The sequence below is a fragment of the Puma concolor genome, chromosome B1 (genome assembly GCF_028749965.1).
Source record: "Puma concolor isolate L17-30 chromosome B1, mPumCon1.1.hap2, whole genome shotgun sequence".
Lineage (NCBI taxonomy): Eukaryota > Metazoa > Chordata > Mammalia > Carnivora > Felidae > Puma > Puma concolor.
Genome location: NC_141670.1, coordinates 22,695,340 through 22,767,428, shown reverse-complemented (window position 1 = coordinate 22,767,428; position 72,089 = coordinate 22,695,340). Strand labels below are relative to the sequence as shown.

The window sequence follows — 72,089 nt, the reverse complement described above, 5'->3', positions numbered from 1 at the left end:
GAAATGATTAGGGCCCAGATGATTTCTTTTTGCCATGAAAATACATTTTTTAAAAAAAAATTATTATTATTTATTTTTGAGACAGAGAGAGACAGAGCATGAGCAGGGGAGGGGCAGAGAGAGAGGAAGACACAGAATCTGAAGCTGGCTCCAGGCTCTGAGCCATCAGCACAGAGCCCGACGCGGGGCTCAATCCCACAGACCGTGAGATCATGACGTGAGCCGAAGTCGGACGCCCAACCGACCACCCAGGCACCCCATGAAAATATATTTTTTAAATCCTAGCACAGTTTATTTATTGTATGGACTGTTTTACAAAGTGAGACTACTAAGCTAAGGGGGTTACATTTTATTTTTTTTTTTTTAATTTTTTTTTTTTTTCAAACGTTTATTTATTTTTGGGACAGAGAGAGACAGAGCATGAACGGGGGAGGGGCAGAGAGAGAGGGAGACACAGAATCGGAAACAGGCTCCAGGCTCTGAGCCATCAGCCCAGAGCCTGACGCGGGGCTCGAACTCACGGACCGCGAGATCGTGACCTGGCTGAAGTTGGACGCTTAACCGACTGCGCCACCCAGGCGCCCCAGGGGGGGGTTACATTTTAAATATTAGTGACTTCTTTTGGGCTCTTTGCTGAAAGAAAAACCTACCTACCAATAAAAATTCCTTTGGAGATCATGGATCTTTCCGAAGTACAAATCTTAGCTGAAACCTCAGATGCTAGAGGGATGCAATGTCTTAATTTTTCTCTAATTCATCTTCATTTCTATTGGGTACCTCCACCCGTTGTGTAAGGTGACAGTTTGGGGTCCCCTTCCCTAGAGTTGTAAGGTCTGAGAGACTACGTCATCCAAGACTTTGGCACTGGAAGGACTTGATCCTAGGTGTCCTCTGTACGTGTGGGCAGCCACTGACTGACATGACAGGCATCACATGTGGCTCCTGTCAGTGCACACTGATTATCACTGTGTTATCTTGCATTCCTGTCAGAGAGGTCCTTGTTGTCCTCAACTCAGCAAGGGTTTTATCTGTTACCTTAGCACCATGCTGAGGTACATAATTGTGCAGCAGTACAAAGGCTTCTTCCAATCCCTCATCACCCTCCACGCGGGGGACAATTATGCTGCTTCCAAGCCATGCTGGGTCGTGTGAACTTCTGTGACTGTCTCAGGTTCATCTGACTAAGTACACTCCACAAACCTTGACCTTGGCAATCTTCCTCTACAGGAACGTGCCAGGGAAGCTGGGCACAACTTACTCCTCTGAGGAAACTACGAAAATAGCTTTCCGCTCTAATAGAGCTTGGCCTGGTATGAGTTTCTCCTCTTTTTTCTTTTCCTTCTTCTCTTGCTCTTCCTTCATCTTTGTTTATTTGTGAAAATCAAATTTATTCATTGCATATAATATATGCACAATAAAATGCACTGTAAGTAGTAGGTGGAATGAGTTTTGACAGATGTTCACACCCATATCATCACCACCATCAAGATATAGAACCTTCTCATCCCTCCTCATGCTTTTTGTTATCAGCATCTCCAATCCCAGAACCAAGCAACCACACAGATCTACTTTTTGTTTCCATAGATTAATTTATAGTTTGTTTATCCCCCTGGTGATGGACATTTGTGTTGTTTTCAGGTCAGGGTTATTACTGTGGAAGCATTCATGTACCAATACTGTTCGAAACACAAGTTTTGGTGTATCTTGGCTAAATACCTACGTGTGCATTTGCTGGGTTGGATGGTAAGAGTGTGATTAACTTTACAGGAAAATGCCAAATTATTTTCTGAACTGGTTGTATCATTTTACATTTCCACCAGCAGGGTCTGAGAATTCCAATTTCTTCACATTCTTGCCAATACTTGTATTATTAGGGTTTTTTTTTTTCCATTTTAGCTATTCCAATGGATCTGTAATAGTTTATCATTTTACCAATTTTCCTGATGAAAAATGATCATGAACATCCCTGTATATACTTACTAACCATTTGTATATTTTTCTTTGTAAAGTGTTCAAATCTTTTGCCAATTTTAAAAATGGATTCTTGTCTTCTTATTGAGTGATATGAGATCTTTACATACTATCGATACAAGTATGAAATACACTGTAGATATATGTATTTCAAGTACGCAGATACATGTGTTTCAAACAGTTCTTCCCATTTATACATTTTCTTTCTGTTTTACTAATGGTGTCTTTCAAAGAGCAAAAGTTTTTAACTTTGATAAGGTTAAATTTATTATTTTTTCTCTTAATGTTTGTGTTCTTTTTAAAGAAATGATTGCCTGATGCAAAGTTGTAAAGATTTCCTTCCAACATTTTTATAATGTTGTTTTTGCAATATATAATACCTATGTCTGTTTTGACTTAATTTTGAGGTATGTTGTGAAAGCTAAGGTCAAGGTTCATACTTTCTCCATAGGGACATCAATTGTGTCAGCATCATGTATTGAAAAGATTATAATTTTACCATTGAATTATCTTGGATCTTTCCATGATACTATAGTTTATTATTGCCCATGAGCACATCTCTTTTTTTTTTTTTTTTTTTTTTTTAATTTATATTAAGCCCTGGGGCACCTGGGTGGTTCAGCCGGTTGAGGATCTGACTTTGGCTCAGGTCATGATCTCGCCGTTTGTGAGTTTGAGCCCTGTGTCGGGTTCTGTGCTGACAGCTCAGACCCTGGAGCTTGCCTCGGATTCTGTGTCTCCCCCTCTCTCTGCCCATTCCCTACTCACACTCTCTCTCTCTCTCTCTCTCTCTCTCAGAAATAAATAAACATTAAAAAAATTATACTAAGCCCTGAAATATTTTTTCTAAGTCATTGCATTTTCAAGTAACTTTTAAAATCCATTTATTAATTTACACATTACAGGTTACTGGGATTTTAACTAATCTATAGATATATTTGGGGAAAGCTGACATCTTAACAATACTGAGTCTTCCCATTAAATTGGTGTATTTCTATGTACCTTCTTCAGCACGGTTCAACAGTTTTCTGGGCAGACATCTTGCCCCTATTTTGTTAAATTTATCCCCAAATATTTTATGTTTCATATTGACACAGATTTCCTGCCAATACAGTCTATGGTGTTTCCATGAAAAACAGTGAAACGTTCCTTGAAAATATGTAAGCTGTAATAGCAACTCCATAACCCAATTTCTTTTTTGGAGATCCACCTTCCACGTTAGTAGGTTAAATGCTCTGAGCAGTCTTACAGCAAAGACTTCTCTTTAATTCTGGTTAACTAGGTGTTTCCCAGAGGAATTTGACTACGGTAACTTTCTGCTTGATTCCCATTGATGTTGTACTGAATTAAGGTTCTGAGGCAGACGTTATTTAGGAAATAATAAAATGCCAAGATGATGGTTAGGTCCACCGTAGCCTGTGTCTGTGGGTTGGAGGGTAGAGATCACATGGCAGGTCCCAGGCTTGGGCGAGGATGCATGAGAACCCTGGCCTCTCAGTCACTGGTGGAAAGTGACACTGCAGCCAGTGGAACTTGTTCTGCCAGTTATTTATTCAACGTTTAGTTTTGTCTTGGACCTTGTGTTGCTCTTGCAGTCACTCCATCCATGAGCGGTGTGGGTCAATTACCTGACTGTCAGTAAAAATAAACTCTAATGATTTCTATAACTGGAACTGTTAATGCCTGAGAACATAGAGTGGAGGGGAGTCTCCTAAGGGCATTAGAAACATCCTGAAGCCTTTCCTCCTGATCTTTTAATGCATAAAGGAAACGGAGCCCAGAAACATGCTTTGAGCTAAACGAAGAATAGATGGAAAGGCTTATCTTGTCAAAGTGAGGTCTTAATATTGAGACATATATTAAATGAAATAAAAACAGTTTTTAAGGATTTGAAAAATATGCTAGAAGTGTCAGCATTTATAAACTCAAGGTGACAGCCAATGATTTAAGTAGAAATCATTTCGACTTCTGCTTCTAAGAAGCTTCTCTGTAGTATGACAAGGCTATTTTTGGCAAAAATCAATATAGGAAGATAAACAGATGAATTATTTCTCCAAAGCACTATATATTTTTTTTTTAAATGAGGGTTAACCTTTAGTATATCCATTGGCAGAATATCATTACTAGTGCCAGGAAGGCACTAGTATCATCTGAAATATCATCTGAAATATGATATCATCTGAAAAGGGATCTGGATTCAAGAGACAGAAGAGGAAGACTGAGAGAAGTTAAATATTATACACTGACACGATGTTATTTTGTGCATCAGAAGTTATTAGTACCACATATGGTACATATCAGTTTTGACACACTTAGACCCTTTCATTTGGCCCCTCGTTCATGTGTCGTGACTTCCAAGACTGTGCTCTTTGCCTATTCCACAAACAGAATTAAGTTTGGGGAATAAACTACGTCCTTTTTTTTTTTTTTTTTTTGTTTCAGAGAGAGACAGAGCATGAACGGGGGAGGGGCAGAGAGAGAGGAAGACACAGAATCGGAAACAGGCTCCAGGCTCCGAGCCATCAGCCCGGAGCCCGACGCGGGACCGCGAGATCGTGACCTGGCTGAAGTCGGACGCCTAACCGACTGCGCCACCCAGGCGCCCCCTACGTCCTTTTTTAAATAATATTCTGTCAGCCACTCTCAGGTTATTTCTGTAAGGCTTTATCCCCTTTGTAATTCCCTTAAAACCACACACTGAATAGCGTTGGAAGGAATGGTCAATATCTTCAACTCCAGGCACATCCCCAGAGGGAGACCACACATGATCGCGTTTAAGTCCCATCAACCCGGAAATGGAGGTGTTATGATATCACTTGTATAACTGAGCACATGAAGATTGAGAAAGATTAAAGATTTTGCCAGAGATACATAGCTTGTTGGTGACGGAAATAGGATTTGAATCTACCTCTGACGGTAAACCTGTGTTCTTGCTATTTTGTTCCCCAACATGAAGGCGATTTTTTTTTTTAATGGAGGGAGGCAGCTTTTATGAAAATAGTGGCTGTAACACATATATTTCCTGACCTCATTTTCTTTCTATTTCTGTGTAGCGACCAAAATAAGCATACTGATGGAGGCTTAAGGATGGGCCTAAAGACTGCATTTTGTCCAGGAAAAAAGAGTTGTTAGGTAGTTTCTGGTGAGAAGCAGAGGCAAACAGCCAAAGAGAAGTTAAGACTTTTTTTTTTTTTTTTTTTTTAAATTTTTTTTTTTCAACGTTTATTTATTTTTGGGACAGAGAGAGACAGAGCATGAACGGGGGAGGGGCAGAGAGAGAGGGAGACACAGAATCGGAAACAGGCTCCAGGCTCTGAGCCATCAGCCCAGAGCCTGACGCCGGGCTCGAACTCCCGGACCGCGAGATCGTGACCTGGCTGAAGTCGGACGCTTAACCGACTGCGCCACCCAGGCGCCCCGAAGTTAAGACTTTTTAAAAGCCTTGGGCAAAGAACAGATCTTAAACTCCCTAAGGGGGCTAACAGAGCTGTTCATGTATATCTAATTTAAAATTGTTAAAAGCCATTCTAAGAAACTGTTGTCCTCAGAGAAGGTGTGGTCTGGATTTACTTCAAGTTTCTTTGTTTATAACTTAAAGGACACTTAATGAGAGAAAAATCATCCTAGATTTTGTCAATATGTATATTTTAAAAGAGAAATTTATCTTGATTTTTTTCTCAGTTTTGGAGAAACATATTTGGTTCTGTAAACAGCAAATGTAAATAAAGGCTCATATCAAATGCATCCAGACCTATGGCTGATGTACATCAAAACCATTCTGACAAAAATTTCTCCTCCATTCAGTTTCTGCGCGAGGTGGCTCTTGCAAATTTCATGTATTGAAAATCTCGCCATATTTCATACACATACCTGCAGTCCCAGCTCCCAAGGAAGCAATGTTAGAATTTTTTTTGAAAATACTCTCCAAGGAAGCTTTTGAAAATGAAAATGAAGAAGTTGTTTTGGTACTATAGCCGGGAGTCAGCAATATATCAATGTATGACTTCAAGTCATTCAAAAGCCCCCTCATTGGCACGGTGACAAACTGGTAGATGCCATTGCGCACCCTGGGAGTGTGTGTGTGACCTGGGGTAGCACCACCTCAGAAAACTCCACGTGTCAGGGACCATGGTGTAGGCACGTGGTAAGTGGTCAGAGATACAGGCACATAGCTGGCATGGAAGTTCAACATAGTCTAAGGGCGGAATTCTTAACTTTCAGACGTGGAACAGAAGCTCAGCCGGATTAAGTTTATTTGACCTTGGATCACTCGGTGAGTTAGGGGTCAGATGTTACTTTTACCCCCTTTCACAAGTTAATGACTATCCAGCATCTTAGAGAATTAAAGAGAAAAACTGGTTTCTCTTCACTAGTTGAAAAGCAGCAAAAAGTCTTTACAGATGAATAATCCCAGCACTGAATGAACATGAATTATTTTCATATCCACACGCACATTTTCTTTTAGACAGATATAACTATGAACCAAGGAGAGAAGAAAAGTCTAATTAAGAAAGTATTCCAATGACTAATGCTATTATAAAATGACAGACAATATGTAGGAACGTTTGAGACAAAAGTACAACAAAAGCCAACAATACGCTGTGCTTTTCTGTCATTGCCCTAATCAGTCTTTCAGTATTAGAAACACAGTACCTCAGTTCTTCAAGATTTGTTATTATAGGGGCGCCTGGGTGGCGCAGTCAGTTAAGCGTCCGACTTCAGCCAGGTCACGATCTCGCGGTCCGTGAGTTCGAGCCCCGCGTCGGGCTCTGGGCTGATGGCTCAGAGCCTGGAGCCTGTTTCCGATTCTGTGTCTCCCTCTCTCTCTGCCCCTCCCCTGTTCATGCTCTGTCTCTCTCTGTCCCAAAAATAAATAAACGTTAAAAAAAAAAAAAAAGATTTGTTATTATAAATTACATAAAAGAGTAAGTAAGTTATTTAAAGAGTACAGAATTACCTTTGGGTAAAATGAGACTTGGAGAAAAAGTGAGAAGGGAAAACAAAGATGGGTTGCAGGTAGAGATACACGTTTACTTTTATGCATCCATCTATAATTCTTGTTTCACTAATTCCATATAATTAGATATAATTCAATATAATTCGATATAATTAGAAATAAACCCACTGTTTGATGATAATAGCAAGAGTATTACATTAGCTTTTTCTATTCCATCAAACCACAAAGTTTTTACAAAGCCTCAACAGAAATTTCAAATACAACTAGTATAAGGTTGAGACAACCATTGGCTTGTCACCCATATTTGCTTTTAACTGTTAATCGTAAATGCAAACGTTAGATACAAGCATTTGCTCATTTACCCATTCCAAATTTATTCAGGATATACAACATATTAATTACTTTGTTGGATACTAGGGGAAAAAAAAAGACACATTGATCATGGAAACTTGGGCTCTAAGAGTAAAAGCGGAGAAGCCACCTTGCATTTACAATAAGATGTGAGTGTTATTGTATACTGTGTTATATAACACAACAGAGAGAGAGCTATGAGAGAGAGTACATTGACTTGATTTCATGGGGGGTTTCCCAGGAGTTGGCATTTGAGCCTTTAATGATTTTTATGATGGAGAATGCTGTCCCATACCAATCTGGGTATTATAATGTCGTGGTGTATGGGAGAAGGCCAAATTAACCAGCTTCTCATTAATACTCTAAGAAACACTTTTCCCTATCTTTTCCAACTTGTAGGAGTCTGGCTGTGGTCTTCATAAACCAGAGCATTCTGTAAGTTTTTCACTTGCCACGGGCGTTGCTTTTAATTACATAGAATATTTCTAGGATTTGCTGGGAACACTGCTTAGATACAAGGATTAAATTAGTCAAATCTATCGAAGTGCACACAGTGAAGAGAATTGGCAGTAATCATTTGAGGCATAGAGTGAAATTAGACTTAATGCCTTACAATGGCATTAGATTATATTAACATCTCAGTCTAAAGTACGTTCAAACCAACAAACAATGCAAGCTCTATTTAAAATCTACAATTGTCAGGGCACCTGGGTGGCTGAGTCAGTTAAGCTTCCAACTCTTGATTTCAGCTCAGGTCATGCTCTCACAGTTCTTGGGATCGAGCCCTGTTTTGGGATCTTTGCTGACAGCATGAAACCTGCTTGCGATTTTCTCTCTCCTTCTCTCTGCCCTTCCCTATTTGTGCTCTCTCTCTCTCAAAATAAATAAATAAACTTAAAACAAATCTACAGATGTATAGATCTTCTTTGCTGCAATTCTTTCTAAAAATCTTTTAATTATACACAGACTTTAAATAGTCTATGCTGTCTGAATTATTATACTCATTAGCATTTTCTGATAAACTTCACACCCTTTTTTGCTAGAATGCTGTAACCATGGTTGGTCATTTTCAAGTGCTAAATTTCTTAGATCCGATCATCATTAGCCTTCCATTATTTGGGTTTTTATTTTCAATGTACTTTTGTAGCTATTCAGATGATTGCAGTTCTAGGAAAAAGTGGTGAAGGTTAAACTTTTATCAGAAGAGTAAATAAACTTAGGGTGCCTGGGTGGCTCAGTCAGTTAAGCGGCCAACTTCGGCTACTGTCACGATCTTGCAGTTCATGAGTTCGAGCCCCACGTCGGGCTCTGTGTTGACAGCTCAGAGCCTGGAGCCTGCTTCGGATTCTGTGTCTCCCTCTCTCTATGTCCCTCCCCAGCTCATGCTCTGTCTGTCTCTATTGCTCTCTCACTCTCAAAAAATAAACATGAGAGAAAGAAAGAAAGAAAGAAAGAAAGAAAGAAAGAAAGAAAGAAAGAAAAGTAAATAAACTTATGAGAGATAGATAAATCAGTTTCTGCTGTGTTTAAATATGCTAACCGGGGGCGCCTGGGTGGCGCAGTTGGTTAAGCGTCCGACTTCAGCCAGGTCACGATCTCGCGGTCCGTGGGTTCGAGCCCCGCGTCGGGCTCTGGGCTGATGGCTCAGAGCCTGGAGCCTGTTTCCGATTCTGTGTCTCCCTCTCTCTCTCTGCCCCTCTCCCGTTCATGCTCTGTCTCTCTCTGTCCCAAAAATAAATAAACGTTGAAAAAAAAAAAATTAAAAAAAAAAAAAATATGCTAACCGGCAGGGAAGGAAACAGGCATATGAATCTGTGTGTCTCCACATTTCCAAACCATTTTTCACTGCAATATTTTCTTAGTATACAAGTAAATGAATTAGAGTCTGAAATGCAAATGTAAGAACAAGCTGCATGAATTTGAGACCAAACTGACATAATTAATTTGTCTCTTTTGGATTCTCGCCCACTAAAAATGCTACTATATTATCAGTTTTCATTATTACTTTTAATTTATTAAGCACCCATTGTGTTAAGAACCTCATTTGACACATAGGAAGAACTCTACCATTAGTACCCAGTTCTCAAAAAGAACAATCTTCCAGCTGCAGCTACCTCTTTTTTTTTAAGTTTATTTATTTATTGGGGGTGGGGGGTGGGGAGAGAAAGAGACAATACCAAGCAGCCCCTATGTGGCACTCCAACTTACGAAACTGTGAGATCATGAACTGAGCTGAAATCAAGAGTCTGATAATTCTATTTTAAGTTATTAATGTTCATTTATTTTTGAGAGAGAGAGAGAGAGAGAGAGCGAGCACGAGCAGGAGAGGGGCAGAGAGAGAGGGAGACACAGAATCTGAGGCTCCAGGCTCTGAGCTGTCAGCACAGAGCCTGACATGGGGCTTGAATTCACAAACTGTGAGATCGTGACCTGAGCCAAAGTCAGATGCTTAACTGAGCCACCCAGGTGCCCCAAGAGTCTGATGATTCTTAACCATGTGAGCAACCCAGGTGCCCCCAGCTGCAGCGACCTACTAAGTGGATCTTTTGTTCATATCCTTGAAGGCACCTCACAAGGTAACTTCAGAAGAGAATACTCTAGAAAGTGATTGGTTGGGGGTTGCTGTGTTTTGTTAGGATGCTTTCTCAAACATTAGCACACAGCAGAATCACCAGAAGGGCTTGTGAAGGTGTGGACTTTTGAACCACACCTCCAGAGTTTTAGATTCCACTGATCTGGGGTAGGGCCCGGGAATATGCATTTCTATTGAGGTCATCAGAACTGCTGAAGCTGCTGGTCTAGTCCAGACGGTGGCAAGGCTGGTGCTGGATGGGGGTACCCAGGCTTCCTCACTCTCGGACACATTCACTCCTACAGAATTTCCGTCACTTCCACCCCCATCTATCCTCACAGTTATCTGCACACGATCCACTTCTCAGGGCGACTAAGAAGCTTTCTGCAGAACCATGTCAGCTTTACCACTCAAAGAGAATTTGCCACTCGGTTTCCAACTTCGTAGGTTTCTATTACTCCTGTACTTCTCCTCCTAAGGAGAAAAAATGATTTCCCGAAGAGATGAATTTTATTGCTCAACTGTAAGTGAGCTGGTTAAAACTAAAGTGACTAATTTCTAGAATGTCAAATTAAAAGACAAAGTAGCACTCGGGTCTGAAAGAGCGGCCAAGGCACTGGCAGAAGTCAGCGCTCCATCAGTGGAAGTCTAAAGCAGCTGAAGCAGCTTTTTTCACACACTTAACTGCTTGCTTCTTTCATATAACTCATTCATTCCCCTGCATTAGGAGACTCAGAAATGCAGCATTGTCATTCTGTACATATCCGCAAACTGGTTCTTCTGGAGAGATGAAATTACATTTCAACTTCTAATAACATGCAACCAGCAACCCCTGATAGCTTGCTGTAAAATATATGCCTCCTTCTCTTCTTCAAGACCTGGACAGTGTGGTGACAGGTACTGAAGAGATGGGGGTCCAGTCTTTCTCTGCCCTCTCTGCATACAATCTGATTCTTTTTTTTAATGTTTTTTTTTTATTTAAAAAAAAATTTTTTTTTTAATGTTTATTTATTTTTGAGACAGAGAGAGACAGAGCATGAATGGCGGAGGGCCAGAGAGAGAGGGAGACATAGAATCGGAAGCAGGCTCCAGGCTCTGAGCCATCAGCCCAGAGCCCGATGCGGGGCTCGAACTCACGGACCGCAAGATCGTGACCTGAGCTGAAGTCGGATGCTTAACCAACTGAGCCACCCAGGTGCCCCAATGTTTATTTATTTTTGAGAGAGAAAGTGAGTGAGTGAGTAGGGGAGGGGCAGCGAGAGAGGGATACACAGAATGTGAAGCAGGCTCCAAGCTGTCAGCACAGAGCCAGACTCAGGGCTCGAACTCACAGACCACAAGATCGTGACCTGAGCCAAAGTCAGATGCTCAGCTGACTGAGCCACCCAGGTGGCCCCATAGTCTGATTCTTGAACTGAAGTGGGTTTATACTTTGGGCTCCTCCTGGGCAGGCTCCTTAGTCATTGCTCAGACCTAGCTTCCTAACTAGGGTGACAATGTAATTAAAATGTGTATTAGTTTTCTACTGCTGCCTGTTTGTCGTCTCTCCTCACCCCCTCACCATTTATATGTTGAAGCCCTAAGCCCTAATATGATAGTATTTGGAGATGGGGACTTTGGGAGGTAATGAGGTTTGGATGAGATCGTGAGGGTGGGGTCCCCATGATGGGATTACTGTTCCTATAAGAAGAGAAAGAAACATCAGAACTTGCTTTCTCTTCCATGTGAGGATGCGGTGAAAGGGTGGCCTTCTACGAGCCAGCAGAGAACTCTCACAAGGAACTGAATCCGTTGGTACCTTGATCTTGGACTGCCCGGCCTCTAAAACTTTGAGAAACACATGTCTGTTGTTTAAGACACCTAATGTATGGTATTTTTTATGCCAGCCCGAGCAATACAGTACCCTGAAAAATTAGTACACTTAAAAAAATCTATTACCTGACAGTTCTATAGATCGGAAATACAGTATAAGTCTCATCAGGCTGAAATCAGATGTGTCATTGGGCTGTGTATTTGGAGCTTTGAGGGGAGGATCCATTTCCTTCTTCATCTGGCTTATTGGCAGGATTCAGCTACTTATGGTTGTTAAGTTTGAAGCTCCCCTTTCTTTGTTGGCTGTGAACAGAAGACTGTTTCTAGTTTCTCAAGGCCACGCATATTCCTTGTCTCTTGTTTCTGTCCTCCAGCTTCAAAGCCTGCAAAGGTAGGTCAAATCCCTCTTGTCCTTAGAATCTTTTCTCTTTTCTTTTCTGCCATAGATCTGACTCACTCAGGAACGATTGTTTTAAAGGATTTGTTAGTTTGGCCCACCCAGCTAATCCAGGATAATATCTGCATCCCAAGGTCCATGCTCTTAATCACATTTGCAAAATCCCTTTGCTATGTAAGAAAACATATTCACAAATAGCAGGAATTAGAGCATGGGCATCGTTGGGGGACATTATTTGCTGATCACAATGTTCATACAAGGTCATCCTTGCGAAGAGAGCACTATTAAGAAGTACGCCACAATAACAGGAATAAACCAGGACACATTTTCACCCGATTTATGACGCTGAGAGTTAAGAACAGGGTTTAAAATAAGATGTAAGTGTGTGTGTGGGGGGGGGGGGGTGGCGGTTATTTGTATGCTGGAGTAAAATGAGTTGAGCTGTATTATCAAGCTATTGTCTAATCAATGAAGTCAAAATAAATATTTTAATAGTGCCTTCCGTAGGCCAGAGGATGGACAATGAGGTGTTAAAGAGATGAGTAAGAACTCAGCTGTGCCTTCAAGAAGCTTCCAGCTGGTTTTCCATAGATGTGTTTATAAATGCCCACCTTGATTCCCAGATGTGCTCTAGGTCCACGTGTGTCAGCAGGGATGGATGAGTATTTGCTTGTAGATGAAGGGTAATGAATGCAGATGAAGAATACATTCTCCTTGACCGTGAAGGCACATGGAGTGTAGGCATGAGACTCTACCCTCCAACTCTTAGGCCGGCAAACCAGGGCCATTGGGTATAACTAAAAAGAAGATAAAATGAATGTCCTATTTAGAACAATCCTTTAATTAAGAAGTAGGCTACTAGGGACCCTGCTTTAATTAACCACAGAGTACCACATTAACCTTTTCCTATGTTGTTATAAAGTTGAAGCTCTACTCCCTGAGGTGGAATTTCTTCATATGCATTCTGCTATCCTTGGGCATATGCAGATTGAAAAAGAAATTAAATATGAAGATACTATTCCCATTAAAAGATAATTATAAAACTCAAATTATGCACGGATTCATACATGATTGCATAATGATTGAAAACGAAGTGAGTGCTTTGAGACATTCATTGGTCCTAGTTAGAAATGCTTGCATATTTTATAAAAGTTAATGTTTTATATTTATTTACATTTGAATCATTATGCTGTAAGATGAGACTTTTTGGCTTGATAATCTTAATGTTATTAATTCATCATAATCTTTTTATATGGGAGTGGCTATAATTCTGAGTCACATATGTACTATTTCAGCATTCTTGTAATCATCTGGTATTTTATGCATTATTTGAAATAGTACTTTCTTCAGAAGCTGTTATAAAGTTTACATTAAACTTTGGTGTTGTTCCTAGACAAGTATATTTAGAAATTTTTGTAGTTAAGAGGTGTATATAAAAACGCTAGCAAACATGAATGTACTTCTGCACTCATCACTAAACAGAAAATTGAATTGTGAAGCGCTTTCAGATATCCATAATTTACGAAGTTAAAATAGTACTGACTCTATTTTGAATTATTAGTCGACAGGAAATTTAATTTCCTTAATTGTGGCATATAAATCACAAGGAAGTGGCTAAAGCTACACTTTAAAGGAGAGCAATGAAACAAAACAATTTCATTGCAGAAAACTTGGATGGTGGGGCGCCTGGGGGGTTCAGTCTGTTAGGCTTCCAACTTTGGCTCACATCATGATCTCACTGTTCATGGGTTCCAGCCCCATGTCAGGCTCTGTGCTGACAGCTCAGAGCCTGGAGCCTGTTTCAGATTCGGTGTCTCCCTCTCTCTCTCTCTGCCCCTCCCCTGCTCACGCTCTGTCCTTTCTCTCTCAAAAATAAATAAACATCTAAAAAAAAAAAAAAGAAATCTTTGATGGTTATAAAACAAAGAAAAGTTGCTCTTTTGAGAAGGTAAAAACAACACTGAACATAAACATCTAGCTCTACCCAGAAAATGATGTGATTTGTATCCACAAACATAAGTTTTTAGAATAGGCCTATCATGAAGAGAGGAACAATGTGTCAAACAAGTTTTACTTCATAAAGTTTAGAAAATACAAATGTTGAATTCTATTATCATTTTCTATTGCATGCACATAAGTTAATATGTTTTTCAGGTGGTAAATTTTCAATAAATACATTTTACCATGGGCATATTTACCAAAGAATGAGTGTGATGAATGTAATTATAATGAAATTAAAATTTTTTTCATCTGGAATTAAGCGCCACAAAGAGTAGATTGTATTTGGATGAATTTGGAAGTGGTATGTAATGGGGGATGGGAACTGAATATGTTATAGAAAACAGCTGAGGGAGCATGGAAAGGAGATAAATAACATTAGCTGATAATACTACATTGGAAAAGTCTGGGTCACGTAGAAGATTTTAGAGCAAGGGTCTGCTAGAGTATTCAAAATAGATTTTCAATTAAAAAAATGTTAACGTTGATTTAGTTTTGAAGGAGAGAGAAAGAGCATAAATGGGGAAGGGGCAGAGAGAGAGGGAGACACAGAATCTGAAGCAGGCTCCAGGCTCTGAGCTGTCAGCACAGAACCCGACACAGAGCTCAAATTCATTAGTCATGAGATCATAACCTGAGCCAAAGTAGGACACCCAACCGACGGAGCCAGGTGCCCTGAAATAGATTTTCAATTTTAAAAATTGGGAAAAAATAGTCTTTTGGGGTGACTGAACAGGTAAGACATGATCTTCGTCCTTCTAATAAGTCGCTGAGAAAGTCATAAACATGGTTAAGGTAACTTAGGGTCTAAACTGTAATTAAGGAGCTCATCAAGTGTAGAATAAGGACAGAAATCAGAGGGAAAACTCCTAGTCAGGTACTGAAGCCATGGACTCACGTAGAGGCCTGACAAAGATGGTGATGGACAATCAGATGCGCAGCGGGACCCAGGCTTAAAGGGCCTTGACAGACACAGCTTACGCTTTGGACTTCACTCTGTAGTGATGTCAAAGCATCAAGGATGTTTTTGAGGGACATGTGTATTAGCAGGCTCAGGACAGAGTAGACAGGGAAGAGACTTGCCGACAGGGTAACACGTTCCAAGTGTCCTGCAATGGTCCGAAGGAGAGCTGCGGAGGGATCGACAGAAGAGAGATACAGCGGAATAGGAAGAAGAGAAAGGCTGGAGAAAAATGGCAGGGATCTAACTTGGGGGTTTAATGGTGCTATGGAAATAGGTCACGTGTGAGCCAGTTTAGAGACAAGTTGTACGAAAAATCAGAAGTCCTGAGTTTGATTTTAGACATGCTGCATTTGAATTGCCCTTGGGACGTTCCATTCGATGTATCTTCAGCAGGCAGTTAAATATCTGAATGTTGTGCTAAGAAGAGAGGTCAGATAAAAGACAGAGATTAGGGCACGTGGAACTTGAAACTATGAGAATAAGATGTGATTACCCAGCGAGAACATACACATCAAGAGGTGTCCTCAAATACTTAAAGGGTGAGCCGGTGAAGAGCTCTGAAAGAAGCTCAAAGTCAGTTCCCAGAAAAGTAAGAGGAAGGGCAGGAGAGGGTCATGCATCTTGCGTGTGACAAGTCTTGCGATCTGTGCCCCACGTGTAGTCCATTTCACCACCGTAGAGCCGACACAGGGAACCCCAGCATGATGCAGTCTCTCCTTCTTAATTACACACAATTTCTTTAGTTATTGGCTGGGGGTTCACAGCCACAGGACTGGTAGTCCTTTTCCTTTCAAGGAGGGAGTTGTTGATAAGAATCAAAAGAAGCATTTAGATGTGAGTCTCTCATCTATTGTGACATCTCGACTTCAGTATTTCAGGTTGCACTTCCCCAATTTTATAAAGTCATCCCAAATACTATTTCTCAAAATTGCAGTCACAGTCCTACATGTCTATTGGGTTATTTTGATGTAGCACAGGTAATGAGATGGGTCAGATACTTCACAATTCCTTTGTTTCCAAGCACACATTGTGTCTGGTCCTTGTCAGCCCTGGCAGAAATGGTTTAAAAGAGACATTTTGAAAAGCTGCAGTGTTAGTTCTCTGCTGTTTATCTTTACTGAGCTTACATTATTTACACAAACACTATGTGTGCTATACTTAAATACCCTCTTTTATGTTCCTGTTTTATTGACACCCGAGGCATCCCACATTTATGCTGTTTGTTGGCTTGGAACACCGTCACCTAGAAACAATAACTTTCAAGAAGTGAAATTTTTATCTAGTGATTTCTTTTGGCTAACCTTTTAATTGTGCCTTCATCTTTCTCTGTCATTTTTCTTAGGTCATTGCCAAATAGGTATATTTTTTGCCTTTAGTACTGCTTTAAAAAAAATCTGCAAATTGCTATTAGTTTAGTAGGTAATTTATGTTTACTAAACAAGAACAAAGGGAACAGAAATAAAAAAGAACAAAAAGGCAGTCACGCCATCAAACGCTCTGCCAGCATAGGCTTTAAAAAACTTGGTAGAGTTTGCAACTATTCGCAGAACTCGGCATAAGCAGACATAGACGAATCTACAGATTTGATCTCGTTCACTCACAAACGCAATGTTTTTCATGCTTTACGTAGAAATCTCTACTGAAAAATAAAAGAATATCCGAGATATAGGGAAAAGACATTATAAGATCATACAGTTGCGTGGGTGTGTTTTGTCCTCAAGTTTTGTCAAAGAACATCCTTGGGGAAGTCAGGGAACTATTTGACTCCCCTAGCCAATATGTCTGAAAGCATTGAGGGTGTTTCTGTAGCTCTCTTTGGACCCCTGATACTGAGGCTGATCAAAGCTTAGCTCATGTAACAAAGGTAGAAACAAATTCGAATACTTGGCACAGAAGCCCGAGCAGACTTGCCAGGGTTTGGGGAGGAGGGCGGGAATTACGATAATGTGAATGAATGAGAAGGAGACGGGTGTTTAGAATTTTTGTCAACCCGAACTTCTGGGTTTCTGTGCAAATGTTCATGATTAGCTTTTCCAGAGGACTCAAGGAGAAAGTGTTTACAGAACCGGCGGAGTCGGATATGAACGCTAAAGGGCAGAGTCACACATTCTGATTCTGAGAAGCCGACTCCAAGAGAGAGATTAGGGTGCAGGAACTTTATTAGGAGCCACCCTTGGAAGTTTTGATCAACATTTACCCACTAAGCCAATGTTTTCAAACTTTAAGTAGGAAATCTCCACTGAAGAATATTGGGGATCATATGAAAAAGGCGTGGTGAGTACATACACTTGCTCAGGTGGTTTGGAAAGGGAGAGAAGCTGGGGTAGCCCCTGAATCACCCAGTTATTGAATAGAGACTGCCGCAAAAGGGGATGACAACCTGTAGCTGAGGCATTTCCTGAAGAGGGCTGAGAAGTGAGGGCTTTCCTGCTGGTAACACTCTCAGTGGCCAAGGAAATAAATCTTTCGGTCCTCAAGAGGAATCTGTGTCACGTCAGGGTGCCCACACCGCCCATTCCTTTTACCACTCAGACCTACTTCTTTAGGTAAATCGTGGGAGCAACTCCTCCAAGAATTGGAAGTCTCTTTCTGTGGGAAAGTTAGAAGAGAAGGGAGAATAGGACGAAGTGCTGCCCCAAAGGCTACCAATAGTCTTGAAGAAGCAACAGATATTCACCATCTCTTTACCACCAACCACTCTAGATTCCTACCTTCACCTACCTCCTTCACCTGTTCCAGTGGCTTGCCTGCGGGCAAGACCTACCCCTTTACCTGTGAGGCGCACAAGCCCCTGGTTTCAAGCCTTTCTCAGGCAATAGCTTCTGCATTTGTCTATTTATTATCAAAATTACTCAAGGGTATACTGATAGACATCCAAGGTAATCAGCTGGATGCTAAATATAATTCTCCCTGCCCCCCTTTATAAGAGCATCCCTATTTCCTTCTGAGATCTGTTTAATTACCTCACCAAAGTGGCAACTATTTTGCCAGCAAATCTCTTAGAATGAAGAATGTAAAGTGCCATGAACTATGAGCAACCAGAGAGAACAGTTCAGTGGGCCTCTTGCTATGTCCCCCCAAATCAGGGCCTCCAATACCAAAAAACTCAGGTTTGGGGGAAGGAGAAGCCCAAATTTCTCAAACGGTTCACCGAGAGTGGTGGTAAGCAAGGCCAAGCCGCTGCTTCCCCTTAGTTTCTAGACGCATGAATTCTACCTAATGTGGACACATCATCACATGATGGTTATTGATTAAAATGCACACTGCCTTCTGGAGAATGATGATAGCAGATGGCTGCTGTAAGCTGGTCATGTAACTTCTGGACTCATCTCGTTGTCTTGTGCCTCTTCCACGACGATGCTTTTTGGTGGATGTCAACATGTGATACGGAAATTTTTGCACTCCCATGTGTCTGTCCTCATGCTGTATCACACAATCCTTGTACCCGGTCTTTTAATCCTTCCTTCCCCAGACCCTTGAACAATTGTTTTGCTCTCACAGGATGGGGTCATTAGGAAGCAAATTACAGCGTAGAGATCAGTTTCTCCGAAGTTTATGTGGGAGTGCTCTCAGTCAGTACCCACGGAAAGGAAGGAGAGGAAGCTGGTTTGGGAAGAGGGGGATGTAGGTCTACAATGCAGTCTTGATGAAGACCTTAGCACACCCCAAGGGAAGCTCTGAGCCTGGGATGAACCCCATGTCACCCACACTGGATGGAGGCTGTCACGAGGAGGGGTTGTGCTCTGGGTGGTGTAGTATTGTGAGAGGGCTGCTATGCAAGATACAACAGATTAAGAGGACGAAAGAAAAGAAATTTATTCTGTCACAGTTCTGGAGGCTACAAGTCCAAGATCAAGATGTTGGCCATTTGGTTCCTCCTGATGTTCCCTCTCGCCTTGGCTTGCAGATAGCCACCTTCTTGCTGTGTCTTCGCATGGCCTTTCCCTGGAGCATGTGCATTCCTGTATCTCTATGGGTGTTCCAATTTCCTCTTATAAGGACTCCAGGCACGTTGGATTAGGGCCCACCCATACGAACTCACTGAATCTTCATTATTTCTTTAAAGGCTCTATCTTCAAAAAGTCACATTTTGAGGTATTCGGGGTTAGGGCATCAATGTATGAATTTGTGGAAAATGATTATTTTTGTTGCTGTTGCATTTAAAAAAAAAATAAACATCATCTTTCTGTGTAATAAAACTCCCACATTTTATTCTCCTATAACAAATTCACTTTAGTTATCCCATAAAGTATTTTTCTTTGGTTTCTTCCTTTTTAAGTTTCCTTACAAAGTTAAAACCGTACATAAGAGGATTTAAACCATGAACATGGCATGTGCCAATATCATTTGTGACATAACATGCATCTTTAGCTGAAGGCTAACTGTTATAGTACTCTATATACTAACAGTATAGTACCTGGGCAGTAAATTCTTGATTCCTGGAGGGGAATCTGGGCAACACATTACAGCATCCTCTAAAGGCAAGTACTGTTACCGACTGAAAGTTTATGTCTCCCGCAAATTCACACACTGAAATTCTAACCCCCATTTGGATGGTGTTAGGAGGTGAGGCCTTGGGGAGGTAATTAGGTCATAGGGGTAGAGGCCTCATGAATGGAATTAGTGCTCTTACAAGGAGAGACTAGGAAGCTTGCTTCCTTTCTGCTCTCTTTGGCAAGTGAAGATACAATGAGAAGACGGCCATCTACAAACCAGGAAGAAAACTTACCAGAACCTGACCATGCTGTCACCTTCATCTTGGACTCCAGCCTCCCACAGTGTGAGAAATAAATGTATGCTCTTAATGTAATGTTTGTTCCAGCGGCCCCAGTTGACTAAGACACCGACTCCTTCAAATTGCTCATATTTATTTTTTTCTTGTAGCACTTCGTCATAATCCAAATAACTAAAACATTACTCATCTAGTGTTCTCTAATTATAATTCAAATACCAGTTCTCTCCAAGTAACATCAATGTTCCTTTCTCTCCTTGATACACCTTAGTATGATGCACTGAGCTTGCTTATTTTTACCCCTCACTCCTCTCTAGACTGTGAATTCCATTAGCACAGGAGCCTTTTAGCATTTGGTGTTTGCTTTCTTTATATCCTTATTTTAAAAATTCTAGCACTATCTCTGGCACAGAACTGTCCTTAATAAAAGATGTTTGAATTAATATGGTCCAGGCCCATCTTTCTGTATGTGTATGTGATGATGTAGCATTCCCAAAGTCCAGCAATCCTCTAACCAACTGAAGGTCCAGCTGATAAGAAATCGATTGCAAACAATAACGTAGGCCTTGCTCAGGCATGTTTAGGGTCATGTAACTTGAGACAACAGCAACAAAAAATTTTCTGACCCAGATGGAGTAGCCCTTAGCTCTGGATGAAATCACATCATTGATGATTAATTTCTTTGGATTCAGACTTACATTTTCCAAGAGAAATTAGATGCAAAATGCAAATACCACTGGAAGACAAAAGTGTTGCTAGTCCTTAATATTTTTAGATGATTTTGAAAGATGATTTTTTTTCTGATTGCTCTCCAGAAGACAGCTGGCTAAGGAATAATGGCATTTGGAAAAGAGATGTTTTGGTGTTAGTGAAAAAAGGGAGAATAGGGCACTTTGGAGGTATGTTTATTTGACATGAGTCTCACTTAGCTACAGAAAGAGAATATGGGGTGATCGAATCTGGGGCAGAAGAAACCAAAAAATATGAAGGAGGTATTAAAAAGAGGAGGGGGTGGCTGCTAAAAATGAACCTCAGCGGCTTCAGAATATTGCCCCGGGCACTCATCATTATTTCTGAATTTTCAATCCTCATCCAATAACTTCATAAAATATCACCTTTTCCCCATAGAAGACTATGATACAGCATGTCAATTCAGGTCAGAAATGAAATATCAATGCAAGCAAACCGGCATAAAATCAGAGAACACAAGATAGTAAAGTTGGTGTTAGTAATTCTTTTCAATGGCCTCTGAAAAATGTATTGGAGAACATCATCCAATGCCGAGCACTCAAATTCATGGCAGTAAAGTTGGTGACAGTCTCAGAAACAAGCAAGCACACAAAACAAAACAAAGCCAACTGTCCCCAGTTCACAGCAAGTGATTTATGTTCTGATTCTTGCAAAAAAAAATCTTCCAGAATGATGAATATTTTAGTCCGTGATTGAATATATTTTACTGTCTACATGCTCTATGAGTAAAAAGCAGTAATTTCTGAAGTCAGTAATCTGGCCATTTCATGAAAACGTAATGTAACAATAGGAATACCTAACTTGCTACTGATTTTCAGAGTTAGTAAAATTGATATCTAAAAATAATAGCTGTGTGTTGTGATAGCATTACAGAGCAACATCCTTTCTTACCCCACAACTAAGTTTTCTATTAGGTCAGTAGAAGCAGCTATTGAAAGAGAATTAAATGTCTTTTTGACTATGCCCCCTCTAAATGATATGCACATCTTCACTCTTTCACTGTTTTCTATCAACAGCAAAATCAGTGATCATAGATTGAAATTTGGATGCAAAATATATAATCAACGCAAAGTGTGAATGTTAGGTGGAACCGCGAATCATTATTCAGTGATTTCATTTTTTCAATGTTACGAAAAGTAAAATTCTTTTCATAACAAGACAGTCATAGTTACTTCTTTCTCCAAAAACTAAGGGTAGAGAAAGCCTTTGAAAAACAAGGGTGATTCAACAGCATACATTCGGCAAGGGGAAAAAAAGTCTATTTTATTCTGCCAGCCTTCCCTAGAGAAAGTAATAGAAAGAGCTAGTAAGGAACAAGCCTAAGGCGCCTCTACATACATTTCTTTTCCTTGTGTCACAAAATCACAGTGCAGGCTGAATTACCTGGGAGCCAATAGTTTTAGATAAGAAATTTCTACAATGGTTTCAAATAAATAAAATGTAAAAATAGTACTTTCATTACAATCTGTGTGAACACATACTATTTTGAAATATTCTTAATCTGAATGATAGTTATTATTACTTAGATTCATAATGTCTTTTGTTTAGACATGAAGAATCGAGAGCCAGAGAACACATTTGAAATGTGCAACCTAATTTTATGATGCATAAAGCAACACTTCCCACAGCTGGGAGTTTTGGAAAAATCTTTTAAGTTTATCAAGACAGTGAGGATATTAAATGAATCAGAAAATCAAGGAATTTTTAGGAAGGAGAAGATTTAGAAATGTTTAAATACAACATTTCAATTTTTTTCATGTAAGTAAATATAAATGTTTTAGGTAAGGAATTTAAAATCCAAATATTAACCTACCAAATAATTAGATCCTTGCCTTTATATTTTCTTAAAGCATGCAAGCAAAGAAGACCGATGTCTCCCACATTTTCCTCATTTACTGAATTGAATATCTTGATATACCACATGCTATTGTCTGTCATTAGTATTGATTCCATCTTCTCAAAGAATGAACTCAAAGTTGGTATATTGTTAAAGTTTACTTCTCACTGAGTCTGCTTTTCCTACACTCACACTAGTTCCCAGGAAAACTAAAATCACACTCATTGGTTTGGCTTAATGTGAACATGGTCAATGTGATGCCATAAGTCAGATGTTACTGCCTGTGCCCGGCTGTTCTGGAAAACAAGAGAGGGAGGACTATAGGATATTAGATGGCGACTAGAAAGTTGTGTGTGTGTGTGTGTGTGTGCGTGTGCGTGTGTGTGTGTGTGTGTGTGTGTGTGTGTTTATATGTTTGTTTCACAAAAAGTAAGGTGATAGTATCGGCAATGCTGTTCCAGGGTCTACTTTTGCTGCATTTTGCTTAGTCATGTTTTCACAAAAGCTTCGCCTTTTGTCAAATAGCCATGCAAACCTTAGATCCTTAAGAGGGAGCTGATTGTTTAAAAATTAATAAACTTGTTACTTGTGGATACTAGTTCACAAGTGAAGTGAGTCTCTTCGTAGTCTTTGAGAATAAAAATACATCATAGACGGGAAAGAAGGGCCTTCCACAAAGACCAGTGAACATCGGTAATGCCTGATGAATGCCTTGTGCTGTCAGTGTGACCTTCCACACTGTTTTGCGGAAAGTTTTCCATTTCTCATTTTTGGACAGAGATTTCCATCCTTTTCAACACCATTTTCTTATATTTCTCTCAATGTCTTTTCTTACACTAGCTCTTTTCAAACCATTAGGATACATTCATGTACGGTTGAATCGTGTCAATTTCTAAACCCACAAAGTCAAGGAAAACAAAACATGCCTGACTGTTCCTCCTTTGAAAATAGCATCAGTATAAATGTAAAGGTTCATAAAGCTCAGGGAGCTGATCCTGTCTCATCTTTTTGTTAGTTTGAGCAGTTTTTATGTGGATGAATTTCCTGACAACGTGTTTCATGAACTTACTTTTTGACAGTTTCAGTAGACTGCACAGGCAGTGTTCGCCTGAAATGTACTCATTTCAAAACTCCTTGTGCCCATTACCACCTAAAATAACCCTTTTCCATTCTCCGCAGGATTGCTTTTGCATCTGCTTCACAGTACCCTTATTGTAGTGTATTGGTACCTTTGGATTTAATAAAAATTCCCAACATGGAGACTTAACTTTGGAAACAAAGTGTTGTTTTAGTTTTCAAGACTATTTTTCATGACTTTTTAATATAAATTCAAAATTACAGAAGAATTGCAGGAAAAGTTAAGAAACTCTCTTATATGCTTTACTGAGATTCACCAATTGTTTACATTTTCCCAAACTTACTTTATCATTCTTTTACTGTATCCATCTATTATCTATCATCAATTTTCCTATCATCCATCTCTCTCTCTCTCTCTCTATCCTTCTATCTATCTAATTTATCACCTATCAATCATTTATCTGTAATTTTTTTCTGAATGAATGGAGACTAAATTGGAGATGTTGTACATATTCACCCTGAAATAACTGTTTGTTTCTTAAAAACAAAGACTTTCTTTCACATAACTGTACTATCATTCTCAAAATAAGAAATTTCAACATTGGTACAACAGTATTATTGAATTCACGGTCATCCGTTGTCTCATAAATGTCTTTTGTAGATATTTATTGCCTAGGAAGAATGCAATCTTACATCACGTATTGTGTATATTTGCCATATTGCTTTAATTTCCCTTAATCTGAATCAGTTTCCTCTTAATCTGGGTCAACCTTCCTTGACCTTGACATTTTTAAAGAGAACAAGCCAGCTACTTTGTAAATGTCTTTTCATTTGGGTTTGTCTGGTGTTTCCTCATGATGAGATTCAGGTGTTACATTTTGGGCAAGAATACCACATAATGTGTCCCTCTCAGCATATCTTATTATTAAAAAATGATACTGGTTTTTTCCAATGAGAGCTTTTTGAAATGATGCTTTTCTACCTTTGCCCCTTGAGCAGTAACTGAATGGCCCAGATAGCCAAAAAATGAAATACAACCAAATGCAATCTAGTTTCTCAGCTTCCCAAGAAAGAGAAAAAACAAAATATAGATCATACAAAACTAAAGGGAATATATGTTTTTTTCCAACTTCAGAAAGGTCTTTTCTTTTTTATTTTATATATATATATATATATATATATATATATATATATATATATAGCCTATGTATTCTTTTATTTTCTTCAACAAATACTCATTGCCTACATGCTATGTGCTGTATTTTTTTTTTTCTGCTGGGCACTAAATTCCTTGCAGTCAAATATTTGCTACCCAATGACTTCATTTTGTATCCCAAATAATGCTAATTCCATTCACCATGACAATATCAAAATGCTTTCAAGGAGGTCACAATTTCTTTTTAATCATCAATTCAAAGAAATAGGTTTAGAACCCTAAGCCTATTTACCAGACTATAACATTTTATCTTATTTGCCACTCCTGTTATAGAACGTCCCCAGAGTCTCCAGCCTCATTCTCTCTTGAGTCTCCTTGTCCATTTCCGATGACCCCTACTCATTCTCTTTGGTTGCTAAAACACTCCTTGACTTTATTTTTCCTTAAGCTCTCCCTGAAAATTCCCTTCACCTTCTCTCAAATTAGGATCTTCAGTTCTGACTTTTTCCTAGAACTCCCAACCTATCTTTACAGGTGCTTTCTGGAAATTTCCCCTTTGACATCTTACAATTATCTCAAAGTCAGCCCTACCCCTTACCTCTAACCCAGTTTTACTTCCTGTTTTCCCCAGGGTAGTGGCATCCCTTTGCTTCAGTGTAGAATGTTCTGGGAGACTCAGAGGCTCCCAAAAATTGGCTTTGACTCCTATGGCAGCTGCCCCTCACTGCTTCTCTCTCTGCTGAATCTTGCTGCCCTCAGCACTGAAGGGTGTTTCTAAGAGCACTCAACAATAAAAGCCATACATGGAAATCTCTCAGAATCAGTCTCCAAGGGAACCCGAAGAACGAGACAGCCTCTAATCTGCTAGACTTCGAAGGAATAGATTTTAATGATTTGGCAGAGATTTCTACATAGAACAGTGCTTTAGAGAAAGGGAGGACATTGGTCTCTTAGGGACTGACTGATGATAAACTATTGAGTTGTATCCCTCCCCAAAAGCACGGAACAGAGTGAAGCCCCACATATGCTGTCCTGCCTCACCTCATCAAAGCAAGCAGGACTTCATATCAGTCCCCCAAGCAGGTTTCACCAGGTGAAAACAACACCGGGACCTGAGCACATGAGCTCCTGGGCTGTCTGGCTATTTCTATACCTGCCTTACCTACTTGTGAAAGCTCTGTTCCATCAGGTGCTTAGATAACGTGACATTTTATGATTTATTTTGAAACTTTTAGAAATAAAGGAATAATAAAGGAATAAAGCAATCTCCCCATGTATTTTTGAAATCCTGCAATGGTGGGTAATACCTACATTTAAATGCTATAACATTTCACCATAAGCAGACTTATAAGGCCAAAAATAAACAGAGCAAATTACTTCAAGAAATGAAGAAAGAGGTAGATTAATAACACAATTCTTTGAAGTAGTTATGAAGGGGAACAAAATTATTATTATATCTATTGCAGGGCTACATGACATTGTGCACAAATTTATATATATTATACTTTGGCATGATGAATTGTTGGAAAGTTAGTCCTTCGATTTGAGTATGAAAAAAAAAATCTGAATTTAGTAACTATTATCCACCCTGTACCTTGCCTCCACTAAAGCAAGTTGCTTGTTTGCACTGAGGTTGAATGAAGACTTTGCCCAGTCTTTACATTTGGTAGGGTCCCTGTCTTCTCAACGTCCAGCACGAATAGTTTTCTACTTCCCTCTTTTCCAAATGTACAGTTTGTATTAATAATATATGTAAAATAGCACACATACTTTGAATACCTTCTACACGCCAAGCACTGTACCAAGAACAAACCATATAGTTGGAATTCAAAGTCAGGTGCATTCAGTTAAGCGTCTGACTTTGGCTCAGGTCATGATCTCATAGTTCATGAGTTTGAGCCCCACGTCACATTCCATGACGACAGCTCATAACCTGGAGCCTGCTTTGGATTCTGTGTCTCTCTCTATCTCTCTACCCCTACCCCCTCTCTCTTTCTCTCTCTCAAAAATAAAGTTAAAAAATTTTTATCTAAAAAAAGTCAAGTATTCTGTTTAGTTACCACAAAATCACCTTTCTGTAAATATATGACCTTATGAATGAAATGTGTATATTCCCTCCAAACTCCTATGTCTGAAACACCAACTCCTGTATGATGGTATTGGGAGAATAGAGCCTTTGGGAGATAATTAGGTTAGATGAGGTCATGAAGGTGGGGCCCTTATGATGGGATTAATGCCATTACAAGAGGAGTCATCACAGGGCTTGCTTCCTCTCTCCATCCCCCACCCCCAACCCACCACCTGATTCATGGACCCAAAAAGCCATGTGAGACAACAGAGAGAAGGTGGCCATCTGCAAGCCAGGAAAAAAGAACTTTCCAGGAAACACATTGGCCTACACCTTGATCTTGTACTTCCCAGCCTCCAGAACTACGAGAACTTCTGTTATTGAAGTACCCAGTCTATGGTATTTTGTTATAGCAGCTTGGACTAAGACATATGGATTTAATGGGAATGTCAAATGAATTAAAAATGAGAAAATATTCAACAGAGGCTGAGGGGCTTATTTGCCATTAGGACATTTTGTGAGGGTATCCTAATCAACAAACAAGCGACTAGCTTTTACTTTTGAACAAGCTGCCAATTCTTGACGAGGCTTGGAATCATATTTTTATTTTATTTTTCCTTTGCCTAAGAAATATAGCATTTATGGTTTTATAATCTTTGAGGCAGAAATAGCTTATGCCAATTTTTCTTAAAGACTCTGTGCCGTGTTTTCTTAGTCTCACCTAGCACACGTTTCTGATTTCTACCAAATGCATGTTTTCCAAAAGTTCTTCTCTTAGACTAAATGTAGAACAGTGCTATCATAAAGTTAGAATTTTAAAGACATCACTGTGTTTGCTATTAAAAGTAGTATTCAATGTCAATTTTCCAGGCAAAGAACAATATCTCAGCACTGCAGATAGAAAATGAAATGTACGAAACATCCAGAAACATCTGCCAGTCTCCGGTGAATACTCTGCAATCAATCCGTGCTATCGTAAAAAATAAGAACAGAGGTCTTTGCTTAGCATTACTAGCACACAGTACCTCATTAACTAACTCAGCCAATCAATTAGGGTCACTGAAAGGTGGCATAATAGGACTTTGGGGGAACATAACCATTTTCCTCATTAAATACTAACAAGCGAGTTCTCCTACTTTTCTGATACATTATGTTTCCTACATTTCCTCCCTGCCCATTAAATATAGTCCTAATAATCACATATCTGCGTATAGCAGCCTGTCTTTTTAATTTACCTGCTGTATCAACTTTGAACATATTTCCCTGATAGTTACAGATTTTCTTCCTTTGGCAAGAATGTCAATCCAAAACAATCTTACCTTTCATTTATAAACCTGCTTGAATCTTTTAAGTCGTCTGGTAATAAAATGCATGGTGGAAAATTTGAGTGACTGTAAAATGAACTGCATGGAAATTGGAACAATGATGAGGTGCATTAATAATGTCAAGACGTGTCCCACATACGACACTCTTCTTGCTATGAGGTGGGTGACTGACTAATTGGACAGGAAATCCCCTGTGAACTGGCAGAGGACGTTGTGTTTACTCAAGAAACTGTAACGATGTCTGTGCCAATGCTACAGGACTTTCTCTCAGTTTTAACAAGAGCACATAAAAATGCTCTTGCAGACATTTCCTTACACAGTTGTTACATGAATACATTTCAGTTCAATGAATTTTACTACGGAGAAGCTTTTCTTAAACTTGTGGTATTTTTGAAGTCATTTATTTAATAGAGGTAAGTTATCTGTATTTGAGTCTGTGCCAGAAGCATATAGTATTGTGTGTGAGCACGTATCCCCCCCTTTTTTTTTTTGACACATTTGCTTCCCTTGTAACTTTCTGTTCCTCTAACAAACCTGTCTCTCTCAATTTAAAGATCTGTGGTCAGACTTTGTGGGTAGTTAGGAACATTGTAGATTGTCTTCCAGGGTGCCTGAATTATTTCAGAGGAGACAAGGCACCTGTATGTGAATTCCTAAAATCATACAAATTTGCCCACCTTGTTTTACAAAAAGTTCAACATGGAGCTGAGCCATTTTTGTTTTGATTTTCTTCTTCTTCTAATTCATACAAAAGTTGATTTTTCTCTTTCATTTTTTATCTATTTGAGAGAGAGAGGGAGAGAAAATAAACAGGGGAGGGACAGAGAAAGAGAATCCCAAGCAGGCTCCACACTGCCAGGGTCAGAGCCCGGCGTGGGGCTTCATCTCCTAAATCCTGAGATCATGACCTGAGCTGAAATCGAGGTGTATGTTTAACTGACTGAGCCACCCAGCCACTTCCATATAAAATTTGATTTTTGTATCCTGTTATTCCCACATGAAAAACACTCCTACATGAAATAGTTAAGTTAAATACCAGCTGATCTCTCATATCACGTTACTTTCAGTACCCTTACTGGGTGCTCATTTGGAAATGATGAGTCATTTTGTTTCCTTTATTGTTTCTGGAGGACACGTTAAGACATCCATAACATCTCATGGAAGAGCTGTCTAGAGTGTAGACAACACAGAAAGTGGTCATTTTGGTCTTTTGGAACTTTAAATAGTTCCCATCACTTCCTGGATTTACTGTGGCTACTGACATCTTCTCCATATAAACCCAAGAAAAGATGGCCACTAATACTGAATAATACATGGTAAGCGACTAATAAATAATAATATTCCCATGAGTGGTTTGCATGAATTTTAAATAGTTGGTTGTTATCATTTAGCAAAATTTATTATTTAGCATGTTTACAAGGTATACTTATCAAACTTAAAACAGAAAATATAGGTTTCACTAAAAACTTAAAACTTTAATCATGGAAACTCAAACTTATTAACAAAAGCAATCAGTTTCTAAATAGAATTTGTTAAATAATAGTTGGCTGGTATAGCAAATACAACGTGAATATCAAAGTTCTATTTATTTATAAATTCAAGTCACCTGAAGTGACAAAATTTTTCATACTTTAAAAAATGGACACCTTCAGATATAACTGGGGAGTTACACATAAAAGATAAGACTAGAGAGAATCGTGAAATACAAATAAAAGCATATTATGGATTGAAAAGTGTGAAAAATGAGGAAATCCTTAATCATTATTTGAATTGTACTATATTCTGATATTAAATTGCATTATAAATGAAAAACTGGAAGAAAAAGGAAAAAGTGTCTCTTAATCCTACTATTCCAAGATAGACATTAGTATTATTTTGATATATATCTTTCCAAGTTTTTTCATGCATATTTGTTCTTATTAAATTATTATAATAGTAGTATATAGGCATTTTATATACTTCTTCACTTAATATATTCCTTGAGTCTGTAAAATTCAAAAGTATGTTTTATTGCTGCATATTATTTCATTGTGAAATTATCAATAATCATATAACTATTTGCCTATTGTAGGTCGTTGAACTTCCCTTCTTCTTCCGTTCATAACGTTGTGAAAGGCATCTTTGTGCATTTAGTACTTTTTCCTTTTTGATTTTGCTCAGAATACATTCCCAGGAGTGAAATTCCTGGATAAAAATTCCCCAATACTTCCTCATCTTAGCAAAGTATACTTTGGCTGGTTATGGACTAACGATGAGCTGAGGAATGTATACTTTTTCAGCCAATGTGGGAGAGGCCAAAATCTATTCTTTCCTTTATTCTCAGAGCAACCCTCAATTTCAGTTGGCACAGGGCCATGCAGAAGAAAAACTACATTACTTAGGCTCTCTTTCAACTTGTGTGGCCACGTGACTCCACTCTGCTAAAGAAGATAAAACAAGATGCAAATTCATTGTGCGGCAGCTTCTGGGAATATTTGTGGAAGATAATGTGTGGGCACGCTTTGCCTTTGCCTCCTTACTCCTTTCTCCTATGAGCTTGCTAGAATGGATGTGATGACAGGCCATTGTCATTGCTCCCCAGCATGAGGACAAGGATGTGCCGTACAGGGAAGAAATGGAGAGACCGTGGATCTCTGGACAGCCCCTGCCTTTCCAGGCCTGGATAAAAAATGCAGACCTGACTTCAGTAAAACGAGATTGCTCTGATGATTCTGAAATTATTATTACTTTTTAAATCGTTATTTTTTAGGGAGAGAGCAAGTAGGGGAGGGGCAGAGAGAGAGAGAGAGAGAGAGAGAGAGGTGGGGACAGAAGATCCGAAACCAGCTCTGTGCTGACAGCAGACAGCCCGATGCAGGGCAGGACCTCACGAGCCTTAAGATCCTGACCTGAGCCAAAGTCGAACGCTCAACCGACTGAGCCACCCAGGCGCCCCTGAAATTAATATTATTAAACAGAGATGCGGTTGTGGAATTTAATTCCATCCCCATGAAAACTTGCCTTCATTAAATCAGTGTTTATAAAGGCGGATGCTAGACCCCTACATACATGCCTCATTGATTATATTTAGCCAACAATTCTATTTTAGTCAACAACTGTAATTTCACAAAGCCATAATGCTTGAAGGAATGTTAACAAGTCATTTGGCAGGGACCTCTTCTTTGGGGTTAGGTTTTCCTGTGCAGATTCGTTAATTCAGAATTGTTAACTCAGTAGTCAACCGACTTGCTGGGGACTCCTGGTTGATACTGTTGCAAGGTCAGAGCTTCTCGTGAAAGGTCAAGTCTTGTATACCACAGTGTCTCTATTTTCTTAAAAGTTAGACCAGGGGTCCGACTGAAGTATGTACACTTGGCCGCTACACTTTCTGTGTGAGATGAGATCTCGTCCCTTGAATTTTCACGGCAGTGTGCATATTTATTTTACTATCTAGTTATTTGTATCCTCCTGGCAGCTCTCTTTCTGCCCTTTGGCCACTCGCCAGCCCATCCCAACCCCCACTTAAGAGATGGTAGGCTTTTGAAAGCAGAGAAGCCTGTTCTGCGTTCTCCACGGTGGACACTTCATAAATATTTGGTTAATTGAATTAAATTTCTGGAAGTTATTTGTCTAGCCAGGAAGAATGAGCTGCGTGTGCTCTTAATTCTTTACTCCCCTTCAGCATTCATGCCAACTGTTGACTTAAATCACAGGGAGAGCTGAGCAGCCTGGTGGTTTTGTTTACTTTTAAGCGCTCTGTTTTGACTCTGATCGATGAGGTGAAAAGTAATTTACATTTGATGTGTGGCTCTCTTATCTTCACCAGAATGACAGCTGCCTGAGAGATAACTTGTTAAACGTAAAGCGTGTGGATACCCCTTGCTTGCACAATATGCTCTGTCTTCCTAATAAGTGGGTGTAAACACGGGCCTATAATTACTTTCTGTTAGGCTTCTCTGCATTTGTGGTGCTGAATATATTCAGATGTTCCAGCAAACAAATCATTTAGCTATTTCACCTCCGATCTGGGGACCGAACATATATATTAGGGATTCTGGGCTGAAGAGGATGCCTCTACAAATAAAAAGATAGCTTCAGAATTTAGCTATTGTATACACATCATCAGTTCACTTAAGGTCAAATGAACTTTGATCATTAAATGTCTGAAAAACCAGAAAAACTCAGCTGAATCATGATTGTATGTTTAATGAAGTTATTTCATTACTTTTTAAAATCATTTGAGACATGGGCCATGAAAATCATTCTACAAGTTCAGAAACTAGAAGGGCTGTTTTAAGAGCAAAGTGAAATTTGAGGCCTATTTAAATTGGGAAACTATTAGTATCCCTCAATGTATTATTCTTCTTGTATTATTATTTGAGGTCTCAAAAGGGAACATGTGTCTGGTATAGGATTAAATATATTGTACTTAAGCGAAAGCCAGATTGGATGACTTTTGTCTAGAGATTTAGTAGGTTAGTAGGTAATTTTGATCATACAAAGAATAGGATTCCCGTTCCAGCCTAAGGAAGTATTTATGAAGCACTAAGGCAAAGGTTATCTCAAGTGGAGTATTACTGCTTAATATATGCAGAAATCTCAATACTCTCTCCATCTGGTTCGTCTCTGACTGAGTGCTGATGTCAGCGGACTCATGTCTTCAAACCACAAAAGTTACACCGCAGGTTAAAGATTTTAGTGACAAAGTGACGAACAAGAAATAACATTTCGGAAAACTTATTTAAAAACTTCCAGATATTTCTTACGGGTTACCCTCTTTGGAATGGAAGAAATTTTACTGAATCACAAGCTGGTATGTCCTTTCACTCATTGGCTTACAAACAGGTTAATCTTTTGTAGGAAATTTTAGAGAAATTCACTTGAAATTTTTTGTGTATGTGTATGTTTCCTGAGTTTTAGAAATGATTTTTTTTTCTGGAAAGGTTTTAGCTGTTTAGTATAAAGATACTGGCCATGATGGATAATTGGATAACAGGCACAATGCAGGTTAAGGAAGGAAATCGAGGGAGAAAGTTTCCTTTTCTGTCACATAAAGCAGACATAGCATTTCATCTCTTTAAAATAATGACCCTACACTTAAAGTAGTTATCAAGTCTGAGTTTGAGAGGAAACCAACTATACTAAAAAACATGACAACAAAGAGAAAAGCTTATTCATGTGTTCAACTACATTTTAGCCTGCAGTTAGGTAACCCTTGAGAATCAAACTTGCATCGAAGAAATTTAGCTTGCCTTCCTGCTCTGATTTACAGCGCAGTGTAACGTGCCTCTAATAGTCATGAATTGGTTTTTTCTATACAAATGCAACTTGGATAACTTGACAGCAAGGCATTCTTTTTCATGTCCGCTTTATTATTGTGAGATAAAAATTATATACAACAACTTTGTGCCAGAATTAGAAAGGTTCATGATTTATCTCTGAAGCACGGAGCTTGGGGTAATGTTCATGTTTTAGTTTTCTGTGTCTATTTTCATGATTTCTGCTTTCCAGGTAATAAAAAATCCATTATGTTGATATGTTTACTTAAGTACATTGCAGCTTACAGGCTGGCATTTTAAATTTCACAGAATGCTATTTACTTATATTTACACTGAGTAAAATATACAGGTCTGTCACTGCATCAGTTTCAAGGATACACCTTGTAACGTCCTTGTGGGGGGAGAGCCTGTATCTTTTTACCATCGCAGTGCCTGGCACTGTGCTAGCTACAGAATCCTATCTCTTGAATGAATAATGATGTCAAATTATTTCCTTTAAAAGTTATAAATACAACTACCATGAGAAGAATCATCTCCTTAAGATTTCGGCGATGTGGATAAGTTGTTAGTTTTTGGACTATGTTAACAAAGAATACCGTGAACCGCATATAAGTAATATTACTAGTAAATGCATGTTACACAGATCCTTATTTCAGCCACTGCAATACTCTTTGCATGTATTAACACATTTAATCATCACTATGACACTGATATGAGCACTGTTTTCATTTTTTTTTTTTTCAGATGACAAAACTAAAACTCACAGAGGTTAAGATACTTGGCCAATAACACAACTAGCTAGTCACAAAGCAAGGATTCAACTCACAGCAGTTAGCTCAGAAACCTGTTCCTTTTAAAAACTTTTTTTTAAAGTTTATTTACTTATTTTGAGAAAGAGAGAGAGTACGAGCAGGGGAGGCGCAGAGGGAGGGAGAGAGAATTCCAAGCAGGCCCTGCACTGCCAGCACAGAGCCCAATCTGGGACTCGAACCCACAAACTGTGAGATCATGACCTAAACCAAAATCAAAGTCAGACACTCAACTGACTGAGCCACCCAGGCGCCCCATCAGAAATCCATGTTCTTAATAAGCAGTATTCTTTGCTGCCTCCATAAAATTATCTTGCTTTAATATTGTGAATAATAATACCTTCCATTTGAAAAGTATGGTGCTTTTCAGTTTGCAAAACTACATTAAATTAGAAACGTATGTTGTCTGTTACAGAATTTTATTTTTTCCTTATTTAAAAATTTTTTTTTAAATTGATTCATTTTTTTTAGAGCGAGAGAGACAGAGCATGAGTGGGGGAGGGGCAGAGACAGAGGGAGGCACAGAATCTGAAGCAGGCTCCAGGCTCTGAGCTGTCAACACAGAGCCTGATGTGGAGCTTGAACCCACAAACCACGAGATCATGACCTGAGCCGAAGTCAGAAGCTTAACTGACCGAGCCAACCAGGCGCCCCTGTTTCATAATTTTAATACAATCTATTCAAAAGCTTAGAGATTCATTTACTTGGTGATCTTAACTTGGCTGAAAAGAAGTGTATATATTTGTAAATGCAGTTATCAGTGAGGAATTTTTACATTTTTTAGATGGTAACAATTTATTTCCTTTTATGTTCCAAAATGCAAATGTGTGACACTATAGAACAGGGGTCAGCAAGCTTTCTCTTTAAAGAGACAGATACATTTTAGGCATTGTGGCCAACATATGGCTTCTGTCACATATTCTTCTGTGTTTGTTTTTTCAACCCTTAAAAAATGTAAAAAACATCCTTAGCTCACAGGCCTTATTAAACAGAGGTGGCATGGGCCAAAGTTTGCCAGCTTCTGCTATAGAACATCAACTTAGGGATTCAGCCAAGAAACATTCAACCTACACAAGGAATTCTAATACTGAGCATCGGATTGGCAGAATTTTTTTTTATTTTTTATTTTTTTAATTTTTTTTCAACGTTTTTTATTTATTTTTGGGACAGAGAGAGACAGAGCATGAACGGGGAAGGGGCAGAGAGAGAGGGAGACACAGAATCGGAAACAGGCTCCAGGCTCCGAGCCATCAGCCCAGAGCCTGACGCAGGGCTCGAACTCATGGCGGATTGACAGAATTTTAATGAATTTCCATTAAAAATTTTTGTATTCTATTTTTGCTTCTTTTGGAAAGATTCTGAGTTTATTTTTCTAAGGGTGGCTGAAAATTTAACATGAACAAAATCCCAGCAAGTCTTTTTGTACACACAGACAAGCTTATTCTGAAATTTAAATAGAAAGGAATAAGGCACAGAACAGATAAAACTATCTCGAACAGGAAGAAAAAAATAGGAGGAATCACTCTACCCGCTATTAAGGCCTATAATGCCAGTACTGTAACCAAGACAGTGAAATACTGGCAGAGGGATGGAATTAGATAAATGGAAAAGAATAAAGAATCTCGAAAGAGATCCACACAAATATGTTCAGTTGATTTTTGACAAAGGAGTGAAAGCAATTTGACGGAGAAAGGACAGCCTGTGCAACAAGCACCGTTAGAATAACTGGACCCGTGGGCAAAACAAAAATCCCAACCTAAACCTCACACCATATACAAAAATCAACTCAAGAAAAATTATGGACTTAAATCTAAAGTGTAAAGCTCTGAACCAGTTAGTAAAAAAAAAAAAAAAAAAAAAAAAAAAAGAGGAAAAACTTTAGGGTCAAGTCAAACAGTTCTTAGACTTGACACCAAAAGCCTGACAATTGGGGGTGAAAATTGACTATTTGGACTTCATCAAAACCAAAAACACTTATTTTGTGAATGATAATGGTAGGATAAAAACATGAGTAACAGACTGGAAGAAGATATTTGCAAACCACACATCTGGCAAAAGGACTAGAACATAGAATATAGAGACAGCTCTCCAAATTCAATAGTAAAAAAAAAAAAAATAGCAACCGGGCATAAGGCATGAAGAGACGTTTCAGCAAAGAGGATAGTCAGATGGCAAATAATCACATGGAAAGATGTGCAACATCATTAGTCATCACGGAAATGCAACCTGCAAAGACAATGAATTACTTCTCATTATTTCTGACTACCTATCGTAATGACTATAATTTAAAAAATAATAAGGATAACTTCAAATGCTGCTAGAGATGCAGAAAAACTGGATCACATCCATCGTTGGTGAGAACATAAAATGCTACAGCCACTTTGGAAAGTAGCTCCGCAGTTTCTTATAGAGAGTAAATAGGCAGGTACGATATAAATCCTACTTTTGCACACTTGGGCATTTATGCCAGAGAAAACTTGTGTTCCCATAAAATCCTCTACACAAATGGTTCAGAGCAGCTTTATGTGCAATATACACAGTCTGGAAACAAGCCAATGTGTCCTTCCCTGCATAAATTGTTAAAGAATCTGTGGTGCATCCTTACTTACCATGGAACACTACTCAACAGGAAAAAGGAGAAAACTATTGATATATGTAACCACTTGGATGAATCTCAAGAAAATTATGGTGAGTGAAAAAAGCCAATCCCCAAAGTTACACAGTGTATGATTTCACTTATGTAACGTTATTGAAATGACAAGGATACAGAAATGATGAACAGGTCAGTAACTGCCAAGGTGTGTTGGAGGGAGGCTGTGGCTCCCAAAGGGCAGCATGTAGGGTGTCTGAGGTGACAGACCTGTTCTGTTTCTTGACCGTGTCAATGGCAGGTGTCCTGGTTCTGATACTGTACTGCACTGTTAAAAGATTTCACAGGGGGCAACTGAATAAAGAGTACATGTGATCTTTCCCAATTATTTCTTACAGATGCTTGTGAATCTATAATAATGTCAAAATGAAAAGTTTATTTATAAAATATTCAACAGGAATACAAGGGAATTTTTAGAGAGATGCACACTCTACTTGGGCAGCTACTTACTTTTGTGGTCTAGGTGTCAGAGGTGAAGAGGCTATTACGAAGTATACACAACCTTGTAAAAATCATAATTCTTGAATGGGATGGGCAGGAAGTTTCAACAGTAGTAGCATTTGCTATTATTTCCTTTGGCGTTTTCAAGACTTAATATGGTTCTACTGACAAATATTTCAGAGCTTACAATTTGCCCAAATGCCATAGAGGAGGAATCTACACAGGAATATCTGACAAGATTTGGGCCAGTTAGACTCCTTCCTGTGAATTTGAATATTAGAACTAAGAGAGGAGAGGTAGCCTGGTGGTGGAACCTTTGGAAAGGAGGCTTGGAGATGATAGGAGCCCATGTGCCCACTATGTGAGGAAGCCAGTCTGCAGTAAGAGAGAAAGAAACCAGCAGGCAGAAAGAAACAGAGACAAAAGTCAGAGCAAGAATCTTGGCAATGATTGGCTTTCTTTCCCACTTCTCTCTAGAAAAGGAAAAGACCTTGGCTCCCTCTCAGTGTGTTCTTGTGGATGTGTAGCCATTAATGGAACTATTAACGGTCACATAAATTCTTGAATTGTGCTAACTTGTCACTTCTTGTGACCTGAATTTTGGGGAAAGAAAAAATATATATAACTTGTATGTATATGTATAAATATATATATATATTTTATACCCATATGTCTATTTTATATATGTGTACATATATATGAATCAGGTCCATATTAAAAACTATACTCATTTGTTTGCTCTTTCTAAACATAATTTCTGTATCAAGTTGTTTCCTCACTTATGACATATGGTCTTATAAATATTACCCATGTCAACTTTGGAAGCTATTTCCCCCACATTTTATCTACTTAGAAGAAAATCTTAATTTCTCAAACACTAAAGGTATCCTTACTGTCCTGCGTGAGAGATGGTATAAATCAACATGCAAAACCCATTGCCTTTATTTAAGGATCAACTTTCTGTCAAAAGGATGTATTCAGAGTGAAATGAGCTGGGTAACAATACAATGGAAATCCTTTGTATTCATAATTGTTTCTCCCTTATTTGGGATACTTTCTACTCAGGTTGATAGCCATACCTAAGTTTCCTTTCCAAGCATGCTTCCACGGGTAGACTTTCTTTATACAAGCATACCTCGGAGGTACTATGGATTTGGTTCCAAATCACGGCGATAAAGCCAATATCGCAATAAAGTGAGTCACCCACATTTCTGGGATCCCCAGTGCATCTACAATTTATGTTGATGCTATCCTGTGGTTTCTTTTTAAAGTTTTTTTTTCAACGTTTATTTATTTTTGGGACAGAGAGAGACAGAGCATGAATGGGAGAGGGTCAGAGAGAGAGGGAGACTCAGAATCGGAAACAGGCTCCAGGCTCTGAGCCATCAGCCCAGAGCCTGACGCGGGGCTCGAACTCACGGACCGCGAGATCGTGACCTGGCTGAAATCGGACGCTTAACCGACTGCGCCACCCAGGCGCCCCTATCCTGTGGTTTCTTAAGTGTGCAACAGAAAAAAAAAATGTATGTACCTTAATTAAGAAATCTGTTACTGCTAAAAAATCCTAACCATCATCTGAGCTTTCAGGGAGATACAACCACCAACGGCAGATCGCCATAACAAATACAGTGATAATAATGAAAAACCTCGAAATACTGTCAGAATTACCAAAATGTGACAGAGAGACCCAAAATGGGCAAACGTCGGTGGCAAATGGTACCCAGAGACTTGCTTGAAGCCATGTTGCCACAAACCTTCAATTTGTAAAAAAAAAAAAAACCACAAAAACCAAAAAAACAAACAACAACAACAAAACAGTATCTGTGAAGCACAATAAAGTGAAGCATGTTCAAATAAGGTATGTCTGTACTATCAGTTATCCTCTATATGCTGTACACACATTCATGCCAATGTTTCTCCCTGTTGAGATAATCTAGAATTGAAAATTAAACCATGTACTTTTTTTTTTTTTTTGTCATGAGATTCTTGGAGGCTCTTTTAGAATATTCCTCCTCTAGCTATCAGTTCTATCAAGGATATATTCAAGCAGCGTATTATCAGAGGAGGTACTCAATGTCTTGCAAGTGATTTCTCATCAAGATGTCTTCCCTGGATGTCACATCACAGTGATATATTACTGGAATGTCAGACACCCATAGCCAGCATTCTCAAGGTGGTCCAGAGACTGGTACATTTTAAAAAATCACCAACATGTTTTTCTCCAAATTTCAGGTTGATTTAGGAAGCAAAAAGATGCTTTGGATAGAGAAGTTTCAAAGACTTTCAGAGTCTTATTATCAGATCTACCAGTATACCAGAGGAATAACTCAGTAATGAATCAAATACATTTTTTACTAAGACTCTACCTTCATTATTATTTAGGAAGTTCAATTTCCTGAGATCTAATCTTTAAACGACTGTACGTTGGAGAAATTTCCCTCAACTGCCAATGCTTCTAAAGCTAAATGATGCCCATATTAATCTTTTATAAGTTGTTTTTTGACTAGGAAGGGAATATATACATGGTAATAAGTACATTAGAGTTAAAAGAAGAAGTGGAAAAAATTTCTCTTTATACGAGAAATCAACATAAATATGTTGTTCTATTTCTTTCAACCTTTTGTCTCAGAATGTTTTTCACATCATGGTGCATATAAAAATTTTTATTGTGACTTTTTCACTTAATATTGCAAAAGTAGCACACACTTGGCTAGATAATTTTATAAACATTTTATTAGCTGTATAATTCCCCATATTAAGAATAAAACTGATTTTATATTACTGTTTACCTTCTAGTGGCCACATATGTTGTTTCCAATATTTTTAGAAATATAAATGTCTGTGGAATATTTTGGCATCTAGATTCTTTCTGTCTATATTTTAGATTATTTCCATTGTATAGGTGTTCAGAAGTATAATAATGTGTCAATGATCATGAATATTTTTAAGGCTCAGGATCAGCCTACCAAATTGCTTTCAATGATGCCCAAAGAGCTGAAAGGGAGGGTAGTTAATTTCAGTATAATGAGGGTACAATGTTATGAAGTGGGCGTAACTAGCTAGGATAACATGATGGAGCAACGAAGCTCAGGTTTCCTACCAGTATTTTAGAGTCATCACAAAGGACTTCTCTCTTCTATCATTCAATTTCATTTAATTTCTGAAATTCCAATATGAACATAAAAATTAAATACTACTATTAGATATACAGCTCCAGTACAAATCCTATGTAATATAACTTTCACCACTGTAGCATTTCTCAAGAGTGTTTCTATAGCACTATTCCTATGCCACCCATCTGTCATCGTCTGAGCCAATGAGCCATTTCTGCTAATCACCATGAGCTCATACCTTGACTGCAGCAATACCATTCAACAAGATCAAGTGGGAGAGAAGAGAGTTGGTCCTCTGGGCAAAGTTAAAGGCTTTGCACAAGTTTGGAGGTGAATCTAGTGAGGGAATATTTATCATTTCATTAAATGGATCCTGAGAGTAAAGCTAAAGCTGCTGAAAAGAACACTTTTAGATTTTATATATATCTATCATTGACTCTCTTACAGTTAGCTCACTAATGTCGTACATTTTTTGGTGATAACTCAAAATTTCCTAAAGAAAATTCACCAAGATGTCATAATGATTACAGGTCTTTGGAATAAGGGTGAAAGATCGTGTTTTTGAAGAACTGAACTGTACTGTAATTTTTCTTTATCAAGTCTGACTATTCCTCTTCTCCTTGTTTTGATGTTGTCAAATTGAAAATCACTATTTGATTAGATACAAATATTTAATTCATTAGTATTAGTATATGCTATCTACAGAAGGCTTTGACTAGAGTGCACATATTTTTAACATTTATATATCACTCTTGGATGACTATGATTTTACAGCCACTGTCTTATTTTTAAATAACTCTATATTTTAAAAATTTTATGTCTAGGAAGAGGGATGCTCATGGAGGTGATATACATTTCCCAAAGTCATTTATTTAGGATGAGTAGATTTGGTCTAGCAAACTCATGTCTTACTGATTTCAGTAGGTGCTGTTTTCAATACACTACACTGACAACAGTTTCCTAACTTTCCACAATTGGTCTCACGAAGTCTAATAACTTGACATTTGCAAAAGTAGAAGAGTTCACAAAAATAAACCAGTGAAATGTGAGCCTACAGAAAAAAAAAAAAAACATAGACTGATGTGAAGACTTTGTAGAATATCATATTGGTTTTTTACAGTTTGCATCTTTCCAGTTTGATTATAGTGCCTGTGGGTTCTGATTGCTTGGTGTCTCTTCTTCTTTGTAATATTTTGAGTCTCTAAAAAAGATACTCCAGTGGTAGTTAGGAACCCAGAAAAAGGATATGCAAAAGGTAACTTCAGATTTAATCAGAATAATAAAATATGTATTGTTTTATTTTTTCCTGAACTTTTTTCTCTACCAACCAATACAAAAACGGATGCTAAAGATCAAAAAGACAATGTGACACGTAGTGTCCCCTGTTACAGTATGACCTGAACAACAGAATTATCTCCCTTTTGATCCTCCACTTTGATTTATATCCCTGATGTTTTATTTATGTGCATTCGACAGAAAGTCAGTTATTTTTCTCAGATTTTGTTGTATTGACCTCTCTCTGCCTAACATGAATTGCCATCCTCGTCAATAACTTCATTGGCAAACCCACAGCTCATCGAGCACAGGTACTGAACCCCTCTCCGGGGCAAAGTACATATTGCCAATTACCGATCAGTACCTGTGGATTTATGAGGACTGATACATCTCCAGAGCTGTCAGTCCATGAGCTTTCATGAACATTAAATATATTCCATTAAAGAGGAAAAAGGAGGGGCAGGAGAAGAAGAAAGTCTAAAATGGTCAGTTATCCAACGTGTCCATTTATCCACAATGAAAACATATACTCAATTTGCCATTTCTTTACTGTAGTCCTATACTCAAGCAAGTTCAGAAAAAACTCCATGGGCAAAGAATGCATGCCAGGTTGCATAAGTCATGACTTCAGATACAAGCGTTATTACTTCTGCAAACAAGAATGTCCCTTACTGTTCACACCAATGTCACTTAGCATTCTGTTACTTTTTGGTACCTTATTTGTGACTTTATTATAGCCATTGGGCAGCTACACATCATTTTATTTCCGAACAGTAACAGAATCATGTCGGTTACTTAAGAATAAGACATTGGTGGCTTTAATGAGCTAATATCATGTAATGAAGACTCAGTAACATTTTATTTCATGGCTCTGTGAAACTGTTCCCCTGCATCCAATGATATGATATGCTGTGTTGTAAAGTTGAACTAACACCACAGTGTATTAATAGATCTTTAAAAACAACACTTTATGAGATTTTCTTGATTTTGTTTCATAAGAATCTCCTGTTGATTTCCTAAAAGTTCCTGAGAGGATTGAACTTTAGACTAATTTAAAAATTTGCATCATGCTTTCTTGGTTGCTGGTTCCTAGATTAGTGCAGAAATTGTTTTATTGTTCTTCAAGCACTAATCACAAAAGAGGAATGTCTTCAAGGGAAAAGAAAACAGCTATTTAAATTGAGGCACTTTATTAAATTACTCTGTAAAATTTACTGTTACAGTGGAAATATCTAAAGAATAAAGCTACCTAAACAAAGAGTATTATATTCTTTCCTTACAAAAGTCCTTGTTGGAAACTTGTCACGCAAGAATATTTTTTTCACCTTTCCCCTTTTTTTCTAAATAGCATTTAAATGTTTAACTATCAAATCACTTCATTTTTAGGTGTGCTTTGGTAATAATTGCTGGAATATAAATGGTGTAGATTTATTTTTCGACTTGAGAGCATTTTTATGGATTTCTGAATCCTTAAATGCTATGAAGAGAGAGAATCATGTGTTAGAAAATGCTCGTGGTAGTAGGCAACCATTCTAGGTAAAAGGGAGACAAGGAACTCAAGACTTAATGGCTGACATTTTGATGACATCAGTGAATTAAAAAAAAGTTAATTCATAAATTGAAATAGTTAAAAACAGAATGGAAAAAATAGATATATATTTTATATAACATACAAGTGTATATTTATATATTAGTTATTACATATTTATGTATTATATTTATATTTTTATAATGTATAAATATATATTTATAATTATATACGTATATCTCTCTTCTTGGGGCAAAATGAAAGGGTGGACGTGGTCAGAGCCAAGAAATTCCCACCGACTTCTGAGACTAAAGTGAGAAAATGGCTTTTCATCAAACTGATACAAGAAGATGGGGTGGAAGAAAGTTCCAGACAGAGGGAAAACCAAGTGTAGACGACCCAGTGTAAGAAATAGCTGGGTTCGTTGGAAGAACACAAAAAAATTCAGTCTGGGTCACTGCTGGGATACACTAGTGTGTAGACTGCAGGGAAAAGAGATACATTTAGAAAGTTGGGCTGGACCTCCATGTTGGAATTTATACACCACCAATAGGGTTTGAGTTTTATTCTTAGAGTGGCAAGAAAGCCATTTTAGGGTTCTATAATCTGATTGCAAGAAATTTTTTCTGTTTTCTGTGTGGTAAGTGAACAGAGCTGGGCAACAATTGGGTAGAGGGACAGTGAAGAGACCTTTCTGGAAGTCTCCCTGAGAGATGATGGTGGCTTAGAGTAGGGGATTCGCAAGGCATGCGAAGATGAGTGGACGCGTTTGGGAGGTATTTTGAAAGCAGAGTCAAATGATGATTAAGAGAACGAGCATAATAACAGACGAATCCCATGCTGATAGTCTTCTTTTCTCAAAGGCCAAACTCTTTCTGCTACCAGAATTATAGACCACCCTCTCCTGCAGTTAGAATCATCCTAAAGGTGCAACCAATTCTTTTCTTAGTCAAGTGGAATGTCAAACACCTCAGGCTTGTAGGTACTGTTAATACTTTCTACCCTGCTCTGATCATCACTGAGCGTGTCTCTTGTCAACTGGACTTTCTTGGTCAGACTGTCAAGAATACAAACATGGTCCAGAAAAACACACAAAAAACCCAAACTCTTAAATACAGAAAACAAACTGGTGGTTGTCACAGGGGAGGTAGGTGGGGATGAAATAAGTGAAGGGAATTAAGAGGTATAAACTTCCAGTGATTAAAACAAAAACAAAAAAACCATTATGTCTTACCCCTTTCTGGAGTGCTCAGCTATAGCCTGTAATGTGGAACAAATTCATAAAAACTACAGTCAGAAGAAACCCTAAAGAATATTTAGTCTAATCCCTCAGATGACAGATGAAGGCCTTAAAAGTTCTGAATTTTAAGGTGACTTGTGCAGAGTCATACAGCCATGGCCAGGACTAGAACTTAGCTTCTTTTTCCAAGAGAGAATATTCTCACTTTGGGCAAACTTTAGCAGTGAAACCTATGCCTAAATTCCTAGCTATAGTGAAATTCCTTTAAAGTAATATCAGGGCTTGTAGCCAGTGGAAATCTGCATGGTCCAGGAAAAGAGCACACTATGTTTCTGAGTCATAATTGGAAAACGGTGAACTTGCTTTCCCATAAGGGAACAGAAAAGGGACTCCTCTATGTAGATCAAAAACTAAATAATGTAATATTTAATATTACCCAAACATGAATGATCCATTGGGGTCTACTTACGCTAAATGTACATTTCTAGATGTGGTATTTCAGGATAAAAAAAAATACTCATTTTCACTTTTGATACATATTGACAAATTATCTTCTAGAAAGGTTTTATATTCTCATGAGCCATGTATGACAAAACCAGGTCTGTATATATTTGATTCCTGCTCTCAGTTTGGCAGGAAGGAAAAAGAAAGCTCTAAATGAAAGCCAGTCACAGTCGTGAGTTGTGGAATCAACAAACCTCCTTTTTTTTTTACATTTTTTTTTTCCACCAAGAATTTTGTGGCCACAACTTTGTAAAGGGAATGAATGGATTGCAGACCTGCTGTACAACGCATCTATTTTCCAAAAGCCAATTTATGATTCTCAGTCATTTCAGAGTTTCAAGTCGAGATAGTGGAGGCAAATGGAGAGCTGGTTCCTGGCTCAGCCCCCTTTCCTGCCCAGCCCTGTTTCAGCTCACACGGAAAGAGCTTTGTGCACACCCACATAACACTCTGGCCTACATTTTCCAGACTCTATTCAAGTCTCTCCCTCAGCAGCTTCTCCTGGGCCACTTGTGACCCAACCGCACATACGAGTGTCTTGGGATATCCTGAGGGCACATGCACAGGGAAGAGGCTCTCACAAGATGCTTGGTAAGGCAGTTTTGAATGCTTGTTGTTTAGATCAGGGTCCAGGAAAGGAGGGCCTTTGCTTCCATGTGCGCGTGCCCCTTGCGTCCATGGACTGGCTCCCTCACTCCATGAAGAAGGCTCAGCTGGAGAAGGGCCAGGGCCCTATCTTCAACATGTGGAACTTAGGTCAGGGGCCTCTCTTGCCTGGATCTAAGCATGGTAATGTTTACCCCAGTTGTGGGAAAAAGTAGCACAGATTATAAAGGATTAGGAAATTAGAGTTGGGAGGCAGTTTCTGTTTTTATTTTGCTTTATTTTTTTATTTTATGTTTTTATTTTTATTTATTTTTTTGGGACAGAGAGAGACAGAGCATGAACGGGGGAGGGGCAGAGAGAGAGGGAGACACAGAATCAGAAACATGCTCCAGGCTCTGAGCCATCAGCCCAGAGCCCGACGCGGGGCTCGAACTCACGGACCCCGAGATCGTGACCTGGCTGAAGTCGGACGCTTAACCAACTGCGCCACCCAGGCGCCCCTATTTTATGTTTTTAAAAATTGAAGTAGAGTTGACATGTTACATGCATTTCAGATGTGTAGCATGGTGGTTCTACAACCTCATATGTTATACTCTGCTCACCGTCTCTCACCATACAATGCTATTATAATTCCATTGGTTATATTCTTGATGCTCTACCTTTTGTCCCTATGACTTACTCATTCTGTAACCGGAAGCCTGTATCTCCCAGTCGCCTTCACCCATTTTGCCCCTCCCCCACCCCCTGCTCCTTAGGTTCTGCTTTTAAGTTGAGTTTTTGAGGTAAACCATTTGAGAAGATAAAGTTTGAATAAAACCTTAATAAAAGAGGGAGAGTTAACTATAAGTTTTCTGGAGAAGAGTATGCTAGGCAAGTACAAAGGTCCTGAGGTAGGAGCATGCCTCGCGTATCTGATGAACAGCAAGAGGTCGGTGTACAATGGAGCGGAGTAAGTGAAAGGAACGAGATGAGCTCAGAGAGATGCCGAGCGTGAGGGTGAGGGACGGTCATAGAGGGACTTGTATGGCACTGTGAGGTCATTTCTTTCACTTAATGAAACAGATAGCCTTTTGTAGGTCACAAGCGTAAGATGATTCACCTCACGTTTTCAAGGATCACTCTGGTGGCTGTGTTGATAGCAGATTCTTGAGCAGTGGAAGAGTCAAGGACACTAGTGAGTGGGCTATTACAGTTATTCAGGGGAAAAAATGGTGGTACGCTGTAGACTAGCTGAGAAAGAGTTGGATTTTCGATATATGTTAGGATAGAGTCAGCTAGATCTATTCCTTGAGGTTGTAGGTGAAGAGACGTCTCCTATGTGATATTAATGTGGTGTGGCTTTTAACAGCTGGATATCTGATTGTGACGTGTAGGACAGACATCCAGGCTGGAGGTATACATTTGGGTGCTGTGGGCTTGAAGATGGTATTTAAAGTTGTCAGACAACCTAAGTTCGCCAAGTGTTAGCATGAATGAACTAGGAAAAGATCGACTGAGCTGTGGGATCCTCAGGGAGCAGAGGAGCGATCAGCAAAAAGGCTGGGGAGAGAGAGTTTGGAAGGAAACTAAGCCGGGATGGTGGCTGCAAGCCAAGTGAAGAAAGTCTATGAAGGAAGAGGGTGTGATCAATGGGGTCGAACGTTATAATGTTCAAGGTAAGGTAAAAACTGAACAAATGGGCCATTAGATTTAGCAAATCAGGCATCATTTTTGGACTTCTCAAAAGCCATTTCACAGAGTTTCATTTGAACAAAAGTTAGAAGGGGTGGAGTAGAATTGGAGAATTACATATAGACAATTACTCAAAAAGTTAAAATATATGCAAAAATCCACAAAAAAAGGTATTTAAAAACTCCAACTCTCTACTTAAAAATAATCATGGTTATTTTAATACATTTTCCTTGTGTGTGTGTATTATTAAAGGAGTCAATACCATAAACATCCCGAGTCATTAATTATTCTATAAAAGCAAGACTTTAATTACTATAAAGCTATAGTCCATGCCACTATACTAGTATTAATTTAATCCTTTAATATTCAGTTGTTTTCTTATTAGTTATAAATGACACTGATATGATAAATGCCATCATATGTAAAGCATGGTAAACATCTCTGACTGTATTTCATTAGAATAAATCCATAGACATAGAATTACAAGGTCAAGAGGTGTGAACATTACTTCTTTTGATATATTCTCCTAATTTTCTTTCTTGAAAGGCAGAACCAATTTATACCCTTTTCATTAAAATACAGGAGGGTACTTTCTATCACTTTTTCGACAAGTGGAGTGTTCATAATTTGAAAACAATGTTATTTTGATAGTAGGAAACTTTTAGTTCATTGGTATAGTTTGATTTTATTTTGATATCTAATAAATGTGAATATGTTAATAAATTTGATTATCTTAATATCTTGTTTATTGCCTTTTTGCTTTTTTTTCTTCTTGTTTTATCTAAATAAGACAAGTTATAGTTAACTTTTCCACGTTGAGATAGTCGCTTTATTCTTATTTTTCTATTATTTATATTTTTAATTAATCATTAGACATTTATCATGCAAATATACTGCAACTTGAAATCAGGTGTTTATTTTCTTATATTTCAGTTATGGTTTCATTTTATAGGAATTGAATCTAATTTATCTGTATTTTACATTGTGAATTCACATAGGGTCATAGTCTTTTCTTCCCCCCAAGAAACAAATACCTCAACAGCATTTGTTGAATAATTTCTCTTCTGAACGTCTTTGAAATGTCACTTTCATGTTAACCTACAATATTTTATGGAATAAAATATATCCCTAGACTTCCTGTTTTGTTTACAGGAACTCTTCATTCTCACACCAATGTCCCTGTCTTTAATTCTTTCTTTACAAAATGTGTTGAAATCTGGTTGTACCATTCCACAAATGGCTTGGGTATTTCTCACATATGTATTCCTCTGGATAAATTTAGAAAATTTTGTCTTATGTTAGTCTGAAATATGGTTGTAGTTTATACTGGAAGTGCAGTCTATCTCTGCATCAATTTAAGTGTTCTTTAAAGAAAAGTTTTAATTTTATTTATTTTATTTTTATTTTTTGTGATTCATCTAAATCAGAATTCTGTTTTATTTATTTATTTATTTTAATATGAAATTCATTGTCAAATTGGTTTCCATACAACACCCAGTGCTCATCCCAACAGGTGCCCTCTTCAATACCCATCACCCCCCTCTCCTCCCTCCCATCAACCCTCAGTTTGTTCTCAGTTTTTAAGAGTCTCTTATGTTTTGGCTCCCTCCCTCTCTAACCTTTTTCCCCCCCCTTCCCCTCCCCCATTGTCTTCTGTTAAGTTTCTCAGGATCCACATAAGAGTGAAAACATTTGGTATCTGTCTTTCTCTGTATGACTTATTTCAAATAGCATAACACTCTTCAGTTTCATCCACATTACTACAAAAGGCCATATTTCATTCTTTCCCATTGCCACGTAGTATTCCATTGTGTATAAAAACCACAATTTCTTTATCCATTTATCAGTTGATGGACATTTAGGCTCTTTCCATAATTTGGCTATTGTTGAAAGTGCTGCTATAAACATTGGGGTACAAGTGGCCCTATTCATCAGTCCTCCTGTATCCCATGGGTAAATTCTTAGCAGTGCTATTGCTGGGTCATAGGGTGGATCTATTTTTAATTTTTTGAGGAACCTCCACACTGTTTTCCAGAGTGGCTGCACCAGTTTGCATTCCTACCAACAGTGCAAGAGGGTTCCCATTTCTCCACATCCTCGCCAGCATCTATAGTCTCCTGATTTGTTCATTTTGGCCACTCTGACTGGCGTGAGGTGGTATCTGAGTGTGGTTTTGATCTATATTTCCCTGATGAGGAGTGATGTTGACCATCTTGTCATGTACTTGTTGGCTATCTGGATGTCTATTCATGTTTTCTGCCCATTTCTTCACTGGATTATTTGTTTTCCGGGTGTGGAGTTTGGTGAGCTCTTTATAGATTTTGGATACTAGCCCGTTGAGCAGTATGTCATTTGCAAAAATCTTTTCCCATTCCGTTAGTTTTTCCCATGGCCTTTTAGTTTTGTTGATTGTTTCCTTTGCAGTGCACAAGCTTTTTATCTTCATGAGGTCCCAATAGTTCATTTTTGCTTTTAATTCCCTTGCCTTTGGGGATGTGTCAAGTAAGAAATTGCTGCGGCTGAGGTCAGAGAGGTTTTTTCATGCTTTCTCCTCTACGGTTTTGATGGTTTCCTGTCTCACATTCAGGTCCTTTATGCATTTTGAGTTTATTTTTGTGAATGGTGTAAGAAAGTGGTCTAAAGTGGTCTAGTTTCAACCTTCTGCATGTTGCTGTCCAGTTTTCCAGCACCATTTGTTAAAGAGACTGTCTTTTTCCATTGGATATTCTTTCCTGCTTTGTCAAAGATTACTTGGCCATACATTTGTGGGTCTAATCCTGGGGTTTCTATTCTATTCCATTGGTCTATGTGTCTGTTTTTGTGCCAATACTATGCGGCCTTGATGATTACAGCTTTGTAATAGAGGCTAAAGTCTGGGATCGTAATGCCTCCCACTTTGGTCTTCTTCAAAATTACTTAGGCTATTCGGGGTCTTTCGTGGTTCCATACAAATTTAGGATTGCTTGTTCTAGCTTTGAGAAGAATGCTGGTGCAATTTTGGGATTTCATTAAATGTGTAGATTGCTTTGGGCAGTATTAAGATTTTAACAATATTTATTCTTCAGATCCATGAGCATGGAATGTTTTTCCATTTCTTATATATCTTCTTCAATTTCCTTTATAAGCTTTCTATAGTTTTCAGCATACAGATCTTTTACATATTTAGTTAGATTTATTCCTAGGTATTTTATGCTTCTTGGTGCAATTGTGAATGGGATCAGTTTCTTTGTCTTTCTGTTGCTTCCTTATTAGTGTATAAGAATGCAACTGATTTCTGTACATTGATTTTGTATCCTGTGACTTTGCTGAATTCATATATCAGTTCTAGCAGACTTTTGGTAGAGTCTATCGGGTGTTCCATGTATAATACCATGACATCTGCAAAAAGTGAAAGCTTGACTTCATCTTTGCCAATTTTGATGCCTTTGATTTCCTTTCGTTGTCTGCTGATGCTAGCACTTCCAACACCATGTTAAACAACAGCGGTGAGAGTGGACATCCCTGTCATCTCCCTGATCTCAGGGGGAAAGCTCTCAGTTTTTCCCCGTTGAGGATGATGTTAGCTGTGGGCTTTTCATAAATGGCTTTTATCATGTTTAAGTATGTTCCTTCTATCCCGACTTTCTCGAGGGTTTTTATTAAGAAAGGATGCTGAATTTTGTCAAATGCTTTTCCTGCATCGATTGACAGGATCATATGGTTCTTATCTTTTCTTTTATTAATGTGATGTATCACATTGATTGATTTGCGAATGTTGAACCAGCCCTGCATCCCAGGAATGAATCCCACTTGATCATGGTGAATAATTCTTTTTATATGCTGTTGAATTCGATTTGCTAGTATCTTATTGAGAATTTTTGCATCCATATTCATCAGGGATATTGGCCTGTAGTTCTCTTTTTTTTTTACTGGGTCTCTGTCTGGTTTAGGAATCAAAGTGATGCTGGCTTCATAGAATGAGTCTGGAAGTTTTCCTTCCCTTTCTATTTTTTGGAACCACTTGAGAAAGATAGGTATTATCTCTGCTTTAAATGTCTGGTAGAATTCCCCAGGGAAGCCATCCGGACTCTTATTTGTTGGGAGATTTTTGAAAACTGGTTCAATTTCTTTGCTGGTTATGGTTCTGTTCAAGTTTTCTATTTCTTCCTGTTTGAGTATTGGAAGTGTGTGGATGCTTAGGAATTTGTCCATTTCTACCAGGTTGTCCAGTTTGTTGGCATATTTTTTCATAGTATTACCTGATAATTGCTTGTATTTCTGAGGGACTGGTTGTAATAATTCCATTTTCATTCATGACTTTATCTATTTGGGTCATCTCCCTTTTCTTTTTGAGAAGCCTGGCTAGAGGTTTATCAATTTTTTTTTTTTTCCAGAAAACCAGCTCTTGGTTTCATTGATCTGCTCTACAGTTTTTTTAGATTCTATATTGTTTATTTATGCTCTGACCTTTATTATTTCCCTTCTTCTGCTGGGTTTGGGGTGTCTTTGCTGTTCTGCTTCTAGTTCCTTTAGGTGTGCTGTTAGATTTTGTATTTGGGATTTTTCTTGTTCCTTGAGATAGGCCTGGATTGCAATGTAGTTTCCTCTCAGGACTGCCTTCGCTGCATCCCAAAGCGTTTGGATTGTTAGATTTTAATTTTCATTTTTTTCCATATATTTTTAAATTTCTTCTCTAATTGCATGGTTGACCCATTCATTCGTTAGTAGGGTGTTCTTTAACCTCCATGCTTTTGGAGGTTTTCCAGACTTTTTCCTGTGGTTGATTTCAAGCTTCATATCATTGTGGTCTGAAAGTGTGCATGGTATGATCTCAATTCTTTTATACTTATGAAGGGCTGTTTTGTGTCCCAGTATGTGATCTATCTTGGAGAATGTTCCATGTGCACTTGAGAAGAATGTATATTCTGTTGCTTTGGGATGTGGAGTTCTAAATATATCTGTCAAGTCCATTTGATCCAATGTATCATTCAGGGCCCTTGTTTCTTTATTGATCCTGTGTCTAGATGATCTATCCATTGCTATAAGGGGAGTATTAAAGTCCCCTGCGATTACTACATTCTTACCAATAAGGTTGCTTATGTTTGTGATTGTTTTATATATTTGAGGGCTCCCATATTTGGCGCATAGACATTTTTAATTGTCAGCTATTCCTGATGGATAGATCCTATAATTATTATATAATTCCCTTCTTCATCTCTTGTTATAGCCTTTAATGTAAAGTCTAGTTTGTCTGATATAAGTATCATTACTCCAGCTTTCTTCTGACATCTAGTAGCATGAAAGATAGTTCTCCATCCCCTCACTTTCAATCTGAAGGTGTCCTCAGGTCTAAAATGAGTCTCTTGTAGACAGAAGATAGATGGGTCTTGTTTTTTATTCATTCTGATACCCTATGTCTTTTGGTTGGAGCATTTAGTCCATTTATATTCAGGGTTATTATTGAAAGATATGGGTTTAGAGTCATTGTGATGTCTGTAGGTTTCATGCTTGAAGTGATGTCTCTGGTATTTTGTGGTCCTTGCAACATTTCACTCACAGAATCCCCCTTAGGATCTCTTGTAGGGCTGGTTTAGTGGTGATGAATTCCTTCAGTTTTTGTTTGGGAAGACCTTTATCTCTCCTTCTATTCTGAATGACAGACTTACTGGATAAAGGATTCTCGGCTGCATATTTTTCCTGTTCATCACATTGAAGATTTCCTGCCATTCCTTTCGGCCTGCTAAGTTTCAGTAGATAGATCCGTCACTAGTCTTATGGGTCTCCCTTTATATGTTAGGGTGTGTTTATCCGTAGCTGCTTTCAGAATTTTCTCTTTATCCTTGTATTTTGCCAGTTTCACTATGATATGTTGTGCAGAAGATCGATTCAATTACGTCTGAAGGGAGTTCTCTGTGCCTCTTAGATTTCAATGCCTGTTTCCTTCCCCAGGTGAGGGAAGTTCTCAGCTATGATTTGTTCAAGTACACCTTCAGCCCCTTTCTCTCTCTCTTCCTCTTCTGGAATTCCTATGATACAGATATTATTCTGTTTGATTGCATCACTTAGTTCTCTAATTCTCCCCTCATACTCCTGGATTTTTTAATCTCTCTTTTTTCTCAGCTTCCTCTTTTTCCATAATTTTATCTTCTAATTCACCTATTCTTTCCTCTGCCTCTTCAATCTGAGCTGTGGTCACCTCCATTTTATTTTCACCTCATTTATAGCATTTTTTAGCTTCTCATGACTATTTTTTAGTCCCTTGGTCTCTGTAGCAATAGATTCTCCGCTGTTCTCTATGCTTTTTTCAAGTCCAGTGATTAATTTTATGACTATTATTGTAAATTCTTGTTCTGTTATATTGCTTAAATCATTTTTGATCAATTTGTTAGCTGTCGCTACTTCCTGGAGTTTCTTTTGAGGAGAATTCTTCCATTTCATCATTTTGGATAGTCCCTGGGTGGCGCAGAACTGCAGGGCCCTTCCCCTGTGCTGTCTGGAGTAACTTGTGTTGGTGGGCAGGGCCGCAATCAGACACGATGTCTGTCCCCAGCCCACCGCTGGGTCCACAGTCAGACTGGTGTGTACCTTATCTTCCCTCTCCCAGGGGCAGAACGCACTGTGGAGTGGTGTGGCCCTTGTCTGGGCTACTTGCACACTGCCAGGCTTGTGGTGCTGCTTTGATGGGATCTGGCGCATTAGCCGGGGGGATCTGCAAGGTGCACAGGGGGTGGGAGGGGCAGGCTTAGCTCACTTTGCCATAGGTTGTCCCCTGTAGGAGGGGCCCTGCAGCACCAAGAGGGAGGCAGACCCATCGGAGGGATGGATCCACAGCAGCACAGCGTTGGGCATTTGCACGGTGCAAGCAAGGTCGGTGACGGGAACTGGTTCCCTTTGGGATTTTGGCTGGGGGATGGGAGAGGGAGATGGTGCTGCCCAGTGCCTTCGTTCCCCACCGAGCTGAGCTCTGTCTTCCAGGGTTCAACACCTCTCCCTCCTGGTGACCTCTCACCTTCCCACTCTCTGAGCGGAGCTGTTGACTTACAACATTCGTGATGTTAAGTCCTGCTGGCTGACGGAACTCGCGGAGTCCAGCCCCTCCACGTTTGCAAGCCAGACTCAGGGGCTCTGCCTTGCCAGGCGGTCTGCCCTTCCACAGCTCCAGCTCCCTCCCTCCGGTCCATGTAGTGCGTGCCGCCTCTCCCCCCTTCCTACCCTCTTCCGTGGGCCTCTTGTCTATGGTTGGCTCTGGAGAGTCCTGTTCTGCTAGTCTTCTGGCAGTTTTCTGGGTTAGGCAGATATGGGTGGAATCGAAGTGACCAGCGGGACGAGGCGAGCCCAGCGTCCTCGTACGCCACCATCTTCTGATGACTTTATTTATTTATTTTAAAAAGTTTTATGGTGACAGACCCAAAGCAGTAAATGTGATACAGCACATTAATAGAATGAAAAGTAAAAATCATATCATCATCTCAATAGCTGCAGAAAAAGCACTGCACAAAATTCAACATCCCATTTTTGATAAAAACTCTCTAGAGGTTGGGTATGGAAGGAACACGTCTCAACGTGATAAAGGCCACATATGACAAGCCCAAAGCTAATGTCATACTTAACAGTGAAAGGTTGAGAGTTTTTCCTCTAATATCAAGGACAAGACAAGGGTATCCACTGTCAGCTGTTTTCAACATAGTCCTCAAAGTCTTAACCAGGGCAATCAGGCAAGAAAAAAGAAATAAGGTTGCAGGATACAATGTCAATATACAAAAACCAGTTTCATTTCTTTACACTAAAACACATGATCCAAAAAAGAAAGAAAATAATACCATTTATAAAAGCATCAAAAACAATAAAATACTTATGAATAAATTTAACCATGCAGGTGAAAGATCTATGCATTGAAAACTATAAGACTTTTATACAAGTAATATAAAAGTAATATAAAAGACACAAATAAATGGAAAGATATCCTGTGTTCATAGATTAGAATTAATATTATTAAAATGTTCATACTACCCAAAACTATATATAGATTCAATGCAATCCCTATCAAGATTCCAAGGGCATTTTTTACCAAAGTAGAAAAAATTAATTCTAAAAATTGTATGGAACCACAAAAGATCTCTAAGAATCAAAACAACCCTAAGGAAAAAAAAGAACAAAGTGGACACATCACACTTCTTGATTTCAAACTATATTACGAAACTATAGTAATCAAAACAGCATGATACTGGCATAAATACACACACACACACACACACACACACACACACACACACACACACAAATGGAACAGAATCAAAACCCCAGAAATAAACCCTTGCATATATAGTCAACTAGTATTTGAGAAGGGAACTAAGAATATTCAAAGGGAAAAGATAGTGTTTTCAATATAGATGGTGCTGGGAAACTGGATATTGACATGCAAAAGAATGAAAGTGGGCCACTATCTTAAACCACTTATAAAAATTAACTAGAAATGAATTAAAGACTTAAATGTATGACATGAAACCAAAACACCACTAGAGGAAAATATAGGGAAAAGGCTCCTTGACATTGATTTTGGCAATGATTTTATGGATATGGTACCTAAAACATAAGCAACAAAAGTAAAAGTAAACAAATGGGACTATGCCAAACTAAAAAGTTTCTGCACAGAAAAAAAAAAAAGCAAAATGAAAAGGCAACCTACAGAGTCGGAGAAAATATTTGCAAACTATATATCTAATAAAGGGTTAATATCTAAAATGTATAAGGAACTCATACAACTCAAAAGCAAAACAAAATAAAACAGAAAAACTCATAATAATCCAATTAAAAATGGTCAAAGAACCTGAATACACATTTTGCCAAAGAAGGTATTCCAGGGGCGGTTAAGCATCCGACTTCAGCCAGGTCATAATCTCGCGGTCCGTGAGTTCGAGCCCCGCGTCAGGCTCTGGGCTGATGGCTCAGAGCCTGGAGCCTGTTTCCGATTCTGTGTCTCCCTCTCTCTCTGCCCCTCCCCCGTTCATGCTCTGTCTCTCTCTGTCCCAAAAATAAATAAAAACGTTGAAAAAAAAATTAAAAAAAAAAAAAAGAAGGTATTCCAATCTCCAACAAGTCTGTGAAAAGGTGCAAATGTCATTAATCATCAAGAAAATGTGCATTAAAACCATAACAAGGTGTCACCTCACAACTGTTAGAATGGCTGTCATCAAGAAGATAAGAGATAACATGTGTGGGGAAGATTGTGGAGAAAAAGGAACCCTGGTGCACTGTTGGTAGGAATGTAAATTGGTGTAGCCACTGTGGAAAACAGTATGGAGGCTCCTCAAAAAGTTAAAAGTAGAACTACCATATGATCCATCAATTGGACTTTTGAGTACATATCTGAACGAAATTCAATTACTATCTTGAAAAGATAACCACACTCCTGTGTTCACTGGAGTATTGTTTACAATGGCCAAGACATGGAAACAACCTGTGTCCACTGACAGATGAATGGATAACGAAAATGTGGTATATAGAGACAGAATGAACTATTACTCAGCCATAAAAAATCCTGCCATTTGTGACAACATGGATGAAACTTGGGGGCATTTTGCTAAATGAAATAAGTAGACAGAGAAAGACAAATACTATATGATCTCACATATACGTAGAATCTAGAAGAAACAAACTCATAGAAACAGAGAACAAATTGGTGGTTGTCAGGGATTAGCATGAACTTCCCTTATGTCTGGGGCCTCCAGCTATTCTAGACTGGGATACTAGTATATGCTTATACTTTAATGATCTGTTAAAATCTTGTTGATTCTCCTTACTCACGAATATGATGGTTAGTTCTTTTCCTCAGGATCTACCACAGATGATACAGTTCATATGCTTAAAAAGGCTTCTCTCTCTTTGCAATTCAGGTTATGAGTTTCCTTGTGACCTCATCTCCCTGATGGGCCCATAGAAACTCATGATTTGTATTTTATATGGTTCTCTTTTATACTTGATTGGGAGTGGGTTTCCTTTGTGGCTTTCTACATACTAAATGGAAGTAAAAAATCCAGGTAAGAGTTAAACTCTTACCTTCATCTGTTGGACTCTGTTTATGGTACCACAGTTAAATTTGTTCTGCTTATAAATAATGATTCATAGCACAGATAGCTTCCATGAATTCTTCTGCTTTTGCTCATGCCCTTAGCACTGTAAGGATGAAGACACTTATCTCCAAAGGTACTGTGCATCTCTGCTCATCCACTCTCAACTTGACTGTATTGAATAAGCGAAATGAAATAAACACGGGGAGGATGCAACATGTGGCCAGTTGGGGAAAGATCACGACTTTGTCCCCACTGACCAGTCACTGTGGTGTATGGAATGGCTGTTGAGGTCTTACAAACATCTTACGTGCATCTCTAGCTTCATTGTCTAGCATTCCTGCCTATAAATGCCATACAGTAGCCGAACTGAAATACCCACCATTTCCCACACATACCTGAATTTATCTGCAAATGCTGATTTCCCTTCTGTAATGCCTTTTCCAATCTGCAAAGGTCCTCAGTTAATCTAAACTTCAAAGAATGGGGTCTGGAGCTAAGGGCTGCAAGAAGGGACAAACTAGTAGATGCTTAGCAAATTCGTTTTCTTAACCCACAGACTTTAGCCTTAGGACCAAAGCCTGGTGTGTGAACCAGGCTTTGAGTGGTTTCCCAGGACTTCTTTGTGGTTCAGTGTCAGTATTTGTGCAGTAAATGAACCATATGCCCACTTCCTCTGTAACACTTTGAAGAAAGCTCACTGGAATGATGGAAATGTGTAGTGCTCTCTAGTCATTCATGAAGTTCAAAATCTAGATAGAGCCACTGGTAAGATTTGTATCTTTCAAACAAGACATCCAAATTTCATTATTACAAGGAAATGGAAACAGAATTTGTGTTCCCTTTTGCTTGGCATCCTTCAATCTGCAAGGAGTGATGACCAAAGAATTGCTGAGAGGGTGAGCCAAGAGGGAGCTGGTGACATTGTGAAGTATGGCGATGTCATTTGTTTTCTCAGATCATATTTGAGACTTTTTGATTTTGGGGGAGTAAATTTTCTTCCTGCTGACAATAAAGGTAATTATTGTGTCTTGAAGAAACTGCTTAAAGATCAAATTTAGTTTCCTTACTCTGCAAATGAAGGATTTATTCTATGGATTAAACACATTCAATGGTAACGTTCAGTAGTTCTTGGCTACATTATGCGTTACACTTCCTCACACAGTGTTTTCCGGGTTGAATATAACGGGAGAAAAAGGCACGCAGTAAATGTGGCTTTTGATTTTATTCTTCTCTGCTTCCTTTTGTTCGGAGTTATTCACTTACATGAAATTGTGTGCCGAGTGCAGAAAGCAGTGTTGCTGCCCTAATCTTTCATTGTAGCCTAAAAAACAATTTGACTATACAGAGTCCTAGAAACAATTACCCGTAAGTATTTCCATAAAAATTTCCGTTATTTCTTTGTGAGTTTCCTGTCACAAATGAAAACTGGATGGACAGGGGAAATATGTGAAATCTTCAAAGCTATACTGAGGAATGGGATTGTTTCTACTTGCTTGGGCAAGGAAATATCAAAATAACCAAGTTAGCGCATTCAGTAATACAGTGGCGTCTTAAAGAATTAGAATTAAAAAGTCATTAACAATAGGCAGTACATTCTAAAGAAAGTGACCTGACCATTTTGGGCCCATAGTCTTTGTATTCCTACCGCCTCATAAGTAGCCCAGTTAGACAGCAAAGACAAAATGGAGATGAGCAATGCTTTTTTTCAACAGAGGTTGGTTCAATTCATTCATTCTTCTTTTTCCACAGAATAATGAAACATAGAAAGGGAAATCCTTTTAGATTGAAGAAAGAGAGTAGAGTGTGTGTTGGGGCAGGGGAAGTGTGTATTTCTATTCATCAGTGATGGAGTGTTTCCTGTTTGGCCCCCTTCAAATTTGCTGGAATCAAAACCTATCTAAATACTTTAACTAGGTGAGGAGATTCCTGGAGTGATTCACCAACTACTTTTTTTTTTTTCTCTCCAGATTCCACATACCTCCAGGCTCATAAATATTCAGAGTGCTCAGACTACTTGTAAAGTATATATATTTAGTCAAGAGAACAACAGCTTCAGTGCTGCCCAGAAAAGCTATGCTGCACGCTTGTGCCTCATTCACAATGGCTTCCTGGTAAGTTCACTGTGACAAAATTCTTCCTCACTGCTTTTGTCCACAGGACTCAGGTCTTTTTGGTGTTTATGTTACCACAAGTATGCTTTCGGCTTTCCGTCACTGTCCAAATTCCTGAAGTCGCTATATCACCATCACCACCCCAACAGCATATCTACCAAGAGTTCTTTCTGGTTCTGCTCCAGTCCGCTACTCATTTATTCCTCAGGATAAAGAAATCTTCTTTTAAAAATATTCTCCAGGAAGCCCCTGGAATCCAGATAGTCCTGCCCAGGAGCTGCAATGGAGTCAGTCTTCATCAGACTAATTTCAAAGTTACCAACTTCTGGGTTTTTCAGTTCACTTTCCAGAAGGAAGTAAATTTGGTTCCTAAAACCTTGCTTAGGTATGCATTTCCTCTTTCTTCCTGCAGTCTCTACCTTGTTTTTAAGAGCTTTTGCTTGAAATAAATAAATGCTTAACTCTTGGGGAACTAACCACCTAAGAAAATATGCCAGGTATGATAGAGCAAGAAGGAAATATCTTGAGAACCAGGCTGACTTGGACAGCACAGTCTACTTTTCTTGATTAAGCCTCTTAAAAAAATTGTATTCTGTCCACATTTTTCTCATCTCTAAAATGGGACTAATAAACATGCTCATAAATTAACTGTGGCAGATAAGTATGAAAATATACCTGAGACATTCAGTATGGTGCCTGACCCATAGAAATATGCAGGATACTTTCTTGTCCCTTATTTTCTTGTTCCTCTTCCTTACCTCACTCAGACCACTTAAGTTGAGCTCAAAATAGAAAATGTACAGGTACACTTTAACATAACTGACAGAGGGAAGTCCCTGTATCTTATTATAAACTATGGAACCATACTTGTATTGACATTAATCACCTTCTTCCAAGTATACTCTGGTGAAAATTGCTATGATTTCTGTCTCCAGTTAAATCAACTGCTCTGATCTTTTCCTCCCTCCCTCCCTCCCTCCCTCCCTCCCTCCCTCCCTTCCTTCCTTCCTCTTTCTGTGGATTGCTTTCTTTCTTCCTTCCTTCCTCCCTCCCTTCCTTCCTTCCTTCCTTTCTGCTTTTTTTGATTGAAACAAAGGTGACACACAATGTTACATTAGTTTCAGATGTACAACATAGTGGTTGGACAAGTCTATACATTATGCTACGCTCATCACAACTGTAGCTACCATCTGTCACCACATACTATTACAGTGTCACTGACTATATTCCCTATGGTGTACCTGTTATTTTCGTGACATTCAATTTCTCTGATTTTATCAAAGAAGAAATGTACTAATATTAAAAAAAATTTATATATGAACACTTACTCCAAAGAGATCCACTTAAAGCACTTCTGAACAGCGTATGTGTTACCTTCAAGAAAACTGGAGATTGGTGAAGTTTTGCTTCACTGTTTAGATGCCTATAAGAACTGACAGAAAACCTTTGCAATAACCAAAGTGTAATTCTTTCTTGATATTTTCATTTTCTCTACTATTTACTGAAAGAAATCTGGCTTAAGTTAGAAAAGTAGTTGGCAATCAGTAAGCACTTCAGTTCAAGATGTTATAAACTGTCAAAAACCAAACTTTCCAAGGCGATTACCTCTCTTTGGCCCTATTACATCTCATGATTGAACTGTCACCTACTTGTTTTATTCATTATGATAATGGATGCAGTGGTAAACGTATGCAAAGTATAGAAAGTCAGGTTACGGCTTGTTAGGAAGACAGTTTGATAGGCCATGCATTTGAACATTTGGAAGATATCAGTCAAAATCTGAGATCTGTTTAAGCAGGCATCTTGACAGGAATGATAACACATTTACCATCTCTACAGTCAATAAATTGCTTCCTTACCTCCAGATACGTGTTGTGTAATAAAATGTACCTTAAAATGCATTCAGGGACGCCTGAATGGCTCAGTCGGTTAATTGGTTAATCGTCTGATTTCAGCTCAGGTCATGATCTCACAGTTCGTGAGTTCGAGCCCTGCATCAGGCTGTCTGTTGTCGGCACAGAGCCCGCTTCAGATCCTCTGTGCCCCCTCCCCATCCCTGTCACCTCTCTGTCCCTCCTCTGCTCCCTCTCTAAGAACAAAATAAACATTTAAAAAATGCATTTAAAAACAACTTCTTTCTTCCCTCCTTCTTTTTCCTCCCTCTCCACCTCCCTTCTTTCTCCTCCCTCTCCACCTCCTCCCCTGCCCCATCTCCACTCCTTCCTCTTCTTCCTCTTCCTTCCTCTTCTGTGCCCTAGAAGTGTGTGGAAAAGACTTCTTGCTAAACGACTATACATTTTTGTTCTCCCTTAGGTGAAGAATCCAGATTTTATTGGAGGAGGTAATGAAGTCACCTGAAGTATTTCATTTTCTAGTACTCTTGGTCAATTGTCGACAAAAGTATTGTGTGGGCTCTCTCTGCCAAAAAGAAGCTGACTCAGCTGCTTCCTGGACTGTGAACAAAGTGGCAGAAATTTGGGCAGTCAACTTGGACTATGAGATGACCTTGGGGATAGAAGCCACAAACTAGGAGGTAGAACAGAAAGATGGAAGGAACATGAGCCCTGAGGACTCTGGAACCTGCAAAGCTTTGCCTAAATACTCCAGATTCCCTTTGCCTGAGAGAAAAGTAAAATTTTATTTTGTTTAAGCCTTTTATATTTTGTGTTTTTTTCTGTAATGTAGAGCACATCAAATTCTAAGTGATAGAAGTAACATTTTCGGTTCCATGGAATACTATTTTTCTTCTAGGTGTTTTGATCAAAAAGTAAATAAACAAACAATCCCCCAAAACACTAAACAACCATGAACAATAACAAGATAAAACAAGAACCAAGGAGGTCAATTAAGTTCGTAACACATTTCAGCCTAAAGCCTACATGTAATGCCTCTATGTCAACATCAATCTAATGCCTACAGGTCTCCATATAAGAGACTATAGGAGTCTATAGGAGCACATTAAAGGCTCTGTAAATTACCAGAGACAGGAAAGTGGGTTAACTTTGACCTAGCCCCTCCCAGAGATAATTATTTGTCTATGATCCCTTTCTTGTGAAACACTTGTTAATATTGTGGATAAGTAACACCACAGGAGCCATTTTAAAATAGAGCCTCAGCAACCACTGCAGACAAACTGCCTTACTCGCCTTTGTCTGAACCTGGCCAGAGCCTTTGGACCTGGAAAAACAGCAACGGTTTTAAACATTTGCTAGAGAAGTCAGAAGGAGAACGGACACCCTGATCACAAGAACAGTTGTGGACTTTGTGCAGTCACAATCAGTAATCAATCAATGCAAAACCCAGAATAGCATAGCTTGTTAACACCATAGAAAACTTTTTCTTTTCTTCAACTCATGGAATTGCCCCTTTACTTTTCCTCCTATGCTTTCACCCTACAAGCGGGACACTCTTTGGGTTTCTACCTCAATCTGTGTTTCCTGAACCGGAGTTCTAGGATACCAAAATTAATGCCCATTTACTTCTCTTTGAAGCTCTTACTTGCAGGTTAACTATACCTTATAGAATATAGTTTAGGAAGCTGTACTTCGGTTTAGTTTTAGGAAACATCACTTTCGAGACTGCCCAGAATACTGGGCTTAGTGAAGTCTTGGACTGACTGAGAAAAACGAGAAGCGCCTCCGGCTCTGTTCCTAACCGCCTAGTGAGTCCATCTTCTGTAAAATAAAGGACTTTGAATCAGATTGCCAATTAGCTTTCAGCCCTACACTTCCATGAGGTCAGATTAGGTCTGACAAACAGTTATCTTTTGGGTGTTCTTAGATGCAAGCATATGCGAATAACCGATATATATATATATATATATATATATATATATATATATACATATACATATATATATATTTTTTTTAAAGCAGAATAGAAAGTCTCATATTTTAAATTCTTCCCCAGCATCAAAGAAATGTAACCAAGAATTAAACATGGTAATTTTCTCACAACGTTGTTTCCTGTCTTCCTTTACAGTTACCATATTTTTTTCTGTCATGGTTGCATGGGCTGATGGTTACCTTCATGAGGTAATTGCAGGATGGAGTGGGGTCCACTCTACAGACGGAGCTCTGGAGGTCATTGATAGCTCTTAACTAATTTACAGTTCTTTAATTCTGGCTTGAAACTGTTGACAAAAGCAACTAACTGCAAACTAATTCTTATATCAAAGGCCGGTTTAGGATTGGTATAATCTGTGGGAATATGATTCTTTATACTAAACAGAAATGTCTTCCCAACTGGCTGAACTCAGTGACTCAAATAAATTGAGAAGGAAGAGTATGTAAATGCGTTTTCACTTTTGGCTAACCTCCTTATGTATGCAATTTGATAGTTTTGCTTTACGAGTAGGAAAAGTGACGAAAAGTGTACTAATTTTTCACAAGAATATGCTTTGTTGCAAAGCAACAAATGCAAACTCACCAAAATGGCTTGACCACTTTTTTATTTCAAATTTTTAAATTGAATTTTGGAATGTTTTCGTATGTTTCTGTTTTATAGAATTTAACTTTGAGTACTATTTCTGATAATAGGTGTTTTAACACGTGAAATTATCCTAACATTGTTAAAAATTGTAGAGCAGTCATGGAGATAGACACTTGAAGCTGTCCAGGATAAATTCAGTATAGCTGAATACAAAACAAAACAAAACAAAACAAAAACTTCAAAGGACATGAATCTAAATTTGCACACCAGAGGAATTAAGAAGGGATTATTTACTTTAACTTGGATCTTCTTAATTCACTATTTTTCCTCATAGTTTTGCCATAGACAGTTAAACCAACAATTCACTGAGAACATATTTGGACGGATAAAACATAGTTTCACAGATCTCTTTTGCAAGCATAAAGAAAGATACACCAAAACCCACACATGTGTAGTCACCTCTACAAGGCTTCAGTTTGTATTAGGTATTTGGCTTGGATGCAAGCCTATGGAAAACCAGCTATGCAGAACCTCTCTCTAATTTATTCATTCATTCATTCATTCATTCATTTTGAATGTTTTTATTTTTTGAGAGACAGAGACAGAACGCTAGTTGGGGAGGGGCAGAGAGAGAGGGAGACACAGAATATGAAGCAGGCTCCAGGCTCTGAGCTGTCAGCACAGACCCTAAGGGGGCCTGGAACTCACATACCCGACCATGAGATCATGACGTGAGCTGAAGTCAGACGCTTAACTGACTGAGTCGCCCAGGCGCCTTTATCTCTCATTCTTTTAGATCATGTGGGACTGATGGTGAGGGTTGCAAGTGCAAGTCATATATCAAATGCATTTGCTATGGCCAACAGCACAAAATGAGGCTGCTTGTTCCGATGTTATTTATTATCTGCTTTGGGTAGTGTTCTTGGTTGCCTTCAAAGACTGTGAGTTTAGATATTAACATTGAGTTTAAGTTACATAAGCTCTGGTCATTCTGTGACACTTTATCAGCAGACATAAAGTGCCAATTCACTCTGTTTCTGTGGCCCAGTCAGAACACTGGACAACAATCACTAGATCACATTGCTAAGGGCACCTCACTCAGGCCTAGCAGACTGTGCTGTAGGCTGCTTGGATAATGCATTCATGGCCTTGCCCTCAGGATCCTCACTGAAAATTGTGTAGGACAGATAGAACAGATTATATGGCCTACTTTCACTTCCCTTATCTCCCTTGCTAACAAAACCCTGACTTTGCTCATTTACCACATGATCAAGGAAATGACCTCATCCACGGCTTGGGTGAATCTCAATTAGACTAAGTAATCATGGTAGTGTTATGTTCATGACTTTGATCATTCAGGTTTGGGCAAGTGACCCAGATGAGGCCGATGAGCCATCTGGAGGGGATTCTAAGATCTGTTTTCGAGCTCTTAAGGAGGCATTGGGGACATGTGTTTCGTGGTGTTGTAGTTACTGATCTAGATCTAACATCTAGAACTCCTGCAGGCCTCTTACAAAAGGAAAGGAGCCAACCGGAGAGCAAAGGCCAAACACCAAAGATGGTAAAGTAGAGAGGGGAAATAACCTCTCTGGTGGTGACATCATCCTTAATGATTATAACTCACCTGGAGTCATCCCAGTTCTAGACCTTTTGTTCTGGAGGCAGTACATTTCCTTATCTTCAGGGCCTATTTGAGAGGGCCAAAGGCATCATTGCTGATATATGTAAATACAATTTATCATCCTATACTTAGCTTATTGAATTTTACGGTTAAAACAGATCTTAAAATTTAATGGAAGAAAAATAAAATACTAAAGTAAAAATGATCACTTTCTTTTTCCATGGCAAAAAACTACTTTATTAGCAAAGTTACCATAAGGAAATGCAGGTGATTGGTGATGCCATAGATTCTTGATGAGGCATTTCTTGAAGTGGTCAGATTTTTTTCTAGGCATTCCAGAAATATGTTTTAAACACAAACACAACTGGAAAGAGAAAGAAGTTATGGGATATTTGGGCATATGAATCCCTAGCCAGGCAAGAGGGTGAGAGAGTCCAAACTAAGAAACCTTAAAGATTTTTCTTAGTGGGTACAGTCAATCTGGGAGGCAAAATCTTGCGTTACCAAGATGTTCAAAGTCTTCCACATCAATAAATTCTCTTCTAACCTGATACTCCACCTCCTTTCCAGTCTGACAACCCTTAGATCCACTTCCTACACTGTTCCCCTGTTTCCCACTGGTACATATTGGCCAGGCCCCAACTCTTTTGTAAAATAGTCCCAGATTAGGAACAGTGTTCCCCCTTTTAGCCTACAATGAGACATGACTCCAGCTATTGGCCTGCTTATAATGAGAGAAGGTGGAACAGATCTGGAAAGGGACATGCACTGTTTTGTAAGGCACATGCTATAGGTAAGATTCTTGCAAGGTGTCCAGACACAGGGAGGCTGGTCTTCTCAATTGTAGGGGAAAGAATATTGCTTCTGCTAGCCCAGTGGGGTAGAGAATACAAGGCTTCATGGTATTCTGGCACAGCCACACAAATAAACTTATACCAGGCCTCAGGATCTTACCTCTTCTCTGGCAAAGCCCTGAGTTTAGTAGAGGAGGTCTGTCAAGCTGCACGTTCAGTGTTCTTCGTGTTCCTGCTAATCTTTTAATTAAAACCTGGTCTGGATATCTAACACGGCACAATCTACTGCTGTGAAAGTGAGAGTTTCTTTAAATGCTGCCATACAACAGTTGTAGCAACAACAGAAAGCCCTGACATGATAGTTTACTCATCTGAGCCTATCTTTTCTTGTTTTCTTTAATGACTGATTCCAAGACAAATAAGAAAAACTTGCCAATAATACACAGTCCTTATCATTTCAATTGCTCCTATCTTGTTCATGCGCTACAGCTACTGAATAATCTAATGCTGTCCCTTCCACTTGTACTTCATCCAGATCCATGTGAGGTGAAAGAATCATGGCTCTCAGCATGCCAAAGGCCAATGTCACTTCACAGTTCACCAGCGCTGCCTTCGTTGCTGCCATCTGACTAGAGGAATGCTCCATTTCCAGTATCCCATCCTGACGTTCTACTTTCTAGGGTCACTTCAGACCCCGACCTTGTGTGAGTTCCTCCTAAACAGAGGCCAGGATTTGGGTAAGGGTAATTTATTTAGGAGTTAGGGAATCCAAGGAACTAGAACGGAGGGAAAAGGAAGAGTAAAACAAGGAATTATGTGGGTTGCTGCTGTGGGTGGGGTAGAGGGTTGCTGATTCCATGGAGAACTCCTGAGAAATATAGAGCTAACCTCCCAGAATTATCCTTCTGAAGGACAGAAGGCTGGGACATTAATTGACTTTGTACTTGTCTCATATTCTTTGACAACTTCTGGGCACATGAATCTCTTGCAATTTTCCTGCAGCTTCAGAGAGGGTGGAAAGGCGCACAGCCCTCTTAAGGTCAAATGCTATCAGTGCATAGTGACAACCGTGGGTGGAATTTGAGGTGGGCACAGAGAGTGTGACATGGGCACCAAGCCATCAACTATAACTCCTATCTATAGGAGACTCTCCTGATTAAGTCATAGAATGGCCTATTGTATGTTTCTGTGGATTGTTGGGTACTGAAATTCAAAGCATTCAACTTGAGCATACTAATGAAGTCTGTAAACAGCTCACATTAATGCAAATGTATAAAGCAAAACATACTAAATTGAGTCATATTAGACACTTTTTTCCCTTAATTATTTTTCCAACTAAAACTCCAATGCATTATTTTTGTAATTTTGGTCATTATTGCATCAACTGAGAAATGCTACAATTTCTTCTTAGCTTTTTATTTTTGAAGTGGTTATAGACTCATGGCAAGTTGCAAAACAGGATAGAGTCCAATGTACTCTTTCCCCAGCTTTCCCTAATGCAGTACAATTTTAAGTCTTTCTCTATTTCAACTTTCCGAACTGAACATGAAGAGCTAGAAGAGTAGTCTTCCAAAAGCATACATCTGATTATGCCACTTCCTATAAATATTCAATATCTCTACATTGGCTATTGTCTATTTTGCTTTTAAGACTCTTTCCCCACCATTTCTATAGGTTTAACTCTTTTTGTGGGGTTCATTCATTCAGCAAATATTTTCTGAGAATTTACTAGGTATTTGAGATACTGTAGTGAGCAAGGCAGGAAACAGGTTTGTCTTCCAGAGGGGGAAGAAAGACGATGGGTTAACACTATGGTCAATAAACATACTAATAAGTTACATAAATCCAATTACGGTAACTATGATGAATGGTATAAACAAGCTGATGCTACATAAAATAACTAGGACAGTCCTCTCTGAGGAGGGAACCTGAAGTTATACTTAAGAGATTTAAATAGACCAGCTGTGGGAAGGAAGGGCAGAAGAGAGAGAATATTTTAGTCAAAGAAAACAACAAATGTAAAGGCCTCAGTTGAGGCCTTGATTTGAACAAGCAAGAGAAAGGAAGTGAGCCACTGAGGAATGAGAATGGTACATGGTTAATTTAGTGAGATACACAAGAATGATATGGTGTAGGACTGGCAGTCTATGGTCTGAATTTGGGATTTTACTCTAGCTGTAATGAGAGATCACTGGAATTTTTGGGCAGGGCAATGGCATGACCTGGCTCATGCTTTGGAACAGCACTGTCCAATAACACCGCCTGGAGGGATGGGAATGTTCTCTGCATTGCCCAGTAGAGTTGCCATATCAGATGAAATACATAGCTATTGAGCACCTGAAATGTGGCCAGTGAGACTAAGTTATGTGACTTTAAATTCTGTTTAATTTTAATTCATTTAAATTTAAATCAGTACCTGTAGCTATTTGCTACCGTATTGGTCAGCAGAGCTTTAGAAAGATCATTCTGGATGAAGAGTAAGTTGAGGGCAGAGGTGAAGACACAAAAGTGAGGAGAGAGATGCCAACTAGGACACCATCGACATAGTCTTGGCAAAAGATAATGGCAGCTTGGACCCCAGTGGTAGCAGCAATGAGGACAGGTGGATAGTTTTCAGATATTTTTGCACTTGATGGATTCGCGTGGGGAGGAATGAAAGCGACAGCCCAAAGATGGTTTCTAGTTTTTTTGGGCTTGAGCAATGGAGTGGGAGGTACCAACTATTAAAGACTGTGAGACCACGGGACAAAAAGATTTGAGATAGGGAGAAAACACTTATTTTTATTTTCTTAAGTCATCTCCATTATTATTATCTCTCATGAGTCTTTGTTACTCAATGATTGTAATAGATGAGACAGCTCATCACCTCTACAGCAGGGCCTACAGCTTTTTTCTATCTATGGTTAGGTTATGATAGTGCCCCTGTTTGAAACAGCCTCTCTTGTTTTTACCTGATTATATTCCATGCAACATTAATAAACATTTCTTACGCTTTTTTTAGCCAAGACCAAGTCCAAGGAATATATTTTTACATCATTGTTGAGGCACATTATTTACATGTATTTTGAAATGAGAATTTGAGGAAGAATATTTAACCTTCTTACTAATGGCACCCTCTGACATTCTGTCTTCAACTTGATTTGATTCTTTAAAATGCTGCATGTATTCCATAAATTTATTTTTCCACCACCAGAGTCAAAGCCCAGAGTTTGAAATTCACTTCTTCAAGACTGATGTCAAATACTGCCTTTACTCCTTCTTCTAAGGCTGCTTTTATTGCCTCCCTGTGCAGAAGCACATTCTGCCTCTCTTAGGGTATTTACCATACTCAGCCTTTTCTTAATGATACCTCATTTACTTTTCTTATCCATGTGACTCACTGACAAGTTCAAATAATGGAACAGATAATGGTTATCTTTCATGTCGCGTAGAACAAAGTTGGTCTTCAAATAGGTGTGGGATTGAGTTGAAGTGGAAGATGTATTCCACTGCACCACGTGTAACACCAGATCACCTTAACGTCCTGCCACTTCATGGCTTCCGAGAGCATAACTACCCGCTGGTCCATGAGTATGACTCTGCACAGTGCAAGTCACATCCAGCTAGCAGTGGGTTAGAAGAACAACCTCCCAGAGTTCAGAGCTTTAAAAAAGGGAAATTAAGTGGAAAGGGCACAATAGTTTTTCACTTTCTGCCTCATCTTTATCCTACAGGTACATTTAACAATGCTAGCGCAGCAGGGTGATTCATTTGAGGAAGCCCTACTCCACTGCATTGCCCTTTCCCAGGACACTTCACCCTGAAAGTCTGTACATTCCAGGGGCACAGATAAGTCTTTTAACGCATTTGTTGGTAGAAAAGAGAAATTTCAAGGTACACGGTTTGCCCTAAAGAAAACCTCTGAACAGGTTTCTGGATATGAAGAACTTAGATTTCAGGGATGAAGTTGGACTTGCCAAAGGCAGAGGAAGTTTGGTGATGGGGTGAGGGGGAGGCAGGGAGGACTCGGAGAGGGTGGCATTGGAGCCTTCATAACTGGGAAAGAGGATACGGTTTTTCCAAGTGTCACAGACAGTTGTACCTACCCAAACATAGTTCGCTTAAAGGAGCGTGAATTCTGGAAGGAGATGTGTTTGGTGGCCAGTGAGTACTGAACGACGAGCTCAGTACTCTGTAGCCTTGGGCAGGAGCCTCTTGTATTCACACTTGGCCCAGGGGGAAAAAACAAATTCCAGTTTTGCTGCTGGCATTGGTTGGCCAAATGCAACAAACACAGATGCCAACACGGGCAAGTGGGGCCTGACCTATTTCTTAGGATATATTAAAAAGGCAATATAGGTCCCAGGGTTTTTTTTTGTTTGTTTGTTTGTTTTTTGTTTTTTATGTAATAAAAGAAGTAAGGAGGGAGCCTTGAAAACTGGCTAGCATTAAAAATTCCACCAACCTTGGTGTTTGGAGACTTCAGCCAATATTTTACAAAGCGACATTATCTGTATTCCAGGCGCCAGGGAGCAATCCACTTCTGTTATACAACAGTTACAAAGTTAAAAGCTATAACAAAAACAGAGAGGTCTTAGTGCTCAAGAGGTATCTGGCTCAATATACTTATTTTCATTCTATTTCAATAAAATAAAGCAGGCCAAATAAATTGCTTTCTCATCAATGTTATTAAGCTCCTTTCTCTGTATGTTGGAAAACCAATACCGCCTTGTAGAAGACAATGCATTGACTCATGAGGTGTTAGTGTGCTTCCTGTTAAGCAATACTTACCATGTGAATTCTGGCATTTAAAGTACATAGACTAATGCTTCACTTATACAGGTACCATAATTGTATAAAACCAAAGTAGGCAAATCTTTTCTGCCGTTGGCTGTGGGAAGGAGACTTATTTTTCTTGTCTTTAAAGCAATGACTGGCAAAACCTTCTCTTCTCCCTCCAGCTTCTGCTCTCTTCTTCCTTTTATACAAAAAAGTACTCAAAAGATTCATTTATAATCTTTGTCTCTTCCAACTCTCTTGCACATGCCCACATGGCTGCATCCAAACTGCTCCTATGAGAGTCAAAAGTGTCCTCCATTGATAAGTCAATGGGTAATTCCCTGTTCCTATGTTCCCTGAACTATCCGCATTGAATTCAGATACGCCCCCACTCTCCCAACACACACACACGTGATACACTATCCTCACCTGGTTTTTCTCTCATCTCTCTGAAACTGCTGCTCAGTTTCTACTGGTTCTTTCTCACCTCCTAGCCTCTAACTGTTGGAATGTTCAGGCCTCAGTTTCAGGCCCCTTTTTTCTATCTGCAATTGCACTATCTCATGCAGTATCTTGATTTTAAATACCACTGAAATGTGGATGACTTCCAAATATTTACCTTCAGTCTGGACCTCTCTCCAGAACTTCAGCCTTTAATTCTACTGCCTTGTCAATATCTCGGCTTGAATGCCCAATAGGCATCACAAATAAGTATGGACTGATTAAAGAAGGAATGAATGAACATCTTTATAAGAGAGACATTCCCAAGTCACTGTCCAACAAAGCATTTAATCGACTAATCAGAAGGCTTATGAAAACCTCCAAGCAAGGATCTTTGACTTACTGAGACATAGAAGAGAATGAAGAATTTATTCATGCATTCAATAAATATGGGTCAGGCTCTGTTCTAGGCACTGGAGAAATAGCAGGCAATAACATCAACAAGATCCCCACTCCTCTGGGATTTGTAGTATAATGGGGTAGGGGGAGCCAGAAAGGAACAGACAATAAACAAAAGCAAATAAATATGCTATATGCAAAATGATGATCGGCTATGACGAATAGTACAAGGAATGGAGAACCATTGAAGTGGCATCTATGTTCGACAGGATGATCAGATCCAGCCTGTGTGAAGGGATGAGGTTTTAAGGAAGGCTTGGGGGGAAGGGAAAGACAGAACCATGCATAATCCTAGGGAAAGAGGTTTCCAAACAGAAAGCACAGGCAGGGAAAGGCTCTGAATAAAGAGATTGCTTCATGTGT

General features: G+C 38.9%; 1 long non-coding RNA gene across 1 annotated transcript; it reads left to right on the top strand.

Annotated features, from left to right (window-relative positions):
- The first annotated feature begins 29,108 nt into the window (after positions 1-29,108).
- Positions 29,109-61,880, top strand: LOC147581508 (uncharacterized). Its single transcript, XR_015249687.1, has 3 exons — positions 29,109-29,283; positions 59,079-59,222; positions 61,536-61,880. It is a non-coding gene; the product is annotated as an uncharacterized LOC147581508 (long non-coding RNA).
- The last annotated feature ends 10,209 nt before the right edge of the window (positions 61,881-72,089 follow it).